The 70,533-nt window shown below is 40.6% G+C and overlaps 2 protein-coding genes across 7 annotated transcripts; one reads left to right on the top strand and one right to left on the bottom strand.

Moving 5' to 3' along the window:
• The first annotated feature begins 40,991 nt into the window (after nt 1–40,991).
• LOC106349527 (HVA22-like protein i) lies at nt 40,992–43,078 on the top strand. 6 transcript variants are annotated; one of them, XM_048754105.1, is made up of 7 exons: nt 40,992–41,061; nt 41,649–41,689; nt 41,761–41,859; nt 41,933–41,989; nt 42,078–42,141; nt 42,226–42,438; nt 42,526–43,078. In XM_048754105.1, exons 2-7 carry the CDS (start codon nt 41,658–41,660, stop codon nt 42,931–42,933), a joined length of 873 nt encoding a protein of 290 aa, XP_048610062.1. In that variant the 5' UTR covers nt 40,992–41,061; nt 41,649–41,657; the 3' UTR covers nt 42,934–43,078. The 6 variants fall into 6 exon arrangements, with proteins under 6 accessions (XP_048610062.1, XP_048610058.1, XP_022556348.2 ...); XM_048754101.1 differs by having other exon boundaries at nt 41,011–41,547; XM_048754104.1 differs by having other exon boundaries at nt 41,012–41,188.
• A 24,889-nt stretch (nt 43,079–67,967) lies between these two features.
• Nucleotides 67,968–69,140, bottom strand: LOC125585878. The gene has a single exon (XM_048755591.1). It carries the CDS (start codon nt 69,138–69,140, stop codon nt 67,968–67,970), a length of 1,173 nt encoding a protein of 390 aa, XP_048611548.1.
• Between the last annotated feature and the right edge of the window lie 1,393 nt (nt 69,141–70,533).

The following is a 70,533-nucleotide window of genomic DNA, read 5'->3' as shown; positions in this document are numbered from 1 at the left end:
CTGTTGTTTCTAGCATTACTTATTCAAAATGTTGTCAAAAAAGCATTACCTATTCAAAACTTAGAATTGTGTTGTAAATAGTAGATATATATATATATATATAGTTCTACATTACTATATTTTATATTAGGGGATTTCTGCGCGTTGCGCGGATTTTTATATTTTGTGAATTTTAATGGTTCATTGTTTCTTTGGAAATTATTTTGTTTAGGCTATGGAATTTTGTGACACCGAGATAATCTGCTGTTTTTTTTTGGAAAATGGAGGGGGGGGGGGGGGGGGGGGAGTGCATGCAGTTTATTTGGTATACACATGACTTAGGGCATGAGTAGTTTTCCCGCTACCACCCGCATACGCATTTTTTGCGGTTGGCAGCGTTTTTTGGTGTTTGGCTAAAATTCAAAAGCTGATTCCAGCTAGCGTGTGCGGTTGCAGACGGTTGCATGAGGGTAATATATTAATATATATATATATATATATATATATATATATATTTAAAAAAAACTATATAGATATAATAATAAAAGTATTCAATTAAAAATTTAAATTGAAATAGTAGCAATACTAAAATATATATATTATATCTTAATTTATGTTATGAAAATTTAAAACAAAAATATTTTCTATAATTTTAAGAGATTTAAAAGTATAGTTTTTTTGTAACACTTTTTTTGCAACACATTTAAAAGTATAGTTTTATATATATAATTTTTACTTTAATTATAATAATAACATTTTTAATAGTTTTTAATTATATAAAATGTAAATATTGTTAATTTATTATTTAACCACTCCTGCATTTAATAGTTAACCAGTCATAAGTCTCCAGTAAACTCCCGCAAACGCACCAATTTCTAACTGATGTACCAGTCGTACAAATTTCTTAATAACGGTTTAAACCACAACACCCGCATTCGCAAACATCCACAACCCCATCTGCAACCGATGTGGTTATACCAGTCGGCCCCTTCGTGTCGTATTTTCATTCTTGTCATACATCTCGGTTTATTGTGTGTAATATATATAGCTGAGAATATTTGAGGAGCTTGACCTTGTAATTCGTAAGTTGTAATCAAGTCTCATTGTGTTGTGCATATAGAAGTGTGGTAGATATGAGTAGTTTTATGTTGTAGTTAATAAGTTATAATCTCGACTGGATATTCATTTTAGTGCAATAATAATTTCTTTTAGTTAACCTCATTTTTAGGAGTAGAATAATATTCATTTTGCATATTTGTTCATAGACAATGAAGTTACATTTTTTCCTTAATTAGATAAACAGTTTTTTTTTCATTTGTTTGTAGTAATACCAATATTACATTGTGGAAACAAAATCAAATGATTCTTCATTGAAATAAAAATCAGATGATTCATCGTGGAAAGAAAGATCGCATAGTGCGCCTCCATGTAAAAACTCGCCTTTCAACGAATAGTGCTCACAACATATAATTTCACACGCTTAGATTCAAATTCATGAGAAAAGAAGATTTTGTTTAAAAGAATGAAACTATATAAATTAGTAGAAAACGTATTTATTTATACTATTAAAGCAGAATCCCTACTAGGACTTTGCCCTTTATTTTTGGAGTTATTTACAATATTATGCCACTTCCTTATTTAGATTTTTTTTTAATTAATTTTTACCAAAATTGAACACACTTATTGTACCATTTTAAACTTAAAATTTTCCCATATATACTATATTCTCTCCTCTATTTAAGGAATATTCCAAAAGCAAAAAAAAAAAAAATTAAACACTCTAATAATTAAATCTCTCATATTCGACTAGAATACAAAATATTTGTAGCTTAATATATATTCTACCGGAAGTATTCATTGAACAGAGGAGGATGCAGATCATCTCGTGAAAACGTGCCTGGTGTGTTTAGAAGCGGCTGGAGCAAATGCAGTGGTAGCTTAATCTTACGCGATGATCTTTTTCGGAAACTATGTGGCTACTAGCGAGATATATTTATTGGATTCTGAGGTTAGGGTTTGTGATGAGAGTAAGACGAGGGATGTTGCGACAGTGGAGTTTAGGGAATGGATAGTGTTTTTATTAGTATACAATGGGGAAAGAGTATAAGCTGAAGGCTACAGGTAACGCCGGACCGGTGATTGACGCCGGAGGTATTTTTGCATAAGCTAGAGAAGAATGAATGATTCAATCAGTAGCTGCTCGATTTTTCCAACAGGTATGATTGATAAGACCGAAATTTGTGGTTTTTTATGTAATTGTTGATGCAAAGCTTAGTCATTTGCTTGTGTTATGTGATAATTGTGGTGAAAAGATTCTGGTTTTGTGTGAGAAGTTACTTGGTGTACAACATAGTCAACTTGAACATATGGCAGATGTTTGTCCGTGTTTTGATGTTTTTCATGCTTATATATGTCATATTTGATTGTCTAATAGTATAAACAAAATATTCATCTTCTTCCTCTTCTCTTTGTTTTTTTTTTTGCAGGGTCGAGTATCCGCATAAGATTTTTTCTTGCGACCCAAAAAGTATTTTTAAAGTCATTTCTTAGCTTTTCCTCACTGAATAAAAATAACAATAAGAATAAGAAGAAGTTGTTTTTAATAGTTCCTGAACCAAACCTATGCTTTGTAGATGTATATTTAGACTCCTGTTTTAGTTTGGTTTAAAATGATTTAAACAAAACACTCGTTAATTCCACGTAAGCAGAAATCGTCGTAAAGACCACGTAAACGGATTTATACATAAACCCGTTAATTCCACGTAAGTACAAATCGTCGTAAATATCTCGTAGTGTACAAACTTGAAAAAAAAGGAAAAGGAGAGAAATACCAGATTAACATGTGGCAAGACTTCCAGCAATTATAATACGTAAGTCTCGCCCACATGAATTCTAATATCTTCTCCTTTTCCTATTTTTTTCAAATATTTATAATTTGAATAGGATTTTTTTGAGGATTGTGATTTGAGATAAGGTGTGATTTGGGAGTTTGTGTGTGGTTTGAGAGTGAGAGTTGTGGGTATATTTATAGGAAAGCAAGCCTCGTTAATTCCTCGTAAGGTAAATCGTCGTTAATACCTCGTATAAAAAAACACGGGCCTTTGTGATTCCTCGCAATTTCCTCGTAAAAAAAAAGACGGGCCTTTGTAACTGCTCGCTATTTCGTCGTAAACTTACGAGGAATTTGCGACGATATGTAATCTTATATATACACCCGAGCGCTCACTCTTTCTTTCCTCTCTACTTCCTCTCTACTTCCTCTCCATTTCGTAGCAATGGTTAGCCTCTCTGATTCCTCTCTAATTTGGTTAGTTTATGATAGATTAGGTGGTTAGTATAGGAAATTTAGATAGGTTTGCGGATTTTATGTTGTTTAGTGTTGATTATGTGGATAATGTTGGGAAATATATTGTTGATGTTAATTTTAAAAATTTCATTTTTTTTCCAGGTTCGAAAAGGAAGACTTACTGCCCATTACAGAGAGATCTTCGGTGAGCCGGGTAGTCGTTTAGACCCGGCCTCTTCTTCCGCTCCCAGTTCTTCGGGCCAAGAGACTGTCCCCGAGACTCAGTACACTCAGAGAGTCTCTGGGTCTACTTCTTCTACTGCACCATCGGCTCCTCATGTGCCTCCTCCGATGCCTCCTCCTGTGCCTCCTCCGATGGCACCTCCGATGGCCGCCGATATTCATCCTGATTTGATGGTGCCTCCGAGTGCTCCTTACTCGCAGTACACTGTAGAGGACATTCTCAGTCTGCCAGGCAGAGAAGGTTTACCAGTCATCGACCCAGACCGACCGGACGGAACTTTGTGGTATGTTGCATTAATTTTTTTTTTAATTCGTTTAAATTTCTTTTATAACATTAAAAAATAATTTATATTTTAAATTTGTATTTTCCAGGTGGGGGGTTGACGGATGTCTTGCATCGGACGTAACCGACACGATCAAGGGTTACTTCTCCATGCCACATCCAAACTGGAGTAAGACGCCTCACTACGTCAGAAAGACGTGGTTCAAAATTTACGCTGTAAGTTTCTATTAATTAATTATATATACTTTAATTTTTTCATGATTTATATATATACTTTCTAAAAAACTAATTGTTAATTTATTTTTCCAACAGCAAAAATATACTTGGGCCTTGGGGATCACTGAGAGGGTGAGGAAGAAGTTTAACGCAAAGGCGAAAGTTCGCTTGTTGGACACGGTCTCCAACTGGAAGGGTGACTGGATCGTGAAGGGGTATGAGCGTGGCAAACCCGCTGAGCTCACCACGGATGTGTGGGATGGCCTCATCCGTTATTGGCGCCTTCCTGATTCCATTAGAATCGCCCAGGCTTGCTCTAACTCGCGTAACATGGTCGATGAGCACGGGAACGGGCCGATGCTTCACACTACGGGCCAAAAACCCCACGCCGGTGTCCGTTTGGAAATGGTAATTAAATATTTTATTAAATAATTTTTTTAATATATATATTAATTTATTCTAACTTTCTTAACTGTTTTTTAGGCCAAAGAGACGGGACATCTCCCTTCTCTTATGGAACTTTACGAGAGGACCCACAAGAACAAGGCGGGCGTATTTGTAGATGGCAAGTCCGAGCAAATCTACAACGACGTAGTTGCTTGGGTTGAAGACCGCCAGACTCAGCTGACCCAGCAGTCTACCGACGGATTACCCGTCACCTTATCCACACTTGACGTGGATAAGATTTACGAGGAGGTAAATTTTCAAAAAAATTAATTTTTTATTATTCATTTAATTTAACTTTAAATTTTTACTTACAATATTTATTTTTTGTTTTTAAGGTTGTCCCTAAAAAAAAGGGACGGACGTTGGGTATTGGTTCCGTCAACGATGTTCCGAGAGCGACATCGTCTTATGGTCAGCGACGGGATGATGAAGTCACTGAGCTGCGTAGAGAGTCCGCTCAGCTGCGTAACGAGTTGACCGCGACAAAATCTCGTATGGGTGGAGTCGAGGGTTTCTTGGACGTTATTGCGGCCACAAATCCGGAATGGGAGTCCATGTTGAGGAACATGCGACAACAACATCCCATTCAAGGCGAGTCATCCGACGTACATAACGAGGCAGATGTTACGAGGAGGAGTGATGAATTCTACCGGGCGATGAACGACCCTTAGTTTTTTTTTTGGTTGTTGTATTATATAAATTCAAAACTTATTTATATATAAAATATTTTCATTTTGATTTATTTTTATTTTAAATTTTAATTTATTATTAAATTAAATAATTTTAATTATTTTTTAATTATATTTTTAAATTCTGTAAAAATAATAAAAACGAAGCAAATTCGTAGCTAATGTACGACCTCTTTACGTGGAAACCTTACGAGGAAATGACGAGAAACAATTAACGACTATTTTACGAGGAAACATTTGCGAGGAAATAACGAGGAAAAGTTTACGAGTATTTTACGAGGAAATCGTTTCGTGGTTGTTACGTGTATTTTGCGAGGAAACTCTTTCAAGGTATTTACGTGTAGGTTACGAGGAACTCATTTCGAGGTATTTACGAGGAATTGTAGCGACGTCTTTGCGTGGAATATTGACGTGGTCTTTACGACGAATCGCCCTACTTCGTCTTTACGACGAAATATATTCCTCGCTAAGTTACGACGAATTAGCGAGGAAATATGTGTTACGACGGACGAGTAACGAGCAAACGCGCTTCCTCGCTATTTCGTCGTAAAGCCTCTTTTACGACGAAATAACGAGGAAAACCGCCCTCGTTAAGGTGATGTTTTCTTGTAGTGTATCCGTAGCGTCTCGATCTTCTCCAATTATGTCGCAATGCTTGGCCAAGCATGAGGTTCCTCTAGCATAGCAATCAGGTCCTTACAATCCGTCCCAAAGCTCTGACATGTTGAGTGCTGAAGCATATTCTCCATTGCCCACTGTAGTGCTTCAACTTCCGAGTGCAAGGCTGATTCACGTCGAGTAATATTTTTTAACCCCATAAGCTGAGCCTTGCCCCTACTGTCCATCCACACCCATCCACATCCACTAAAGTTGGCCGATGCTATCCAAGATCCATCTAACAGGCATATGTTGCCCAAGCTTATGACTTGGGGGATCACCATATTGTTTCCTTGTGGCACTGGTTGTATCACTTCATTTGCCTCAAACCAGGCTCGATATTCACTCTCTGCATATCGAACTAACTCCAAAGGATCTCTATCTATCCCCCTGAATAGTTTTTCATTCCTGGCCTTCCATATATACCAAATTATCCAGGGATAAGGATCCCTGTCTTGTTCCGGCTCAATAATAGAGTTTTTCCTCCAAAATAGATAATCCATGTTCGTGTAGATGCTTGATACTGGAAATACCTCTGGGCCTGTTGGGGTTGCTGATAGGCTCCAAACTTGTAGCGCTGGCGGGCATTCAAAGATGGCATGAGTTACAGATTCTTCTAATTCTCCACACCTCGGGCAGTAATTATCACATCTCATATTGCGTCTTGCTAAATTCCTTGTTACTGCCACGTGCCCAGTCAACAACTGCCATATAAGATGACGTATCTTCGTAGGCGCCTTCAGCTTCCAAGCAAAAGCTTGAAGATTGGTGATACTTGGCTCCAAAACCTCTTGTTCCTCCTCCACCTTTAATAAGTTCCGCGCCACCCAATATCCAGATTTAACTGTGTATTGTCCGTTTCTTGTGTAGCTCCAACAGAAGGAGTCGCGGCGATGAGATGAGCTTATGGCTAAACTCCTTATAAGCTGTATATCGTCCATGTTGACATAGCTCTCCAAAAGCCGAACATCCCATTCCTTCGATGTCTGATTAATGAGATCGCTAACTCTCATGTTGGGGTGCATAACATGCGCAACAGGAGCCGCCTGTTATGCACCCCAACATTAGTAAAAAATATTAAAATAATTGGTTTAATACCGAGTTTGAATTGAATTTCAACCTTTCGTTAATAACTCTCTCTCTCTTAAATCCCTAAATCCCCAATTCGGACAACCTGAGATCTCACACCTTAGGCTCGCGCTCGGGGGAATGGTTTATGTGCAGCCAGAGCTGTAATGGAAGGTTCTCACTTTCCCTTTTTCTCGTGCATTATTGATCAAATGGAGATTTCTCCTTTGTGTTTTTTTTTCGAACATTCAGAAAAATGTAAACAAAACGATGTGTCATCATTTTGATTTTGCACTTGTTTATTCAGTTTATTTACGGAATTGATTTAAGAAATGAAAATGTCCACCTTTCGACATCGCTGTTCTTCGAAACTGCTTCATTGCTGTTCACTCTTGAGCTGAACATATGAACTCTTATGTTGTTGTTTTTGTATTGATCTTTGGAATTTTGGACAGTAAGTGAAAAATAGAGAACAAAGACAAAAGACATGTGTAGGTGATGAAGATAATATAAAAGTAGAACAAGGGTCCATGGATAATCAATGTTCTAACAGTCCCATTTGTGTTTGATCGTGAAACGGTAATAAATAAGATGTGGGCTTAAACAAAGACGTCTTATTAATGGTCGGAGAGAAAACGTTCGATCGGTTACAAGGAAATAAGAGGAGAGTGCGACAGAAAGGAAACCGGTGGCTCGATAAGCTACCGGAGAAGTATAACTAACGGCGAGACGAAGTAAAGGTGAAAACCCTAATCTAACCGTCAAGTGTTGGTCAGTGATTTCGGATCCTCTTCTCGTTGTCTCTTCTTTCCCTTATATAGACGTCCCGATGCCTCGCTCTTGACCTAATTTTACGCCATCTTGGTGGGCCTCCTTTGCTGGGCCGAGAGGCCCGTAGGTGTTCGAGCAACCGCTGAGCCGAACGCTCTTCAGTCGACGATGGTCAGCTAGAAGTACTCAAGAGTCAAGCCGAGAGACCTGACTCTCGAGCCGACAGATCGAGCCGTCGCTCTTCCTAACTCGGGCCAGGCCTTCCTATTCCTCGGGCCCTGTGGGATGGTCGAATCCATCCTCTACAGTAAGTCCCCCCCTAGTCCATCAGTGAGCGGGTGATTTCCAGCTCGTGATGGATTCTAAGGTTTGAAGGTTTGAGAGAATAGGAGGTCTGTCGGAAGATTTGAACGATCGGTCGGCGAGTCGCACAGCGTTGCCCTCTCGGAAGCGAGCAGCAGAGGCTTTTATCTCTCCTTTTGGTCGTCGTGTCGTAAGAAGGGTTCGTCGCGAAGGTTCGCTGGATATTTGGGAGAGTTTCGAGGCCCATTAAGGCCCGTTTAGGCTTTAATGACGATACCTCGAATCCCCCACCCCCTTTTTCTTCTTCTAGATGAATCGAGAAGTTGAAACGCCGCGAGGGTCCGCTGGGTTTTTAGGGCGGATTTCGAGGCCCGTTTAGGCCCGAATAGACCTAATGATGGCGCCTCGAGTTTCCCCCCTCTCTTTTCCTTATAAATACGCGGATCCCCTTCCATTCCTTCAAGTTTTTCTCCGCGATCAAAGGTACTTTATCTCTCTTTCCCTTATCTCTCTAAGCGTTGTTAGATTTGTTCGAAACGTTCTTCGCTGTTTCGCTCTGCGATGTCGTCGGGTCAGAGGTTATCGGAACAATCGAAAGGAAAGGCAGCCGCAGCGACGTCGAATCCGACGAGGAATCCCGACGGGAGTCGTGTCGTAGATTCGGAGGCGATTCATCGCGAGGCGATGATGGACACGGCAAATCTATCTCGCTCTCATCGACTTCTGGTTGCGGATGCTGCGAGACTCGCGAGAGAAGGATGTCAGAACGTCGTTGCGAGGGATGCAGTGGAATGTTCGAGAGACGGTCAGAGCGGGGCGATGCCCGTTGACTCGGTCACCCTGAGAGCTCGACCTGCGGAGGTTGGTCTCTCGGATGGCGATGATTCTGAGGTTGAGTTCTTCCCGACCACTTTTTACCCCGATGGAATTTTCGAGGAGCTTCCTCAACTTCATCCCGACTTATTGCGTCCTGCCTTCTTGGCCGGTCAGGACTGGGAAGGCGTAGAGGAGACGAGGTCGACTCTTGGAAGCGTGAAGAGGGTTCTTCGGGCTACGGGTGCCGTAGGCGTGACCTTCCTTGTGCCCACGGGAGCGCAGAGACCCTGGTCTCCTCCGATGGGGTACCAGACGGTGTACGAATCCTATTTTCAGGAGGACACTCGTTGCTGGTTCCCCATCCCGCGACTGATCACAGCATACGCCAGACGTCGGGATCTCGCGATCAGTCAGCTGCTGAATGGCTCGCTGCGTCTAGCGGTTACTTTGTCGGTTTTGGCGGAGCAGATCGACATGCCGATGAGCGTTAGGTCGTTCGAGGAGATGACCTCGATAACCGATATGAAAGATGGCACCTACTCGGTGAAGATGCGACCAAACTGCAACATATGTGCCGGTCATCCGAACAAGACGCAGAATTGGCAGCGCTCCTACTTCTTCCTTAAGTCCGACAGCTCGGCCTTCGAGGAGCCTCCCCAAGACGATTACCGAGTTCTTTGGAACCGTTCTTGCGGTAGAATACTCTATCGCGAACCGTAAGCGATTTGTCGATTCTGACCAACCCTTTTTTTTGTATGCAGTCGGCCATCCTACCTCCCCAGCTTATCCCGAAGATTTCTTGAGGAGTGTTCGCGCCGTCGCTCTGCTTCGAGTCTATCGCTGGTCTGAGATATCCGTGGAAAGGATCTGTGGGCTTAAAGATCGAATCGCTCGAAGTACGTTCTCTCGCACCTCTAGACTGTGCTCTTTTAGTCGCAATTTTTTTTGTCGCGTCCTGACTCTTCTGCCTTATGTTTTCAGGAGGGTGGAGATCCGACCTCCCGACCGTTCTTCCCATTCGTGCTAAGCGACTGGACATCTTCCCGAGAGATATCCAAAAACAAATTACCGAGGCGAAGAAGATGGGCACTCTCCCTGACTTGAGCGTAATAATAGCGGCCCAGCTGGGGCTGGCTAGCGGGGAAGGACCCCCAGCAGCGGTTCCTCGTTCTGGCGAGGCTCTCCCTTCCGGCGCCAGAACTGCGGGGAAGGGCAAGAAAAGAAAAAGAGACGATGGTTCGGGAGCCGGGAGGGGCGCCGAGGGGACGAGCGAGGCCCCTCCTTCTATTGAGCCCCGAAAGAAGAGCAAGCCCAAAAAGACAAAGAAGAAGTTCGCCGGCGAGCAGTTGGGAGATGCCGATGAGCAGGTGGAAAATGCCAACGAGCAAATCGAGCAAGAGGAAGAAGATGCTCGAGGAGAAGAAATCCAACCCGAAGAAGGGGGTTCTGAGGTCGAAGCCTCGGAGGGACGGAATAACGAGGAAAGAGTGAGTGAAGGAGGGGAGCGCGAGACTTCTCTTAATGTCGCTTGCTCGGATGATTCCGAAGGGGATAGCGAGGGGTCGCCACTCCTGATAAGGAGGGGAAATAATGAAGGCGACGATGAGAGGCAGTCCCCTGTCCTGACGCTTCCTTGCGAGAGAACTCCGATTCCCGTCGGAGGAGGGGCCGTCCAGATCGGCACTTCTTCCGGTGGCTCTGCTATTCTAAGGAGGGCTCCTGGATTCAACTTTCCCGACAAGGTCGCCTTTCACTACGAGGGACCGGCTCCCTTAGTATATGTTCCGGAGAAATGTGGGGAGTTTCTCCGTCAACTAAGAGGGAGGGCGAAACCTCTTCCTGCTGTGAAGGACCTGATCTTCGGGGGTGAATACGAAGAAGCTGCAAGGGTCAAACTGCTGGTAAACGGCTTGGTCCTAACTTCTCACGATTTTTCTGAATCCTTTGACTCCTAACTTCTCACGATTTCTGTTGTGTCGCGCGTTCAGGGTGATAGCACGATGAATGTCGTGATTGATAAATACGACACGGCCCTTAAAGGAGCCTTGGAGGAGCTCGAGCGGGCCAAAAAAGAGTTCGCTGAGAAGGAAGAGGTGTCTGCTCGTCAACTGAACGAGTCGAGGGCTGATCTGCAGAGGCTCGACGGGGTGATGACCCGCACCGCTGCTCGACGCGACGAGTTTAAAGCTGCGCTGGATTCGTCTCGACGAACCGTCCGCGAGCTTGAACAGAAAAACACCGATCTCGAGAGTGAGAGGGCTTCACTCGCCGCCACGCACGAGCGAGAGATGAAACGTCTGAGAGACTCCAGAATCTTGGAGGTGACGAGAGAAAGGGGGAGAGTAGAGGCGGAAATGGCCGCCAAGGCTAATCGTTGCTTTGCCAGGATTCGTTCTCGAGAGGAGCGTCGGGGTCCTTACGACGAGGCTCGGTTACTCTACAGCCAAGCCTTTGGGACTAGGAAGTGCCTCGAGGCCTTGAAGGGAGCCGGGAACGACATACCGCAAGCCTCCATTGATATGTTCGTCGAGTATGAGAGGAAGTACGAACAAGAGGCCGAGCAGCTGAAGGTTGGCGAGATCCCTGAGGGCGACTTTAGACTCTCTCCTCTTACGTTGGAGTCTCAGTTCGTGGATGCCCGGATTCTGGCGGGCCTCGATCCGTTTGGTTCCAACGCCGGCTTAATTGACTCGGAGACCGCGGCGAATCTTCATGTCTCGTTTACTCGCCCGGTTGGAGAAGGGTGCGAGGAAACGACGCTTCGTATCGAAAATCCTTTGACTGTTCGAGGAGGCGAAGAAGACACCGGCGAGGTGTTGGAAGATGCTGCGGTGCAAGTCCTTCCGATTGCCCGCGGATCGAGCGTCGGAGCTTCGGAGCTTTCCGCGCTTAATGACCGCGAGAGTGATCGGGAAGCTTAGTTTTCCTTGTTTGTTGTTTTCTTTTGAGTCATAGATGACTCATTGTTGTAGTTTTTCGAACCTTCGCCTTCGAGGCTTTTATTTTGTTATTTTCTTGTCATCTCGAACTCTTTTAGTGATCGAACTGAATCTCTCAACTTAGATTTGTCTATCAAAAATCGAAATTTCTCAAGATTTGAAATGACTCTGTTCGTTCGGTGCGAAATGCTGACTCGAGATGTCGAATCGTTATAGTTTTAAGCTCATTATGACTTTGTCTCGGTCGATCTCTTTGAGTCGCGACCGTTTGCCATTTTGAGTTTTAATTGTTAGTCAAGAGTTTTCGACTTTGACGGTTCCAAGTCGATCCTAACGTAATTTTCAAGCGTTTGGTCGGTCGGACCTTACTTAGTCAATTATAGGATGAATTGGAGTCATTGTCTCGGCCGTGTTGATTTCGGTCGCAACGCGGTCGATTTCCGTGAATATGTGTCTGATCGGGACGTATTCAACGTGGGATGCGAGTGCCGATACGTTTGTTCGAGGAGCCGGGGCGTGCTCGTGTAGGCATCGCTTAAGTGATCGTCTGCTTCTGAGATCGATTCCTCGGGGAGGAGTTTTCGACTTTGACGGTTCCAAGTCGATCCTACCGTAATTTTCAAGCGTTTGGTCGGTCGGACCTTACTTAGTCAATTATAGGAAGAATTGGAGTCATTGTCTCGGCCGTGTTGGTTTCGGTCGCAACGCGGTCGATTTCCGTGAATATGTGTCTGATCGGGACGTATTCAACGTGGGATGCAAGTGCCGATACATTTGTTCGAGGAGCCGGGGCGTGCTCGTGTAGGCATCGCTTAAGTGATCGTCTGCTTCTGAGATCGATTCCTCGGGGAGGGATTTTGTTTTTTTTTTTTTTATTTCGGCTGGACCCTTTTTCTTTGGGCTGCCTACGTATCCCTTTGCGGGAATCAAGCCATTCGTAGTTCTTTTTTTTTTTTTTTTTTTTTTTTTTTTGGCGAGTAAAAGTGGCCTTTGGGGCGCATTTACTCGTTTCTTTTTTTTTATTTTTTTTTTTTTTTTTTTTTTGGCGAGTAAAAGTGGCCTTTGGGGCGCATTTACTCGGGTTGGTGTTTGCTTTGACTAAGGATGGAAGAGGCGGAGATGTTTGGCGTTCCAGGCTCTCGGTACTGCTTCGCCTGTTGAAGTCTCGAGGCGGTATACTCCTGGCTTGATGACTTCGACTATCTTGTATGGTCCTTCCCAATTGGCTCCGAGCTTGCCGGCTTTCCACTCCTTAGTGTTTTCGAAGACCTTTCTTAAGACAAGGTTGCCCATTTCGAGAGGACGTGACTTGACCTTTTTGTTGTAATAGCTTTCGATTTGATGCTGGTAATTCTGGATACGGAGTAACGCTTGGTCGCGCTTTTCCTCGATGTCGTCGAGTGCGTCGAGGAGCATGTCGCGGTTGAGTTCGGTGTTCTGTGGCATTCGTGATCGGCGCAGACTCGTCACATTCACTTCTGCGGGAGCCATTGCCTCGACGCCGTATGCCATTGAGAAGGGTGTAGTCTTCGTCGCCCCGCGAGGAGTGGTTCTGTGGGACCACAGGACACCATCTAATTCGTCTGCCCAGCAACCTTTCTTTAAGTCGAGTCGTTTCTTCAGACCGTCTATGATGGTCTTGTTCGTTGATTCGGCTTGACCATTACTTTGCGGGTTTCTTGGTGTCGACATGTTGAGTCGAATGCGCCATCTGTCGCAGAAGCCCTTAAAATGATGCGAGATGAATTGCGAACCGTTGTCCGTGATTATCTCGTAAGGTAGTCCGTATCGGCAGATTATGTTCTTCCAGACGAAGCGTTGTACCTCCTTGTCGGTTATGTTGGCGTAGGCTTCGGCTTCAACCCACTTGGTGAAGTAATCGGTGAGGACCAGTATGAACTTCTTTTGTCGAGATGCCGGCATCGGACCTATGATGTCCATTCCCCATCGCATAAATGGGTATGGAGCAGTCAAGGTATGGAGAAACTCCGTTGGGCTGTGTATGGTTTTGGCGTGACGCTGGCATTTATCGCATTTGCGCGCGTATGTCTCGCAGTCGGCGTTCATGGTTGGCCAGTAGAATCCGAGGTTTTTAACTTTTAATGCGAGAGCTCGCCCGCCCGAGTGGTTGCCTGCTGCTCCTTCGTGTGTTTCGGCCATGACGAGTCTCGTTTCTTCACCGGCGATACATTTGAGTAGTACCTTTGTTGCAGTCCATCGGTGTAGTTCCCCGTCCATGACGACGTAGTGTGCGCTGCGTCGTTTCAATCGCCGGGCGTCCCATTTCCCGATGGGCAGTAAACCTTCCGCGAGGTAATCGATGAGTTCTTTGCGCCAATCTGTTGGGTGATCATCTGGCGAGCGAGATTCCACTTCGTCAATGTCCATTGCGTCGTCGATTGCTGCTATAATCGCGGCCTGTTCTGCCTTCGTGTCGATGCTTGGTTTCTCGATTTTGTGGATCGGGATTATCCTTTTGACTTGGTCGTGTAGCTTGCTTCCCAGAGCGGCGAGGGCGTCGGCACAAACATTTTCTCCGCGAGGAACCTTCGTGAGTTCGAAGAACTCAAAGTCTCGCGTAAGATCCTGGACTAGTTTGAGGTAGGCGTCCATCCTTTCGTTGCGGACGTCGTAATCGCCGAGGTATTGGCTTACGACGAGTTGAGAGTCGCAGTAGGCGCTGATTCTTTTGGCTTTCACCGCCTTGGCGAGACGGAGCCCCGCGATGAGGGATTCGTACTCAGCTTCGTTGTTCGATGCCGCGAAACCAAAACTGAATGATTGCCGAATGAGTTCCCCTGTTGGCGATTGCAATTGCACTCCTGCTCCTGACCCTTTACTCGTTGATGAACCGTCGACGTGGAGGATCCAGTTTACACTTGGTAAGATGAGGTCTTGCTCCAGCTCTGGCGTCAACTCGATCAAGAAATCGGCAAGGACTTGTGACTTTGCTGCTGTGCGATTCTTGTATACTATGTCATGTTCGCTCAGTTCCATCGCCCATTTGGTCAGCCGTCCCGATTGATTAGTATTTTGCATCACCGTCCTGAGTGGTTGGTTGGATAGTACTTCAATCGTGTGCGATTGGAAGTAGGGTCGCAATTTTCTCGCCGAGGTGACGACGGCTAGGGCCATCTTTTCGAGTGTTGGATATCTCGTTTCAGGCTCCGTCATTCTTTTACTTGTGTAAAAGATTGGTTTCTGTTCTCCCCTATCTTCTCGAATCAATACGCTGCTGACGGCGGAGGATGTGACGGCGATGTAGAGAGATAGTGTGTCGCCGGCTTCTGGCTTCGATAGCACTGGTGGGGTCGTAAGATAATGCTTGAGTTGATTGAACGCCTCTTCGCATTTTTCATCCCAGACGAACCTCTTGTTCCCTCTTAGCAGCTCGTAGAAGGGAAGACACTTGTCGGTCGATCGTGAGATGAACCTGTTGAGAGCTGCTATGCGTCCTGTTAGTCGCTGCACTTCGCGGCTGTTTTTCGGGCTTGGAAGGTCGAGAATCGCCGAGATCTGCTTGGGGTTGGCTTCTATTCCTCGCTGAGTGACGATGTAGCCGAGGAATTCCCCGGAGGTGACACCGAAGGTACATTTGGCCGGGTTGAGCTTCATCCCATAGTCGTTCAAGATTTTGAAGCACTCGCGCAAGTTATTTAGGTGGTCGTCGGCCTTGAGCGATTTGACTAGCATATCGTCGATGTACACTTCCATGGTGTTACCAAGCTGATCAGCAAACATTTGGTTAACGAGTCGCTGATAAGTCGCGCCGGCGTTTTTTAGCCCGAAGGGCATCACTTTGTAGCAATAAGTTCCTCTGTCGGTGATGAATGCCGTCTTCTCGCGATCATCGGGATGCATCAGGATCTGGTTGTATCCCGAGAAAGCGTCCATGAAGGTTAGGAGTTCGTTACCGGCGGTTGATTCGACGAGACGATCGATGTGAGGGAGCGGGTAACTATCCTTTGGGCATGCTTTGTTGAGATCCGTGAAGTCGACGCATATGCGCCATTTGCCGTTCTTCTTTTTGACGACGACCGGGTTGGCTAACCATTCGGGGTATCGAACTTCGGTAATAAAACCCGCGTCGAGGAGCCTGTCGACTTCGTCGTTCACTGCCTTAGATCTTTCTGGACCGAGTTTCCGTCGCTTCTGTCGGATGGGTTTGAACGTCGGGTCGACATGCAGTTCATGGGAGGTAACTGCGGGGTCGATCCCCCTCATGTCGGAGGTCTTCCAGGCGAACGTTGAAGCGTTATCTTTGATGAAAGAGATGATCCTTGAACATATGTCGTCGGATAGGTAGACGCCCACTCGGATGATTTTCGTTGGGTCGGATTCGTCAATTGCGACTTCGCGAACTTCCTCCTTCTGGGGGTATATCTTGTGGAGTGGTTTGCCGACGGAGTTGACGAGGGAAGTCTGTTGCTGCATCTTTACAGTTGCAATTAGCAGTTCTCTCGCGGCTTGTTGATCTCCCCGAATCGTCTGTGTTTTACCGTCTTTGCCGGGAAACTTGACGCATTGATGGTACGTCGAGGGAACGGCTTTCATGGAATGCAACCATGGTGTTCCGAGGATGGCATTATATGGTGCTTTGGCTCGGATGACGGAGAACTTGACGGTACGGGTTATACCACCTGCGTATACTGGAAGACGAATTGTTCCGATCATTTGCTCCGAGGCTCCGTTGAAGCCAGTGAGCGTACGAGAAGAAGGCTTCATATCCCTTAAATCGACTCCCATTTTGTCGAGTGTGTCGCGGAAGATGAGATCGACTGAGCTGCCGGTATCGATAAGGACTTTCGCGACTAGGCATTCTCCGATGTCGAGGTCGACGAGGAGAGGATCGTTGTGCGGCATGTGGACACCCTTGGTATCTAGTGCCGAAAAAGTGATCTGGTGATCATTTTCGACTGGAGGTGGCCACTTCTTGGAGGCGGTGGCTTGTCGCTTGTAGTCTTTGACAGCTCGAACTGAGTCGCCGCAAGGAGGTGATCCTCCCATTATGACGCTAATGTGCGGGGTGTGGGCAGCTCGCATTGACTCGAGTTGCTTCCTTAAATCATCGGTTGTGTTCTCGAACTGAGGAGTTTCTGCGGGCTTTTTCTTTTTTGATTCGAGACGTCGTCGCAGATCGGATCCTTTCGAACGGTTGAGTTGGATTCGCAGGTCGTTGGCCTTTGAATTGAGCTGGTCGCGAAGGTCGCCGTTTTGACCTATTCTCCTGGCGCTGGATTTGGAGATGGTCGCGCCGAGATCGGCGCTTCCTACGTGCTCGTTCGTAGCACTCTTTCGCTTCAGTAAGGTGCGCAGGTCTTTGTCTGCTGTCGGGGGAGTGAGAGACTGCTCGACCGTGCTGTTCAGTTTGTCGCGTACATCTGGTTGCATTATCGAGGAGTCGTCGTCAGAGGAGTCGCAAGGGCGAGAGAGTATGACTTCCACTCGTCGCCGGCGACGCGGATGTTCGTCTTCTGACGAATCGTTGGCGGGGCCAACGTTGTTGACAGGAGTGCGCTCAGGGCTTGCTCTTTCCTCGCTCGGGGCCGTGTTCTGTTGAGACTTCTGTGCCTTCTTCTCCTTGTTCTTACTCCAACTTTTGGTGTTTTTCGGTGTCGTTGGAGAAGTGGGCATTTGAATCGTCCCGTTAGTGATCCCGTCGAAGAATTGCCCGATGAGGACTTTGCATTCTTTTGTATCGTGGGAATCCCTTTTGTGGTAGAGGCACCATTTCCTTGGCTCCTCGGAGTTTGAACTCGTTGGTTCGGTCGACTTTGATTGCTTCGAGGCGGGGTCTCGATCCCAGTGATTCCAGCCTTTCTCTCGCGTGATGGCTGCTGATTTTGGAGACTCCTCATCATCGACCGAACTTACGTAGCCTCGCTTCTGAGTGGTATTTCCACCGGAGGAATGCTGGCGAGGCTCGGAGCGGGTATCGTTCGTTCGGGGGGCTCGCTGCCTGGCCGCTGCTTCTTTTGCGAACTTTGCTCTGGTGTCTTCTTCCATGCGGATAAAGTTGTGCGAGCGAGCGATGGCGTCGGAGACAGATTTGGTCGGGTATCGGTAAAGATCCTGGCGGAATGTGGAATCGACGTGCAAGGTGTTCATCAAAGATTCGACGGCGATATGGTCGGGGATATCGATCTTCGAGACAATAGCTTTGAATTTCTCCATGAAGTCGCGGAGACTTTGGTCGCTGGCGTGAGTGAGGTTCCACAAATCTGACACTGTTGCTTCCTGGTTGGTGAACATGATATAGTTCTTAAGGAAGGCCGTTGAGAGGTCGTGGAAACAGTCCACGGAGTTCTCTCTGAGGCCGGTGAACCAAGTAAGGGCCGGGCCTTCTAGGGTTTCGACGAAGAGTTGGCAAAAGCCGGCGTCTTTGTCTTCGTCGGTCAGGTTTGCGCGTCGCATCGCTATGTTGAAAGATGTGACGTGGGTGGAAGGGTCGGAGAGGCCTTTGAAGGTTGGAAGACGGAGTTTGTCCATCTTCTGTAGCCGTACGCCGGTAACTTTTCGCGTGAAGGGTGTACGAAGAGAATCCGCGAGTACATGCTCGATCTGGGGGGCGGACGTCGTCACCTGGTGGATCTTAGAATTGATATCGAGGACCGACTGTTTTAACGCGGCTAGTTCGCTTGCGGTGTGCGCACCGGTGTCGTTACCGGCACTTTGGTTATCGTTATCCCGCGTAGGCGCCAAGTCGGTGGTTCGTTCTGTGGCGAACAGGTGTCGACGATACTGCGCTGTTGACGCTTCGGCGTTTGCAGCGAGGGGAGCGAGGATCTTTGCTATCGCCGTGATTTGGTCAACTGCCGCCTTCTGTGCCGCTTCTTGTAGGGCCAGGCGCGCCAGGATAGTTTCCATGGTTGCGGGATGGGGAAGTGGAGTTGCTGGTGTAGGCGTAGGCGTCGCCTCGAGAGCTTCGCGCTCCTCGCCTGAACTATCATTGCTAACGACCATCGTTCTGACGTTACTTTGCTAGGGCCCCACGGTGGGCGCCAACTGTTTGATCGTGAAACGGTAATAAATAAGATGTGGGCTTAAACAAAGACGTCTTATTAATGGTCGGAGAGAAAACGTTCGATCGGTTACAAGGAAATAAGAGGAGAGTGCGACAGAAAGGAAACCGGTGGCTCGATAAGCTACCGGAGAAGTATAACTAATGGCGAGACGAAGTAAAGGTGAAAACCCTAATCTAACCGTCAAGTGTTGGTCAGTGATTTCGGATCCTCTTCTCGTTGTCTCTTCTTTCCCTTATATAGACGTCCCGATGCCTCGCTCTTGACCTAATTTTACGCCATCTTGGTGGGCCTCCTTTGCTGGGCCGAGAGGCCCGTAGGTGTTCGAGCAACCGCTGAGCCGAACGCTCTTCAGTCGACGATGGTCAGCTAGAAGTACTCAAGAGTCAAGCCGAGAGACCTGACTCTCGAGCCGACAGATCGAGCCGTCGCTCTTCCTAACTCGGGCCAGGCCTTCCTATTCCTCGGGCCCTGTGGGATGGTCGAATCCATCCTCTACAATTTGATTATCCATCTTATCTTATATTACGTGTCGTATAGTATAAAGAAGTGAGCTTTATATGTAACTATTAATATCGCGCGGAAAAAGTGTGGTGATAGTCAATTTTTGATTATATGTTTGGATGTTTTTTGTTTACAATGGAAGAATTGTTTTTTCCAAAATGTTTGAAAATTGGTAAATATCAAATTTACGCAATTGGTTAAAAGCAAAAGTAGTAGCTAAGTAAACATAATAAATAATGTATGAAACAGATTAAGTCTTTTGTAGATCAGAAGTTGCGTTGAGGTTCATAAGAAAGAAATAGCCTGAAATTAGTTAAGAATAAGTTATTAAGCATAAATTTAAGTAAATACAATAATATTGTTATTTATATAAAAATGTACATACCTGGCTTAGCTGGGAAAAACTCCGTGTAAGTCCTTCTCAATTGATTGTATCATAGTTTGGTTGATATGTTGGGCCTTGTAAATCTGTGAATATAATATTTTATCAGAAGACCTCTGAAAACGGTGGGAGTGAAAACTACTAATTTAATTAAAAATATCTTTGTTGGGAGGAAGGCCTTTCAATATTTCTTTGTAGACTATGTTCTTCACTTTCAGCTGGTGGGAATCTTCGCTTTTGATGATCGTTAATCATGATTTGCTTGTGACACGTGAGAGGGCCACATTAAGTTGACCATGAGCGAAGACTGGTTTAGGCAGATATAATATGACCTCTTTTAAACTCTGGCCTTGGCTTTTGTTGATTGTCATTGTATAACACAATCTGATAGGGAATTGCCGCCGACGTAATGTGAACGGTAACTTTGTTTCATCATACAAAAGAACAATTCTTGGGATCAAGACCTCTTGTCCAATGTGGGAGCCAGTGATAGTTTCGGCCTTGAGCACGCGATCGCCAGTGTGGGTTAGGATCATACGTGTACCATTGCATAATCCCTTTTTTTTTATTTATGTTTCGCAGAAGCAAAACTGGGGCACCAACTTTCAGAGTTAGTTTGTGGGAAGGCAAACCCGAGAATTCCAAGGAATTGAGATACTCAACGGCGTATAATGTATCATTTTGATCTGATGTAGTATCTGATATCTCAAAGCTGTCTGAGCTGAAGTAATCTCTTGATACCCCGTCGGTCTGTGAGATGGTGGAAGCATTGATTTCATCAACGGTTTAATTACGGGGTGTGAGTATAGCTTTATCAGTGTAGGAAGTATGGGAATTTGTCAGTTTGTTGATTTCTCCATATGCGGCATCAACAACTCCTTTTAATGGGTCAACATAGCTCTGACGAATCAATGATTTATCGATAGTTATGAATTGGTCATGGTAGCCATCATCCTCATATTCTTGTCCTGATTCTAGACGACCTTCCCCGACCTTGAGAAGCCACTCAGAAAACTCTTTCTCATCCTGATTGACTCGCATATTTGTTTTTAAAGAGAACTTGTGGCAGCTATTCCATAGATATGAATGGCTTATCGAAGCTAAGACAGTATCAGCTCCACTACCTTGTGGAATGACTGGTAGGATCTGTCTAAAATCACCACCTAACATAACGGTTTTGCCGCCAAAAGTCTGATTCTTTGCAGGTGGATTTTTCATAGACATTATGTCCTTCAACGTCTTGTCTAATGGTTCGAAAGCATGCTTGTGTGTCATAGGTGCCTCATCCCAAATTATGAGGTCTGTTTTGTCAATTAGTTCAGCCAGCATTGTACCTGGTTTGATGTTGCAGAGCTTATCTTCGTCGAGCTTCAACGGAATATTAAAGCGAGAATGAGCTGTTCTCCCGTTTGGTAGTAGCAATGTGGCTATTCCTGAAGAAGCAACTGGGAGAACGATTTGTTTTCTCGAGCGAAGTCTGGATATAATGGTTTGGTATATGAATGTTTTTCCTGTGCCCCCTGCTACAAAGAAAAGTTTTCCATTTTTTTATCAACAGAGTCTAAGACTGATTCGTAGATCGCACGCTGTTCGGCATTAAGTAAGTTGTACTGCCTGTCATGTCTCAGTGTTTTCTCGGCAACATCATAATCCATTTCTTGGTTCCACAAACTGTTCCCCAATTCTTTTAGCAAAATAGGGTTGATCTTTGGCATCTCTTTAATATCATTTAAAGAGCGGTCATGCATGCGCATCAACTTTTCTACTTCTATTAACGTGTATTGCTCGAGGGTCTCATCATCCAGTTCCAGATTTGCGTGACCGAAGATCCTTTGTCTCTTGTGAAGTATGTCGTCGCTCATTGATTTCCATGAGTGTTCCCATAGTCCTTTAGGGCTTGCAACAAGCAGTTGTTTAGGAATGTGACAAACATATCGCGGAGCTGGTATGGGGTGGCTGTTCGAGCACCCTCGGACATACTCTCGAGCCATTCAACATCATTGTCCAAATAGCCTCGTGCATGACAAATTGATTTGAAGTCAGGGTATTTCACGTCGTTGTATGTTTTTAGCTCGTCATAACTTCTAGGACCCTTAATCTTATTAATGAGGATTCTCAGATAGTATCGATCACCAGCTGATGGATGGACAGCTACGACTCGCCCAATGGTTTTTCCTTTCTTAGGTTCAGTCCACACCTTAGCATTGTTGTTCCATACAAAATATTCAGGAATTTGCACATATGTTAATGTCCGGGCAAACTCTGACCTTCTGCATAAAACCATCCATTCAGTGAACATTGTCTTCTCGATACCTGGTTTGCGGATTACACGACCGAGGTTATCCGTTGATTTAACAGTGATATTATGTTCGCCTTCTAAGTGAATGATAAGCTTCTCAACTGAAGGTTATTTTTTGTGTATGTGGAATGCGAAAGTCCGCCACATAGACTCACAAGCTGATAAATATCGGGCTTCGACGTAGTCTTGGATCTCATTGCGTTGCCTGGTGACTTTCTCTTTTGATTCGCCAGAACACATGGTGTCAGATGTAGTTGTTGTATTTCCTTTCTCAATAACAGCTGTTGCTCGGTCAACGCCCTTGGTTATGTACTTGAATAAGTATTTTATTGCGCTTGTACGATTACACCATTCAACATTAATATGAGCTTCGTACTTTTTCAGAAGCTTAATGTTATGAGGTACGACAAATGTGTCGTCTAGTACTGCCCAGCTTTTACTGTAGACGCATCGTCGTTTCGGCGCCGACGATATAATACATACCCGGATTTGTCAATCGAAGTGTTGTCATTATACGGCCGAGGATACTTTTTCGTGCACACATTATTTTCCATACACGGTGACTTCGGATTAATGAGCCCACATGGACCAAGGATCATGTGTTTTGTGACTAAATCGTAAGCAGCTGGGTCTTTCTCTTTGTCTGGGAGCTCGGCTGAAATTATTTCATCCACTTCTTCTGCACTCGGTGTTCTGGAAGAGTTTCCCAACCACAGTAATATATGTGCATGAGGGAGTCCTCTTTTTTGAAATTCTATTCGGTGGAGAGCTGCTTTGTATGGTTTGAAGAAAGTTCCTTGTTTGAAATCCTTGAGTAGTTGATCTAGCTTCATTTTAAAGACCCGACATTCAATGTCTGGTCTATCATTCGGAGAATCACCACCATATCTCCCAAGGTGCTCTTTAATCTCGCTCCAGTTAGGATTGACAGTCATTGTGATAAACAAATCTGGATTGCCAAATTCCCTGCAAATAGCCATCGCATCGTGGTATTTCTCCACTAAGTATCGGGGCCCGCCGGTGAAACTTGGCGGCAGTGTAAATCTCTGACCAATAATTTTAGCATCAGTGTCACCTTTGCTTACAGCATCAAGGACATTACTGTATAGCTCGCGCGGCTCTCAAAATATCTTGATTATTCCTCGCCCACCTCAGTCGATCTTCTTCAATTGCTATATAAACGTCCACAACAAATTGGTGGAGGAGACGACCTCCTTTAATCGACGTCATCCCTTAGTTAAGACGTGTCTGAATCTGAGAAGCGTAGTATTGCCGTATGGTTAGGAATTGCCTTGTTCTTGAAGTGCCTGTCTCAAGATGTAGGGGGATTTCTGGGTGAAACCCATATTCACCATACGGAAACAAAAGAGGATATTGTAGGCTCATGTATAGAGGGTGATCATCACGTATCTTCTGCAAAGTGTCAGATTGAAACTGGACCACTATATCTCGTACTCCGATTGTTGATGACATATCCCCCACGATAAGACCTGCAACCTCACTCGTACTCGGAAGATCGTATTCTTTCCCCTTTCCTTTATCTGGGACCAACCTAATAACAAACTCTGACCCGGCCCGTTCGTAGTGGTCTCGTGCACGTCGAAAAATCTTAGCTAAACAATTATTCTCGTCAATCATCTCGATGAGGCGCTTCAAGGTTGTCTCATGGAGACTACCTTTTGATGTGGTTTGCCCCATCGCATTTAAGCGGTTTCTGACTTCGTTGCTCGTATCAAATATATAAAGTTGGAGATATTCAGGGAGACGGCCTTGTTGCGGTATAAGTGAGCCAATTCTGTGGTGAGTCTGACCTTGGATCCGTATAGTGTATGGACCAGGCGCATGCACCACACTATAATCCATTTTCATTCCAACGGATGTAAAAGCAAGTACAGAATTATAGACTCGGATAGTATCTCGAAACCATCTAGTCTGAAGAAGTTTTTCTAACAGGGCTGGGGGTTGATTGATCGGTGGAAGCCTGATTTGGCCATGGTTACAGCAAAGTGTGAAAGTTGGTTCACCTGTTTTGCGGTCCGTACCGGTGCTTTCTGAAGTCCACATTTTGAGCATGCTATGATTGGGATTTCATCGAGTTGTGATGTCGAACCTTTATCTAAAAAAGTATTTTTTAGGAATTGTTAAATCATAGTTTATTTAATATCTTAGAAATTTATCAGAGTTCTAAGTTTGATAACAGCTATTTTTATGCCCAAATGTATGTCTTCTACAGATATCCTAGGGTTTTAGTAGTACGAACCTTGCTTCTTTGCTCGGGTGTGACCCAATATATGTGTTCGTGGTGGAGCTGCTGAATCTACGCATAAACAATGTATACTATAATTAAAAATTTATTAAATATAAGTGTTTTGTTTAGCTATGTTGCTTACCTTGTGACCGTATTGAAGTTCTTTTTGATAGCAAAATGGCCTTTATCATATTACATGCATTTTTTTGCTTGACTATTAATATAAATTTTATTAGTGAAAGAGGATATAACGAACGATATACCATTATAAAATTGCTTCTTACTGTAAGAGTCGCAGCCATCACACCCACCTATTAGATTAGTTTTGAAAACTTAGTATGTTTGAGGAATAAATATTGATTAAAGTATAATATTATAATCTATATAAACTTACAGTCATAGTATTTTGATTTGAACGTTGGTAGATCATTAATCAGATGAACTGGTAATATGCATAATTAAAGAAATATATGAGAAAAATTTAATCTTAATTTTTTTTTGTTTGAGTGTAAAGACACACCTTTTGATTTCGTACGTGAACCACGTGGCCGGCCTCGTTTTCTTTTTTTCTGTGTGTCCGCCTGAAATATTTGTACGATGGAAATTAATAAACTGTCTACATTAAATTAGCAAAAAGTTTGATAGTTAGCTGTATATTTTTTTTTAAATATGGGAGCTTAATTAGAGTAACAATTATACTAAATCAGATTATAATTATTCATGTTCTAACCAAATTATATTTGAAATAAATATCATAATTTGATTAGCTTTCAACCATGCTATATATGCAGAAATAGTTGAGAACAAACTATAGATTATTGGTACGGTTGGATTGATTACCTTTTATTTTGTTGGAAACGAAAATTTTAAACAAACTATAAGTATCTAAGCTATGAACAAATAAAACAATAATATATATACAACAAATTATATATACCATTGTTATATTTATTTTATGTAGCTGTTGCGATGAAACATGTGAATTCAAATATAACAACTTTTATATGAAATGGAATAATAATATATTGTGATATTTTTATTTTAGTTTATTTAAGGGACAAATATTATACGCGAACAATAACAAATCTGCTGGAAATCTTTGGAATCTTCCTTTTGAAAACAGATTTTCTAGAATTAGTCATTTTATTTATCAGAAATATACTTTGCAATTAGATTTTATTTTAATTTTATTTTAACGTAAATATAAAATATATTACAATTTAATGATACTAAAAATTTGAATTGATTATATTAGGAAAATAAATTTTGTTATTATTTTAAATTAATTAAAAAGAGTTAATAAATTCTACGCTATTCTAAAATGTGGCTCATCAAATTGTATCTTAAAAAAAAACATTTATAATTTTTATGTTTGAATAATATCTCAAAACAATTACAATAAACAAAAGAAAGCATGTCAAATCGAATTGCCAATATTTTAAAGATTTTTAAGGAATGTAGCATAAACTCAAGTTGCTAATATTTTGAACCACCAATATAGTTAAACACACAAACAGTATTATAAGAGAAAAATGTATAACAAAATTTATTTATTAAATTAAGTAATTAAACTAAATTTTGTATATAGGCTTAGGCTGGTGGTTGTAGGATTTTTATTAGACAAATAATTAAAGTAGTTATTGTTGTTCTATTTTGTTGAAGTTTTAGTCGTCCTTTTTATTTAATTTTCTGAAGAAAAATAGTTCACCAATATAATTGGGAGCAATTGTTTTTTTTTCTTTTTGCTACAGTTGGGATCGATTGTTTGTCTACAAAATTGAACAAATACGTGAAACATGCTCTTCCAACTTAAAACCATGAGCTGCCATAAACGAAACCATGATTGGTATCGTAGCACTAACCTATACATTATTATGGTTTGTTTTCGATTATATAGTGTAATACGTTGACCATCATGAATCTGAGACCAACCCAGACTATATATCTCGTGGTTTATGCAGAGTGAGGAACGAAGTTAATATATTTACCTGCAGATTGAACGGGTTGCTCGGAAGGTGGCGTAACCATTATGCTTAAAAAGCCTTCTTGTAAAGCCTCGACCGTTCCTCCAACAAACTCAACAACTCCCTCCTTACTCACCTCTGCCACCGGCCAGCGAAGATGGTCGAGTATGTTTCCTGCGGCTATGCGAGAGGAAGATTCGTTTTTGGCAGAGTTAGGTTTTGTATCATTTTTATTTATTTATAAGGGTATATAGAAATATTGTTAATGCTCATCCAATGAATTATACTTCTTTCCTTTTCTGATTAAGATTTTCTATAACTTCGATTTAATAATGATTTTGCACTAAAATAATAATGTGTATTGATAATATTGTATGAGTCTTGATTTCTTTCCAAAAAATTGTTGTAAACATAGTTAATGTGTTTATACAAATAGTTGGCTAATCACCATCACCATCTCTATTTTCAAGAATAACAAAAGGATTAGAACTCCTAAAAAGAAAATATATAGATTTGTCACATAATATGACTATATAATACTTTTACTATCTAATAAGTTTCGTTATAAGCTAGTTGTGTAGATAATCAGGTTTCAATATAAGGTTATAAGCTAGTTGTGTAGATAATCAGGTTTCAATATAAGTTTTCCCCAAAAAACCAACCATTAAAATTTCAGTAAATTATGCAATATAAAATACATGGAATATTATCCACAACCAATTTCTATCCTTTGTTATCAGTAATACAAACATTGAATCAATGATATTAAGATAATTAATATAAATTTGAAATATGATTATTTTCAAAATTTATGGATTATAAGTAATTGTAGTTTGCAATTATTTTTATACGTGCAACTATTATTATGTTGGAAAAGATTCCAACAATGACAACTTAAATATCAAAATATAATCTTCTTATTTCTTTTTTCCCCTTAAATTATTAAGACAAAGCAAACAACTATGTAGATGAGATAATGTATCTCATGTACATTAAGCAAGTATTGCCCTACAACATGGGCATGTTAAGGTTTTTCCAATCCAGTCCAAGATGTGTGATGATGATAGGAATGTTTACAATTCAAAGAGTTGATCTCTCCTTCTGTGCCAAACTCTTCGCAGCAAATTGGGCATATATCATCTTTTTCGCTAGGGGTGGGTTCCCTTTGATTTTCACGAAGCTCGATGATATAGACGTCTAGGTCAATTCTGCGGAAATCGGCTAGGTTGTGATCAGATATCTTAATAATTATATCAAGATCTATATTTGTGGGATCATCGAGCGTCGGAATAGTGTGTGCGACAAAGTCAGAAGTCTGCTCGATAATCTCCATCACTGAATCAAAATCTATTTCGTGGTATCCAAGCATGTACTCCATATCGCATACCGTTTCGTGGATTAGGTGGCCATTGCTTGCTGTCTTCATGGCGATAGATATCACAATTTTTGTTTGCTGTGTCCTTGGCCTCTTTATCTTCATGGTAATGACTCTCTTTGGAGATGATAAAGATGGTTCCGTTTTGTGGCGTATATCCCAAAATACTTGACTCATGTTTAGATTTTGGAGGAGTTGTTCAGAGATATGGAGGAGTTGTATAATGGATATAGGATGCAAGGGTTTAAATAGGTGGCAAAGTTTGAAAGTTTTTTAATACACCATATGTTACAACATTAATATATGTTGAATAGTAAAGAAGTTACGAATTAATAAACATAACTTGGTCTTAAGCATAATAAATGGATCATAGTTATAAAAGATGTTTCAGTTTGAATATTTGCATAAAAATCAATTTTAAACTATTAACGTAAACATAAACTATAATAACATAATCTATGTGATATAAAAGAAAAAAATCCATATATAAAACAATAAGAAAGAGATATAAATTATTCGAATTCAGTTGGTCAAATAAAATGGGTTATTTCAATTGTGTGTTTGATTTAAAATATTTAATTATTATTGTTAATTTTTATGCTAGGAATAATTAAGTTTAGAATGGATGTTGCAATTTTTTATATGTTTCACATAGATGAGAAACTACTTTTGGGAAGAAAAATGCGAAAATATTTATGGGTGCACTTATTATATCCGAAGTAGAATACATTACTTGGTGGGATACGATATAGTTATAAATCTTGAAATATTATGGGTCGTTTATGGTGCGTTTATATTATTTTCTTGTGTTGTAATTGTAGTGATTGTGTCTGTTGTCATTATGTGCTTGGCAAGTAATTGACTGTTGGGGATAGTTGAGACAGATCAGTTGTTTATTGATAATTGCTGTTGATAGTTAATTTTCGATTATAAGCTATAAGTTAACATATGGTTCCACTCAGTATTATAATTTAGTTATAAATTGATCATAGTTATGAATTGATCAAGTGATGCCTCAATGGGTTTGTATGACCCTCCCACTCAGTGTGATGTCAATGTAGCTCCGTATGATATAACAAATGTTTCTTGTGCTAGGATGTAAAGTTTTATAGAGACATTTTTTATATGTAGCATATTGAATAATGAAACATTTGTTGGTTGAATTGCTGCAACAACATTAGTGAATCAAACACACCAAGCAAATATGGCATACTAAGCAAATATAACATACCAATACCAAGCAAAGAAAAATATTGTGCTGAAGCAAATCAAACATAGAGAATCAAATTATAACATACCAAGCAAATAGAGCATACTGAAGCAAATAAACCATTACTGAAGCAGTGGTGATACAAATATCACAGCATTAGGAATATTAGGTAGATGTGTTAGCGTCGACCCTTATGACCACGACCCTTTCCTCGTGCTGACTGTTGCGGAAATGAGTCGTACGCACCTATTGCTCTCAGATAATGCAAGTAATCTGGGTCGATGTGTTCTTCCGGTTCCTCAATGCGTGTCAATTGGTAGCTTCTGAGCTCGGCTTTGCTTAGCTTGTATACATTAGTTACTCCGGAGGCTGAGCTTCCTTGAGTGCTTATTGATGTGGCTGGCTGAGCTGTGCTGACCGCTAATTGTTGTGGCGGTTGTTGTGGCTGGTTGAGCTGTGTTCACTGCTTCTTTGCTTCCATTAGAGTTGGTAGCTGGAAAAGTTAACCAAATTTAGATCTTTAAAATAAGGATAAAAACGATAATAAGATGCCAATATTTTGGGATAGGATTGTGGAGGCTCTGAGAGTTTGTGGTGGCTTGAGATGGATTACGACATATGAGAGAGACTTGTGGTGGTTTGAGGGAAGAGAGGAATCGATAAGCGTAGTAGAATCTCTAGGATGACTCCCTATATCAGGAAAATCCGGCGTTACTTCCAAAGGGTTCGACCAATGGGAGCCAATGGTGAGGATAACTTCAACTACTAATCTCAACCGTCGAATCATTTCAATCCAATGGTATAAGTTTTTTTTTCTTTAAGTTCCCCTTCAAATAAATACGAAATATGGTTCTAATTATGTTATTTGAAATCAAATATAGGGACCGTATATGAAAGGATCCAAATTGTTATATATGGAATCACATATCAACTTAAATTGATACCATAGAAATACTAATTATTATTTACATGATATAAATAAATAAAAAAATTTAAAGCAAAGTTTTAAATAAAGGGAAAACAAAGTCTTCATAGCATTATAAAAAATGGTGAGACCTGATGTAGTTTTAACTATACAATAAATAAAAAGTGCAGATAAATAAGAATGGTTTTGTTTGGAATGATAGAATTGTATTTTTCAAAACACAAAACAGTCAAGTTTATTGGATTGTTTAAAAACAAAAAGAATAGCTTAAGTAACCATAACTAATTTAAGAAAATATCAAGTCTTTCGAAGAACATAAGTTGCGGTGTAGACAATAAGAAAGGAATAGCACGAAATTGGTTAAGAATAAGTTAGTTATCTTAGATGTAAGTAAGTACCATGATATGGTCGAACTTGTCAAAAGAGAATTAATCAGAGAAGTTAGTCAACATATGCTTAGCGAAAACAAAATTAATTAAGATATTTAACCAGCAATGAACAACAAATAAATTATCATGATAGTGGTAATAACAAATAATTATCTAATCCAATCAGCCTAAAATGTTGCTAAGTAATCTTAATATTAATTTATTTAACCCGCAATGAACAACAAATAAATTCTCATGATAGTGGTAACAACAAATAATTATCTAATCCAATCAGCCTAAAATGTTGCTAAGTAATCTTAATATTAATTATCTGATCAAACAAAGCGATAACCAGCAATCAGGTGTTATGATATCAAATCAATTTGATTCGATAAACAATTTGGGCTTCACAATTTTCTATCATAGATATCGGTTTATACCTCTTCATCGATGAGAAGCATTTCGAGGCCGATAAGCACCTTCGTCTGAACATTCCAAGCCTCCCAAAAGTGGATCAACCAAAACCGAACCTCGTCTTCACGGGGCCCGAACGTCACGTCTTTGAAGGTAATAACCTCCCCTACGTTGTCGGAGACGATAGCTTTGCCTTTATTGCCGGAGGAGACAGAGGCTCTGCCCCTGACACCGAGGTTGAGACTGAAAGAGGCACTGGTTTTGCCGATTGGTTTGATCGGACTCTTCGATTCAGCCGTTGCGCCTTTTGATTTCATCGGATTGTCATCGCCGGAAGAGACACCGGTTTGGGCGACGGGTTTGACCGGACTGGAGGGGATCGCCGCTTCGCCGTTCGTTTTCACTGAGTCGGAAACACCGAATAACTTGATCGCAAGGAGCAGTTGAAAGAATAGAACAGTGTTTGATGAAAATAGAACATCGATTAAGAGATCTATATAGAATCTCAGAGGGAGAAAGCGATAAAGATCCATTAATGAGATTAAAAGTTTAGAGGAGTGGGGAAAGAATTGATTGTTCGCGATAAAAGATTCGTGAAACGTAGGAAACAAAGAAGAGGAAGAGAAAGGGGATCGACGAAAGAAGAAGATGAAGAGAAAGGGGATCGAGGATCGATTTTGAGAAATTAGGGTTGGTTCTTCGCGGAAAGGGGAAAGGGAACTTCAGCGCTTCACAGGCTTCCCGGGCATTTTGATTCCGAACTTTTTCGGGCTGGTGGAATGCGAGGCCCAAATGACAGACGCAGAGCTTCTAACGTGGTGAAAATCTGATCTCCTATTGGTTGATTTTTGGTGAGGACGTGGACACTGTGAGAGGAGCTCTTATTGCCCTTTTAGTATTGTATTGATTATCTGTGTTGTGTGTGTATGTGAGACAATACAAAAGAGAAAGATGTGACTAATTTTTTTATTCGAAATCTTTTCTTTCCGTACGAATCAACTCTATTTATAGTGGAAAGAATATAACACATATACTTTGATATGAAAGAAAATACAGACACATATACAATGATAAGGATAACAAAAGTATTAATAATGGTACAAGTGTCCATGAGGTGGATGATCAAATCCATAACACTCCCCTTGATTATCCACCTTCTATTACGTACTGATTCGTTAAATACCTTACCATGGAAAAAATTCATGGGACAAAAACCATGATGAAAAAAAAAAGTACAATGAAGTAACATCCCCTGATAACGATGTACGTAGCTTTTACTTCACATGTCACACGAAGCGCATTCTAATACCATTGACGTGTTTTCAGAATGTTGTAGTGTGAAACGGCTTTGTAAACAACTCAGCTGGATTATCGCATGACTGTATATACTTTATGTCTACTTGATTTTTCATGAGCTCCCATATGTACGGAAAAATCTTATAGGAATATGCTTTTTTCTTCCGCTCTTGATATAGCCTTTTTTGAGATAAATGACACAAGGCGAATTATCTTGAAACACTTTTATTCACTCTTTCTTAGTACCAATTCCACTTGTTTCTTGTATGTGATGACTCATTGACCTAAGCCACAAACACATTCTCGACATGCTTCGTGAAGTGCTTTAGTTTATGTAAGATTTTAAGAAGTCGCACTCAGAGTTTGTTTTTCGACCAATTATAAAAACGTATCCGGTTTGCGATGGAGCTTTATTAGGATCTGATCAATATTTTGTGTCTACAAAACAAACCATACCAAATTCGAGGTTTCTAGGATAAATCAATCCTAAATCAAAACATATCTTAGAGATAACATATATTTTCTCGACTCCGTTCCAATGTTCACGAATATGAGGTGAGCTGTATCTTACAAATAAATTAGTATCTAAAACTATATTTAATCAAATATAACTTACAAGAAACATAAGCTCATATATGCGTTATTACCATTAACATCTCCAAAGTACTTATTTATATAACATCTCTTTCAATAGATGTTTGAATTTTGGGGATATATATCTTAATCTTTTCCTCTTATAAAATTTTTCATCCCAATTTTTTTATATATACGGCTTGTTATAACTCGTTATTATATAATACAACACATTACAAGTTATGTTTGTGAAAAGAACGAGGTAATAAATATTTATATTCCTATTTATAGAAGATATTATATCTTACGTGCAAATATAAAAGCTCTCGTGCTGATAACATATTATATTTGTGAAAACTAGAGATAGAGTTAGTCCTGTGAGAGAGAGAGGGTGACTTTAAATTTCTTTTTGATTCTTGATTATATGATTTCAACAAAACTAAAATCCTATTTGTATCGGTTGACATACAGATATTTACAAAATGATATAATAAAATATAGGTGAATTGATAATCATTAACTCTAATATTATTTTCAACAGTCCCCTTTAATTATCTCTCTTATATTATGTACTGTTTCGTTAAAAACCTAGTCATAGAAAAATCTGATGGGACAAAAATCATGACGAGAGAAAAAAAGTACAATGATGTAATCTCCCCCTAAAAATATTGAACATAAGTTTTTCTTTATAGGTCATGCAAATGACGCATTCCAATACCATAGACGAGGTTTCAAAATGCTTGAAATCTTAAACCTTTCAGTTGAATGCCTTCGGTCCTCTCCCACCAAGGTTTCGAAGAGTCATACTAGTACGAGAAGGTAAGTTTGAGCTAGCCTTCGTTGAACGTATATGCTCGACGTCCACTTCTTATTTTTCTTGATATCTCATATTTAGGAATATGCTTTGTTCTATCATTCTTAACATAACTTTCTTTGAGTTGAACGTCACAAGCCAATTATCTTCAAACAATTTTGTTGGCTCTTTTTTGTAACTATTTTGCTTGCTTCTTATATGTGATGACCCATAGACCAAAGCCATATACATTCTATACATGTTTAATGAAATGCTATTGTTTCCGTATGATTTGAAGAAGTTGCAACTGGAGTTTATTTTTGGGAACTCTATTAATTGTGGTTCCACCAATAATAAAAACATATTCGGTTTGCGACTGATCTTTACTAATAAATATCTTATATCTGCAAAAATCGACCATACCAAATTCTAGATTTCTAAGATAAATCAATCCTAAATCAAAATATACCATGGAGAGAACGAAAATATTCTTCACGCTGTTCTAATGTCCATGAATAGGAGGTGAGTTGTATCTTGCAAATAATTTAAAATTATATTTAATTAAATACAACTAACAAGATACATACGCTGATATATGCTTCATTACTATTAGCATTTTCAAAGTATTTATCCATAACATCTCCATTCTATGTCCAAAGAAATACATCATGAAAGTGATGATCTAGATCTAAGGTCTATTTTTGAATGTTAGAAAAGATATGACTCGGAGATGTTAAAATGGTCATACAAACTAAGTTATTCTTCATAAATAAAAGGAAAGTCTTTGGACATATATTTATAACACTTGAGAATGTAATTCTAGTTGGGTACAAGTCAGTATTCATGAGAAAGATAAATGAATTCATAAGTAAGATAAATCTATTATATAATGAGGCAGTTCCCTCTTTCCTGAGGCGACACATAATGAGGCAGTTCCCTCTTTCCTGAGGCGACACGTTAGCATTTTGGTGGGTCTCACTTTTAAAAAGTGTGAAAAAGTGTCAAGCTTGTGGCTCGAACCCGGGTTATTGAGATATAAACACCAACATTTATACCACTAAACTAAAGGATACTTTGTACATTGATGGTCAACTAATATATATATATATATATATATATTTATGAAGGTCGGAAACCTTTGCTTCTTCGTTTTTTTCTGTGGGCCAGACCTACAAGTGTATTATGAGTTTTATTTTTAAATGAGGTTCATCACGTTATATGAAAAAACAACAATTATAGTTTTTCCACATTATAAAATGTCTTCATTTAACATGAGTTAGGGTTCTTTTCATCACTGTCTTAGACAAGTCTGAGTTACAGAGTTGCGCTGTGTGTCTGTTCGTAATCTTTTTTTTCACCGGTGAACTCTTCATCTCCCCATCTTAAATCGCTTGATCTTAAATATTCCTGATTTGTAGCCTTTCTGTAAACCCTATATATATGATTCTCATCTTTAATGGACCCAATCTGCATCTCCACAAAACTCATTGATTCCTCTTAGCTTTACGATCTTCTAGAAAATGTTTCTCTACCTCTCCAGTTCCTCAAACCGGCGTTCCCGGCATCCGTCATTCAACCTTCGAATCTCTTCGTATTGGTCATAGTAGTCAGAGCATAGCCTCTAACCTCCTCGCTTATGGGATTCCCTGAACTCCAAGAAAGACAGTGAGTTTATGGGAATCACTGTTCTCTTCCTTGATGAAAAGATAAGTTAATCTTCGATTTATCACACTTATTTAATATAATTGTTTTTAATTGATTTCCTGATTCTTTGTTAAATAATATTATTTGCAAATTCCGTGATTCATGGGTTTATTCCCGCCGGACGTACTAATCATTACATGCCATCTTTGAAAGTCGGTTCCATTGTGAATGTCGATCGTTTTGAGGTTTCTAGGTGCTCAAGCATGTACAAGATAATTGATCATCCATTCCTCATTCGTTTCATCTCACCAACTATTATTTATGAAGTCATCACGGGTGCTCCTGAGATCAATCTCCAATCATAATTACACTGTTTGACAATTTCCAAGTGATTGCGAACACAAACCTAGAACTCTCATGTATATTATCATGTTGCATCTGGGTTTATATTATGTTTCGTTATCATAACATATATTTAAACTCGCAGATGTGGTTGGTCAAATCCAATTTGTCCAAGGTTCTGGCCTTAGCAAAGAAACAACTCGAGTCTTTATCCGTCTCCTCATTGATCCGTAAGAAACAATCAACACACAATTCTCTTTATTTTTTTTTTATTTTTTTTTTTGACAGCAAAAGCATTTACAGACTCATGTAGACTCTGTAAACCAAAGTGGTAACTCTGCATCCATGTGTACGACGAACGACGGTTGTATCCGAGCACTGCGTGCCAAGCGATCCGCCATTATATTTTCCGTCCTAGGAACATGAACGATTTCTGAGTTGGTGAAGCTTCTTCTCAAAAGCTTAATGTCCTCCAGGTAACTTCCAAATGCTGGTCATTCCTCTGGTTCCGAAACCATCTCCACCAGTTGAGAACAATCCGTTGCAAACGTGACCCAGGACTGTCTTAAGTTTTTCATACATTCCATTGCCCAAATTAATGCCTCCATCTCTGCATGAAGAGGTGAGAGACTTTCCCTTACATTCCTTGCCCCTAACAAACCCTCAAACCCTGGAAGGGTACTGAGCCAGCCTTGTCCTGAAAAAGAATATTTATCTTTCCAAGAACCATCCGTGAAACACCATCTTCCTGTGGTCTCTAAGGTCGATCTGATCTGTACTTCAGGTGCCACCCTTGGATTATTAATATTCTGTGCCTCAGCCCAAAGTGTTGACTCCAATTCTGCTAAGTTGAGCGTCTCTCTCGGATCAATATCTATATTACTGAAAACTTTATTATTCCGACCCTTCCAGATGTACCATAGTATCCATGCAAACTGATGATCCTCCATTTTCGGGTTAACTCTCCAAAATAAGTGATCCATATTAGCGAATAGAGAACCAATAGGAAAAATGTTTGGATTTGATGGAATCTTAGATAGTGCCCACACTTGCCGTGCCGGAGGACACTCGAAGAAAACATGATGTATTGATTCCTCCGGGTCTCCACACCGTGCACAAACTGTATCTCCTTGTATTCCTCTTGATTTTAAATTCTTTGTCACTGCTATACAACCTGTCAGCAACTGCCATAAAAAATGCCGTAACTTTGGAGGGCACTTCACTTTCCAGCAGAATGCCTTGAGTGTATCCACATTGGGACCATAAAATTCTGGTGGTTTTTCCTTGTCCGGATAGATCCTTTCTACTTGATACCCTGATTGTACCGAGTATCTCCCATTCTTAGTGAAATGCCAACCATTTCTATCATCCATCTGATTTCTACTCAGAGGAATACTTTCAATCAATTTTGCATCGTTGGGCTCCACCAAAGTCCTAAGTGCCTGTAAATTCCAAGTTTGGGAATCCTGATGAATAAGGGAATCCACTGTAAGGTCCGGGTAACTGTTATGAAGGTTTTTGTTAGCTGGTCTCGGGCGAGTGGATGGGATCCAAGGATCATTCCATACTGAGATAGATGACCCTGTTCCCACCCTTTTAATTAGTCCTTTACAAACCAGAGATCTAGCAGAGATGATACTCCTCCAGCCATACGACGGGGAATATGAGCGAATCGGTTCCAGGGGTGAAGCATTCCTGTAATACCGTCCTTTAAAAACTCGAGAGAAGAGAGAATTTGGCTTTTCGATCAGCCTCCACAATTACTTTCCAAGCATTGTCGTATTAAAATCATTCAAATCCTTGAAACCTAACCCACCATTATCCTTATGTTCACACAATTTATCCCATGATTTCCAATGCATACCTCTTGTGCTTCCTCCTGGGCTCCACCAAAACTGTGCTACCGCACTCGTTAGTTTCTTCACTGTAGCTTTCGGTAACCGATACACAGACATCACATGGTTTGGTAGAGCAGTTATCACCGACTTAATAATCACCTCTTTTCCCCCTTTGGTGAAAAATCTAAAAGTCCAACCATTCACCCTACTATTCAAGCGATCTTGTACAAAACCAAACACTTGAACCTTAGATCCTCCTAAACTTTCCGGTAAACCTAAATAAGAACTCATTCCTCCTAAATTCTGAATCCCCAATATATCTCGCAACTCCTGACGACTTGATTCCTCAATCTTATGTCCAAATTGAATTGAGGATTTTTGAAAATTAATTTGTTGTCCTGATACAGCCTCATAATCCTTTAGTATCCTGAGAATAGTGTGGCATTCTTCTTTGTTTGCCTTGCAAAAGAACAAACTATCATCTGCAAATAGCAAATTAGAAACAGCTGGACACGCCCTAGCTACCTTCATACCGGTCAATTGTTTCAACCGCTCCGCCTTTTTTATATTCGTTATTAAAGCCTCAGTACACATAATAAATAAATAAGGAGATAATGGATCCCCCTGACGTAGTCCCCGCTGCGGTATAATGAGACCTCGTGGCTGCCCATTGAGTAAAACTCTATATTGAACTGAAGATATACACTCTCGCATTAATTTAACCCAATGCGGATCAAATCCCATTTTATTAAGGAGGGCCTCTATAAAATTCAACTCTATCCGATCATATGCCTGACTCATATCCGTTTTAATTGCCATAAACTTATTTTGACAGGATTTGTTGGTTCGCAAACCATGAAACATTTCCTGCGCAATACAAATATTATCCGATATTAACCTTCCTGCCACAAAAGCCGATTGCGTCTCCGAAATTAGATGGGGAAGACAAATTTTCAATCTTTGACACAAAACTTTCGAGATGACCTTGTAACCAACGTTACATAGGCTTATCGGACTTAGTTCCGTCATCCTGGTAGGTCTCTCTATTTTTAGAATCATACAAATATTAGTTATGTTTAACCGTGAATCCATATCTCCTGTGACCAAAAAATTATTCACCAACTCGACCACATCCTTCTTAATAACATTCCAGGAGTGTTGGAAAAAAAGGGCCGTCATTCCATCTGGGCCGGGTGCTTTCTCCGGATGCATCATAAATAACGCTTGTCGAACTTCTTCCTCCGTTGCTCTTCGCAGTAACATTTGATTCATCTTGGGAGAAATTGATGGACCTATCTCTTCCAAAAAACTATCAAAATCCATTGGGTTAGTTGAGCTAAACAAACCATCAAAGTAATCTACTGCCACTTTCTCAACACCATTCTCTTCTGTGACCCAATTACCCGCTTCATCATGGAGACCCACTATTTTGTTTCGGATCCAACGTTGCTTTGTCAAAGCATGGTAAAACTTAGTATTTAGGTCCCCAGATGAATACCACATATTTCTACTCTTCTGATGCCAATATTCCTCTTCATCCTTATAGGCCTCTTGTAATTTCCTGGAAATCTCAATAATATCCTCTTGTGACCTATTATTATCTGTTTGTACTTCTTCCAGCGTATTTTGGAGATTCTGAATTTTGTCCTTCCCATATGGATGATTATTTTTCCGCCATGATGAAATTTCATGACGACAATTATTAATCTTTGTAATAAAATCCTCAGATAGGCCTTCCTGATTTTCTGTCCATCCCGATACAATTGATTCCATGAGTCCTTCTTGGCCAATCCATCGCTTATCAAACCTGAACTGTCCTCTTTTCCTTCCTGGTACCTTGTCTTCCAAAAAAGCTACCACAGGTCTATGATCCGATCCCACCAGTCTCAAATATTCTGTATAGGAATATGGGAAAAGTGTATGCCATTCCTCATTAGCCAAGGCCCTATCCAGTCGACATCTAACCGTAAATGCTCCTTTCCCTTTACCTCTCCGTCCTTGCCATGACATCTTATTACCCCGAGCCGGAAATTCCAGTAAACCACTATTCCTTATCATATTATTGAAAGGAATAAAAGAAGCTGCACTTCGTAGAGACCCCCCATCCTTTTCATGGTTCCCAGTAATCTCATTTAGATCACCAACAATAAACCAAGGTTCAGATCGTGCTAGTCCATATCGAGTCAATCTTTCCCATACCTTTTCTCTTAGCTTTTGAACCGGATCTCCATAAACAAAAGTAAGGAAGACTTGTTTCCCATTGGTCACCGCTTCTATGTCAATCATTCTATTACTAGAATATAGAATCTTTACTTGGTACTCTTTGTTATAGAAGAGAGCTAAACCACCACTCCTCCCGTTCGGATCCACAGTGACCAGACTATCATATCCAAAGTGAGATTGAAATCTTTGAACAAATTCAAACTCCTGTTTTGTCTCTGAGAGAAATAAAAAATCTGGTTTATGTTTATGTCGTATTTCCTTGAGATAACTTATGGTCCAATGACTTCCAAGTCCTCTGCAATTCCAACTTAGTATTTTCATATATAAAAATAATTATATTGCTCATGCGAGCGAGAGGATTCAGGTTCAATGCCACACAATTCTCTTTATATTATTATCTATATTGTGCTAACATCAATAATCAAAAATATTTCTTACCCAAATTCTGTGGTCGTCTATTTATCTCTCTTACTTATCAAACTAATTTTATAGAAACTTTTATTTTACAGCTTAAAAGAAACCACAACAACCCAAACAATCAAAACACCAAAAACTAGAATTCCAAAAAAGACGAATCATTAATGATCACCTCTCTTTTTGTCTAATCTTAGGAATAAATTTCAAAACAAATATACCAAACCAATCACCTCAACTAAAACTCAACGACAAATACATCGAGTCAGCTAAACAAATACAAACTACACGGCCAGCTATTTAACAATTTATAAACTTACTTTCGCAACAACACATACATCGAGTCAGCTAAACAAATACAAACTACACGGCCAGCTATTTAACAATTTACAAACTTACTTTCGCATCGAAGAAGACGAAGACGACAACCAAGATCAGTGAAATTACCTAAACAAAAAAGCAGAGTAAGTTATGAATTCTGATAAATACAACTAACAATGATTTTTGTTTACATATTACCCATCAAATAAAAGATAAACAAACACATCCACAACATGAGATACAATAGACAATCCCGAAAGACACAAAGGCGGCAACAACAGCTCCACCTGCTCACTCCTCTTGTCTTATAAAAATAGCTTACAAGCCAATGTCAACAGGCCAATGCTATTGTCTTCTTATGAGAAATACATAAATTCGTTTAAAACTCATTAAAGCCCAAATACTCAGAACTGTCACTCATTTTATAGTTATTTCTACAAGTCTTCATGTATTTGTTTTAAAGGTCCGGTAAGAGCAACAAGTTTAAAAATAAAATAAAAACATATAACAAACATAATAAGGATAATAAAAATTATTTCTTAATACACACAACTTACACAACTAAACTGGAGAAAAAAATCCAGAAACAAAAGGTACTCTCAACAACTTTAATATAATTTATGTACTCTCAACAGTACAAGAAACAAATTAAAAAGACAAACAAACAATAAGTCTCAGTGACACAGCAAACAACAACATGAACTATATTAATCACATTACTAACACAGTTTAGTCCTTCATAAGTGGAAAACAAAGCATACACAGTTCATCATCACAACTCTAATCCCATAACAATAAAAAAAACTTGAAAAACAACTCAAAACGCAAAATTCACAACTACAATAACTTTAGCAAATATTAAGATGAAACAAGAACTCTGTCCAGCAATGCCCCTAGTGAAAAGAATGAGGTAACACGATATAAAACCCGATTAGTTCAGAGACCAGGAATTGATTTCGAAAAAACGTATTCTCTGGGAATAGATGTAATTTATGTTAAATTTTTATGAGTCTAACGATATCTAAAAATCTTGTAATGCAATATGGATAATCCTTCTTCATCAATTTACTGAAAAAAAAAAATAACGGTGTATATTAGAATATTGTAAAATAGGAATTATATATTATACTATATTTGGTCAAAATTGCTTTTCAAGGGGGACTGCAAAATCATCCATAACTTCAACGAGACGCGATTCAAAAACTTCAAGTAAGCAAATCCGGAGAGAGAGAGAGAGAGAGAGAGAGAGAGAGAGAGAGGTGATTTTGAAACGGCTTTTTTTTTTTCTGCGACGGTCTATTCTTCTCGCCGGAGTTAACAGCTGTTCTTCTCACAAGTACACTTTCCTCCGTCGGGCAGTTTCCGATCTCTCGAACCGGTGTTCTTCGTTTTCTGAAACTGAGAATCTGTGGCTTTTTGATTTACTGTCTGCTGCTGAATCATCATCATCATCATGTAGCCTGATCGATTTGTCCTAGTTTTTAATCTATTTGTGTGTTCGTTAGTTTTAATTTACTTTATTCTCTGTAAGATATCTATCGATTTCCCTTCTGATCCAATTTCTTCTCAGTCATGTGCTTCTTGTTATCTTAGAGGCTTATGAGAATTTGTTATCATTCTACTTGAATTGTGCATCTCTGCTAATACTAAGCTCATTTCAATTATGGGGAAAAAAAAATGGATGAACGTTTTAAGGTTTACCAACTAGAATAGGCATATCTTATTTTTTCAGATTACAATAATCATACTAAACACTTGAATTCTCATGCCAATTGATGATGCTTTCTTGTTTTCAGTTCTTCGAGATGATTGGATCGTTTCTTACGAGAGGATTGGTGTACGAAATCATACTATCATTTGTTTTTCTTAAATGATATTGGATGGTGTTGATTTAGCCCCTCTTTGCAGGATGTTGTTGGGTTATGCCTACCCTGCGTACGAATGCTACAAGACTGTTGAAAAGAACAGGCCTGAAATTGAGCAGCTTCGCTTTTGGTGCCAGTACTGGTATATACTCTCCTTTTCCTTCCATGAGGTTCTCAAAATGACTTTACTAACTTCAAGTTAACATCGGTTACAGGATATTGGTCGCTTGCTTGACAGTCTTTGAGAGAGTTGGTGATGCCTTTGTTTCATGGTGGGCTTTCTAAACATATTCCTCTTGATCTCGACCATGTCTTTTTTGCTCTCTCTCTTCTTATCTTGTCTCCATTTCTTCTCTCTAGGGTTCCAATGTACAGTGAAGCTAAGTTAGCATTCTTCATCTACCTGTGGTATCCTAAAACCAGGGTATGTGTTTCATTTGATTGAAGTAGGAAAAATACTGATGTCTTTCTATACCTACATGAGTCCTTTTTGTCTTTGATTGTTCAGGGCACTACCTATGTCTACGAGTCCTTCTTTAGGCCATATCTCTCACACCATGAAAGGGACATAGACCATAGTTTGTTGGAGCTAAGGACAAGAGCTGGAGATATGGCTGTTATATATTGGCAACGAGTTGCAAGCTATGGTCAGACCAGAATCTTTGAGATTCTCCAGTATGTTGCTGCACAATCAACTCCAAGGCCGCAGCAGCAACCTCAGGTACGATTAAAACAATATCTGATTGTGTAAAGTAACTAAAAATACTCGATTCGTGGTCTGTCATATTCATATTCATTTCTGATTCAGAAACGTGGAGGCAGAGCTAATCAAGTTCATGTTAAGCCTAAGAAATCCCCTAACGTTCAACCAGAATCTGAAGAAATAGCGTCTAGCTCATCTTCAAGCGACAGTGACGGTAATGATGCTACCGGTAAAGAAGCAGGCCCTTCTAAAGTTACTTCTAGACCAGCCACAGATACCAAAAGCGCGGGTATCACTCAGTTTGTAGAAAAGTTAGTCTCTTCCCCCTCAACCCAATCAACCACCCAAGCGGAAGCGGAACCAATGCAGATAGAAGAAGTGGAAGCAGAAGGGGAAGCGGAATCACTGAATGGAAACTCGAACCCGGAAGTTCCAAAGGAGACGGTAATGGAGCAGACAATCAGGATGACTCGTGGGAGGTTGAGGAAGACGAGGTCAGAGGAAAGCCGTTGAAATAAAAGGTTCCAAAAATTGTTAACTAATTTCATTACACTTGCCTCTTTGTCTCTATGCTGCTTCTAGAATTATGTCGACAGGAACTAAACTAGTGGGGATGCTTGTATGAAAAGTAAATCTGCTTGTTCTTTTCTTTCTTTTATTCAATTCGTTGCGTTAGGTGTAGCAATGGCACTCTTTGTTTTGTTTGCTTCTCCTGATTTGGTAGAGTAATTCAGTTAAAAAAAGGTACAACTGCTGAGAGTAGAAATTAAGCAAATATCAACCATAGATCAAGAAGTAGTTATAGTCAAAAGTTCTGTTGCACCTAATCATGTGATGAAATGACAGTATGAAACGAAATTAGAATAGTTTATAACGAAATTTAAAATTAGGTAGCTAGCACTGAGATCACCAATAAAGCTTATCGGTTTGGTCATCTATGGTCTTATTGGATCCGGGTGGGTTTGGGGATATTGTCTCGATTTCCGTTTTCTTATAAAGATTTCATATAAGAAAAAGAAATCGAGACAACTGCCCAGTTCTCTCCCTCAGACGTTGAACTTTTTCTTGTCTTTCATATAGAGATTTTCCCTTTTTATTAAACAACTAACTAGGAGTTAACCGGCGTCACGTGCGGAGCTATTTTGATTTTCAAATATTGACTATATAGCTATTATTTTGGACTTTGTATTCTGAAAACAACAAAATTTTGAATCGTATGTTTGTGTGAATATATATTTTCTTAGAAAAAAATAGAAAACTATACATTTTTCAGATACATATTTGATATTGTTTTTCATTTCTTATATAGTATATTTACTTATTATTTATTTTTTCTTATATTGTAGGATCATTCTCTCAAATATTCATTTTTAAGTTTTTATCACAAAAATAGTCATCAATAAGAAAAATTACCAAAATAGCTCCTTTTTTTTTGAAAATTTTAATTTTAATTTTAACTTTTTTAAAATTTGAACCCCTTAACTCTAAATCCTAAGTCCAGATTAGTTAATCCTATGGTGTAAATATATTTTTATTCTTTAATAAAATTTATTTTGGTCATTTTTCTCATTGAATGCTATTTTGTGACAAAAACTTAAATAGGGTTATCCTAGGAAATTTTTCTTTATTTTATATTTATTTATTCTAATTTTTTTCCTTTTATATCAAATGGTAATATTTCTAATTTTTATATTGTATATTTTTGCTTCTTATTTATTTAACTATACATTTTCCATTTAATTATACATTTTAAAGATAAATGTTTAATTTAGTTTTTCTATTTTTCTATTTTCTATTGTATATTTAATTGTTGTTTATCTTTTCTTATTTAGTATATTTACTTATTCTAAATTTCTTGTTTTTATATATCAATGATAATATTATGATATATATATATATATATATATATTTCTTATATTATATTTACTTATTATTTATTTTTTTCTTATATTTTATATTTACGTAACATTTCTATTTTTTATATTGTATATTTACTTATCATTTATTTCTTCCTATATCGTGTATATATTTACTTATAAAAATATTTGTAAATAATAAAAATGTAAACAATACATCAGATAGATGTTTAATATAGTTTTTTCATTTCTTATATTGTATATTTAATTATTATTATTTTTTATATTGTATATTTACTCTTATTTTTTGTTTTTATATTGAATGGTAATATTACTTATAGATGTTTAATGTAATGTTTCTAATTCTTATATTGTATATTTATGGATTCCCCTTCTAAACCACAGATTTGACATCTTGAGTCCACTTTCATTCCTCTGTTGATGAGATTGTCTGCAACAGGTAACACTCCACTAACTGCTTTCCAAAGATATTCTGATTTTTGGTTCTGTTTCCAAGAGACAAGATACTATCTTTGATTCCATTCAATGAAGGGAGAGCTTGACCCAATGCGTAAAGGCTTCTTTAAAAAATTCCTTTTCAGCAAACTAGTATCCAGAACTGACAGCATAGTCACCAGATTTAGTATGGTTCCAACAGAAGAAGCTTGGACTATCAATCACTGGTTTAATCTTTTAGATAAGATTAATATCTACTTGGTAGAATAGTTCCTTGAGTTTCTGCGTATCCCAAATGTGAGAATGGGGGATTAACAGATCAGAAACTCTGAGGTTCAGATCAATCAGGATGTTCTTCCTTAATGGTATGCGAAGTCTGTCACCATCAACAATCCACGGTGAGGACCATACTGATAATGATTGATCATTACCCACCATATGTCTTTAACCCTTGGCCAAGAGGTCTCTGCCATGCATTATGCTTCTCCAAGCATAAGAAGGTTGAGAGCCCATAGGAGCAGATAAGAAAGATCCAAAAGGAAAGTATATGCTTTTTAGGAATTGGCTGAGAAGAGAAGATTGATCAGATAGGATCCTTCATGCTTGCTTAGCCAAAAGAGTTTGATTAAATAATTCAAGGTCTTTAAAACCCATTCCACCTAAACGTTTTGGAACACATAGTTTATCCCAACTTAGCCAATGGATTTTACCTTTGTCTTCCAACGATTTCCACCAAAAAGCATCCATAGCACGTCAGGTTTCTACATGTTGTCTTTGGCAATCGGAAGCAGCTCATAGCGTGAATAGGCATGGCCATAGCAACTGATTTAAAATTGATCTCCTTACCAGCTTGAGAGAGAAACTTTGTGTACCAACCAGACATTCTGCCCTTCATTTTGTCCTAGATGTACGCTAGCATTTCAACTTTAGATCCACTGAAACACTCAGGCAAACCTAAGTATTTACCAACTCCACCTTCTGAGAAAATGCGGAGTTTGATCTGGATTTGCTTTCTTATATCCAAGCTGATGTTTTTTTCCAAAAGTTAAAGAAGATTTCTCTAAATTGATAACCTGACCTGTGGCTTTACCATACTTACATAGTATATCTTGAAAGATCTGACATTGTGAAATATTAGCTTTGAAGAGAAACAGACTGTCGTCTGCAAAAAGCAGGTGACATATAGCCGGTCCTTCATTGTTGAATTGAATACCATTCAGGAACCTCTGTTCGATACTTGATTTAACAAATTGGTAAGACCTTCCGTGCATAGTACGAAAAGGAATGGTGATAAGGGATCACCTTGTCTGATACCCCTTTGAGTCGAGATAAAACCATGAGCTTGGCCGTTGATCAGAACATAATACTTAACCGAAGAGACACAAGACATAATCCATTTAACCCAAACCTCCGCAAAACCGAGAGCCTTAAGAAGAGCTTGCAGATAACTCCATTCTACCCGATCAGAAGCTTTAGACATATCCGTTCTAGCAGCCATATAAGATTTTGAAACTGCATCATGCTTCCTGAGACTATGAATTGCTTCGTGAGCCAAAATGATATTATCTGAGATTAGTCGGTCAGTCACAAAGGCTGACTGAGTAGTAGACACAATCTCGGGAAGGAATTTCTGAAGTCTTGAGGCTAAAATTTTTGACAGTCTTATACATAACCGTACATAAGCTGATAGGCCTCAGATCAGACATGGAAGTAGCATTGACTTTCTTTGGGAAAAGACAAATCTGTGTGTACTTCCATTCCGAAGGCAAAGAACCAGACTCAGAAAAAGAAAGAACTTCTGACGTAAACTGATCACCAACAATGTCCCAAGTAGCTTTGAAAGAAATGACCAGACATTCCATCTGCACATGGAGGGGAAATCAGCCAATTCATACATCAACAGGGGACCGCGGTCCCGATCAGTACATAAACATGTACCCTGTGCTAAAACATACATCAACACAAAATATATTCAAATTTCATACATAGACAAAGATATTTAGGTTTACCCATACATTGACCGTGTCTCCGTTAAATAAATGGTAACGGATACTGACGTGGCTTTAACGGATGCTAACATGGTTTTTACATTTTATTTAATAAATAAAAAATAAAACAAATAATTTTAATTTGACGTTGGAGGGGGGGGATCAAACCTGAGTTCAGCCCATAGTGAACGATGCGCTCAACCATTGTGCCACACCAGGTTATTAATTGTGTTATCTATTGTGTCTTATTTATATCTAATATATTTCATTCATATATTTCTAATTATCTAGAGTTAGTCCTACAAAACATATATAAATTATAAGAAATTGTGTTTATTTACCTAAATTATTGTTATTATGTTCTAAAAAAAAATTAAAATTTCAAAATAAAAATATAAATAAAATTTTGAAAAAGCATTTTCAAAATTTTAAAAGAAAATATGAAAAAAAACAATTGAAAACCAATTTCTAACAAATTATTATAAAAAATTTAAATTTGAAAACATATAATTAAAAAATATTTTTAAAAATATTTTTATTTTATTTTATTTATTTAAATAATTATTTGTATTTAATAATTGTTTAAAATTATTTAAATAAATAACAAATATAAATTAAAACTAAAAAATATTTTTGAATATATATTTTCAAATTCAAAACTTTTATAATAATTTTTTGAAATTTTTTTTCAATTTTTCAAAACAAAATTTTGCAGATTTTCTTTTTAAATTTCGAAAAATGCTTTTGATTTTTAAAATTTTAATTTTGAAATTTTGATTTTTTTTCAGAACACAATAACAATAATTAAGGTAATTAAACACAATTACTTAGAATTTATATATTTGTAGAACTAATTTTAGATAATTAGAAATATATGAACATAACATATTAGATATAAATAAGACACAATAGATAACATAACCAATAATCTGGTTTGACACAACGGTTCAGCGTTTGATTCAATATTGTTTGAACCCGGGTTTTACCTCACCTAACGACATATGATTTTTATTTTTTTTTATTAATTAATTAAAATGTAAAACCCACGTCAGCATCAATTAAAGCCACATCAGCATCCGTTACCATTTGACTAACAGAGAGACGGTCAATGTATGACAAAACATAAATATCTTTGTTCACGTAGAAATTTGAATATATTATGTGTTGATGTATGTTTTAGCACATGATACGTGTTTATGTACTGATCGGGACTGTGACATTCTGTTGATGTATGAATTGGCCGATTTCCCGCACCTGGAGCACTGTCAGGTTTAATCGAAAACACTGCATCCTTCACTTCCTCGGCTGATACTCTCATCGTTAAATGATGATTCATAGATGACGTGACTTTAGCTGGAAAATTTTGAAAAAAATCAGAGTAATTCTCTGAGTTTGAAGATCTGAAAAGATCATTGAAGTATTGGATAGCCACATGACCCTTAGAAGCCTCCGAACGTTGATAAAACCCAGTTTTAGCACATGATACATGTTTATGTACTTATCGGGACTGTGACATTCTGTTGATGTATGAATTGGCCGATTTCCCGCACCTGGAGCACTGTCAGGTTTAATCGAAAACACTGCATCCTTCACTTCCTCGGCTGATACTCTCATCGTTAAATGATGATTCATAGATGACGTGACTTTAGCTGGAAAATTTTGAAAAAAATCAGAGTAATTCTCTGAGTTTGAAGATCTGAAAAGATCATTGAAGTATTGGATAGCCACATGACCCTTAGAAGCCTCCGAACGTTGATAAAACCCATTTTTATCAAGAAGCTTCCCAATTTCATTTTTGGATCTTGAAACTTTTACTGCCGCATGAAAAACTTTAGTGTTCCCATCTCCATGAAGAATCCAGTCATCTTTATTTTTTGTTTCCGGAAGTTTTCCTCTTTCTTATAAGCTCTAACTAAGGACCGCTTGAGAAATTCCATCCTACCAAAAGATGGAGTGAGTAGAGTTAGGCTGATTAATCTGTAGCTTAGAAATCCTATCCTTTGAATTAAACTGATTATCTTTCTTCCATCTACTTAAGGCTTTCCTGCAGAATCTGAGACGAGTAGCAACAAATAGGTTTAGGCTTTGCGAGTTCGTATTCCAGGCTTTGTTAATGGCTTCTCTAATAAAAGGCTTGTGCAGCATCCTTTTATCAAATCTAAATGATCCCCTAAAAGATTCTTGAGATGATATTAACTTTACCAAAACAGGATGGTGATCAGAGCCACGTTTAGCTAAAAAAGCTTGATTTGCTACTGGAAAACAAGAGAACCATTCCTTGTTGCCAAAAGCTCTATCGAGCTTGCTTTGTACCCAGAGGTTACCTCTTCTACCACTCCAAGTGAAACTATTACCAGTAGTAGGAAGTTCCGCCATACCACAAATATCAAGCATTTCCAAAAGCATGAAAGGTAGAGTCATTTCTTCTAGGACCTCCAATCTTTTCAGAGTTGTTTAAAATCTCGTTAAAGTCACCAAACATACACCAACTTCCACTTCTATTTACACCTATTATGAGTAAATGTTCCCAAACAAGATGCCTGATACTGAAGGAAGGGTTACCATACACAGAAGACAAATGAAACTGCTTATCTTCATATATAATTTTTACATCCAAAATATTCTTGTCTGCATACAGGACTTCGACTTCTATATTGTTTTTCCAAAAAAGAGAAAGACACCCCCCCCCCCCCCACCCCCCCCCCCCACACACCTATTTAGTGGGTCTACGGTGTACATACGATCATACCAAAGCCAACATTGCAAATCAACTAAAGTATTATGATGTTCCATAGTCTCCATTAGGAAAAAAATCTCAGGGAAATACGTACATCGTAGTTCCGTGAGACGCTGAAATGTCGGTTCTTGAGGACCTCCCACTCCCCGGCAGTTCCAGCTGAGAAGACTCATTTAAGCGTTGGACGGTCCCCCACTTGGGACCATCTTTGATGCATTGCTTCGACCAACTTTGGATGCACCCGCCAAATCTATTTCAGCCTTCCTTTTAACTTGACCAGCCACTTTTAAAGTAGGATTCTTGGAAAATCCTGCAACTGTTGCTGTTCCTTCTTTTGAGCGAGCTATCCTTGTGAATTTGCCTGGTCTTCGACGCCTCTTACCCTTATTGAGAGAAGCTCCGGAAATTTCAGTTGAGGAAGAAGTGAACTGAGTACCCGTTGAGCTTGAAGAGTAAGGGAGAGATAGTCTAGAGAATGCATCCAAATCATTGTAGGCTGAATTACGACCTGCCGATATTGCTCCAGCCATTAGCTTCGGGCCTTGATGGTCTTTGATAAGAGACTGAGTCAGTATCATATCCAAACACAATTCCTTTTCCTTTGTTGAGATCAGTAGTGAAGATTGGAGGAGATTCCAACTGCAAGATAGTTTTATGAGTGATAGAGTCTTTTTCTGCTTCTTTAACAGATGAGATAACTCTTTGTTCCCTGATCAATCTGTCTTCACTGTTTGCCGCCAGAAGTTAGTTTCTCATTTCTTGCAAGACCTCCGGGTTTATCTTTGGCCGTCCAGTTGAAGGATTGATACCAACTTGGTTCTCATTTAAGACTCCAAACAGAGGATCTGTTTTAGACAAGGTTGGATGAGCTTGACTTTGATGAGAAGATTGATGTTAGGAGTTTTCAAGGCTCCTAAGACAAATGTTGTAGTATAAATGATTGTCGAACCAGTTCTGAGGGATATCAAAGCACCGAGAATGCAAGTACTCACTTAATCTAAGTGCAACCAATGATTTAGATGAGTTTTAAACTACTACTAATACTAGAAAGCAATTACAGAATGATACTTTCTTAACTAAGGGAAAAGAGAACTCATGGGCATAGGGATTAGACCTTGGGTGATCAAGTATCGAACTAAGGATGACAAATGATCAATCAAACTATCGACCTTAAGCCTAGACACAATTCTAAGCAAGCTCTATGTCTAGATGAATGCTCATTTGCTAACATATCTCAAACATCAAATGTCTTTGGTTGAATAATGTGAAAGCAATCATTACTAACAAGTCTATTAGCTATCTTAGCACCTTTAACAACAAATGTCTTTGGCAAAGTATACTAAAAGCCTAGGAGAGTTGTCTCAGACATTTCATCAAACACCTTTTGGGTGGGAAATACCTATTGATCAACTTTTGAGTGGCCAACTCAGAAGATGCATTATGAATACTTTACTAGCAAGGAACAAGAATGATCTACACTAAAACATCCTAGAATTAACCTAATCACCCTTGATCTCCCTAACCCATGAATTCAAAAGGTGATTACTCACTAATCTCCATGATTCCTCTTAAACCCATATTGGATTTCAGATTAATCATGTAGAGAAATAGATAAAAAATCAACAAGAACACAAGATGAAAGCAATGAAATCTGAATCAAAAGAAGTTTTACTAGTTGTTCTCCAGTAAAGAGATCCTCTGCCTCCAATGGCTTACAAAAGTACTTAACTTAGGTTTAGGCAATGTAAAACGTGCATAATGAAATGACCAAAAGGCCCTTAGAAAACATGAGTTTGACAGGCAAATAGACGCGGAGCGACCTCGGCATGTCGCTCCGACAAGTCGCTCCGGCCTTCAGGAGCGACCTCAGTGGGTCGCTCTGAGAGGTCGCTCCGGGCTTCGTTTTGTGTCGTCTCGCCATGGAAACGCGAGCGACCTCGGAGCGTCGCTCTGAGAGGGGTGTCTCACGATAGAAACGCGAGCGACCTCTCCATGTCGCTCTGGCCAGGTCGCTCTGGGATGTGTGTCACAGCGACTTCACGGCGTCGCTCCGGTGAGGTTGCTCTGGTGCGCTGCTCGTCCGTTGATCGCTTTAAACACTTCTTTTGAGCTCCAAATGCACCCAAATGCCTCCAAGAACTCCATGTGGTACTCCAACACCTGATAATGACTCATGTATGCAAAATGCAACCTAAACGTGGCTAAATTCTAGTCTATATGATCAAAATGCACATGGGTGAATGGATAAGACAATGGAAATATGCAAGATATCAATGACATATAAGGAACTATGTTTCTTGGAATGTCTTGTTGGTGAGCCAGAAAAGGGCATCGATCTTTTGCATGTGTAAGCCTTTGATAGTGAGTACAACACTTCTGAACTTTTTCATACTAGTAGAGGATTGTAGTTTGTTCTCCTCCTGGTAAATTCAGAACTCTTGTTTTCTTCAGTGGCTTAGAGACATCTAAGAAAATTTTAACTCTTACATAATCTTGTCTCTAGGGCTTATCGGGATCAAAAGCAACTTCTATTACATGTCCGATTAACCCACCGCGATCAGAGATAGCAACTTTTGTGTAATGATTCACCAGTATGTTCTTGATTTGTATCCAGAGTTGTACATATTGGAGAAAACCCGGAGGAAGACGTTCCACCCATCTTTCAATCGCTAAACCCCAGTCATCGAAGGTGTGTGGAAGCCTTTTTCTAAAACTTCTTCTAGCTCATGAGCATGGTTGAAGATGAATTGAAATCTCTCTCTCTTGTAAAAGTGATTCCTCTAACCCGACTGTATTTCTGCCATTTGCGAGACATATCAAGGATCAGATTTGCCATACTTTGATGTTCTGGGCTGTGGAGACGGCCAATCAAACTGTTGGCATTTCTTTCAGTATCGTAGTATTTAGGAAGATCCGGAAGATTATAAGGAGCATCATCATCATCTGTAAGAGACATTGCTAATATCGCTTTATCCATTTCAGAATACATAGTGGAGGAAAAGAAAAAAATTTCAGAGCAAAGTGAAGATGAAGAGACGATCTTAACATGCAAAGAGGAAAGGAAAGGAATTAGTGAAGAAGATTGGAAGATTTAAGCTCTTTCAGGATAAGATCCCTGAGAGAGAGTCCAAAGCTTTAGAGAAAATTTCTAGAGAGACAAGTTAGTGGTACTCTTCTAATAATGAGACGTCTTTCATTTGGGAATTAATTACGAACTGGTGAAGTCCATTCAATATATCTACACAATTTATTGATAAAGAAGTTATATCAATGTGCGTTGTTTTCTAGGTCTCGAGCTTGAAATCTCTAGTTAGCTTCAAAGTGGTGGTCCGTTATGAAGATAGCTTTCTTGTTCTTTTATAGGACTCTCTCTTCAAGTTGGTTAGTTTTTACATGTCCTTCATCATATTCAGCTTAAACTCCTCCATTATTCATGTTACGAGATATGTGGACATGTTTCATCACATTGCAAGATATGCGAAGTCTTGGAGACCTTCTCGTTGATCTTGCCAAATCTTAATTCGACTTGTGCGGGCTTAATGGGATGATGTCATATTACGATATCTCATGGGCCTCCCCAACTCAATATGGCCGTTGATTGATTTTCTAACTTTTGATGGGAGGGATTTAAAGTGAAATCTAGTACCAACCATTCTCATTTCCTTGAGGAAGGTGACGAGGTCAAGTTGTCTTGGCATGATGTGAAGCATTTGCTCCTGAAGTTTTGAAAGTCCTTAGGCTTTAACAACCTCCGAGATCGATTGAAATCTTGGTTGGTCTTTGATTTACGAACCTTGACTTGTAATAGATAAACTATCTTATGAAAGACTTCAGCAAGAAGAGATATACGATTTAGATTTCTTTTTATGTTATGGATTTTTCGTAGCACTAATTGCAACAGACAACACAAAGTCATGTTATAAAAACATAGCTTGTTGGTCGAAATGATAGTTTTACTCTTATCCACATCTAAAATTCGATACTTTGGTCGGTTCACATAAGAGATTATTTTCCCTTTCCAAGTTGATCGTTTTACCCTTTCAGAAGGTAACTACTGACCGTTTAGGGTCCTCTTTTACAGAGTTGAACTTGTTATTTCATTAGACCTACAATGAGCCTTGAAGTACAAGGCTAAGTCCTTTTTGCTGTTGATCATCATATATCAAGATAAGTAGTCTTTGATTATTTTTTTTACTTTTGGGATCACTATAGCCCGCATAAGATGATGAGCTTGGAACTTATGCGCCTTTCAGTTCTTTTTCCAAATGGAATTGGGAGGTTGTTGTGTTCTGATTTCATGTTTTGCCTTTTCGAGGTAAACTAACCTCATTGTTTTTCCGGTGAAAATACCTTAAGTCATTTTATAATCTTGGTCGAAATGAGTTTGAGTAGCTCGAGGTGCGGCAGTTACGCCTTAAACTCTCATTTTCATGAGTCTTTTTATCGATTTTGTTTTTATTTATGTCATTATTACCGATTTATGTAGAGTGAGGTGCGTGATTGAGTTTGATTTGATTTTATAAACAGTAGACCATTGCGTTGTGATGAAGTTACTCGATTGAATTATTGAAGAATGACCTATTTTGTTGATGCAAAACAATTATTACAATAAGGTCATTGTACTAGCTCGAGCAGGTACTTTGAACTATGTATGCACTTCTTTGGGTTTTGAGAGCGGAGTCAATTAACAGTTGTTGACCTCGGGGTTAATTAGGATTTTGACTCTATGGAGGTTGGGCGTAAAGAATTATCAGAGCTTTGGGCCACTTTGAACATACCAGGTTAAGGACGATGAGATTTCATGACTTTTGAGGCTGAAAAGCGAAACTCAATAAGGGTTTGAGCAATTGACAATGCAAGGAAAATGTATAAGCCATTTCGAGGTTGTATAATGATATACATAAATTTATTTTTTTCTACTACAAGTGAACAGTTAATAAGCTAAGACAAGCAAGTTGATTTTGTAGTAACAATTGTAACTTAAACAAGAATGCAAAACGGTGTAATACTTGAAAATTTAAGACTAGGGCATTTTCATGGGGAGAATAAGAAACATGAACTAAACAAGTATTCAGTGAGTAATTCAAACCAATCTCAAAACTTGAACAACAAGCATAGATCGATCCACAGTCATTGTGCATATCCCTTTATCAGTAGCGGTCCTGAGTTATTAAAGACCAGAAGCTAACAAGAAAAAAGGCTGCAAAATATGGATTTATGGTTCAAACTCAAGACGTTGAGATTTAAGTTGAGAGTTTACACCAGTAGACTAAGATATTTTTATGAAATAAATGTCTGATATTTTCTTATATTATTAGAGGCCGAAAGCCTATGCTTCTTCAGTTTCCCTCCAGGGCCGGGCCTGCCCTTTATCAAGCAATCATAATTTCTAAACTTATGAATGGAGGCCAAGCAAGAGTTAGAACTTCGAGAATACATAACAGATGTCAGTGTGGTGAGTCAATCATCGAGATGAAGTTCAACAATTGAAGATGAGGTTCAACAGTTGGACTATCAGTTTGGTGTGCTAGAAGAAGACATCCGACTTCTTAAAGCAACGATAAATATTGAGGAACTCAATAATGAAGAAAGATTATGATAGTTCTATGTTGTCATATTCCTATTATCATGGTAGTTTCAGGAATTTGAATGTACAACTAATTTAATGAAATGTAAAGTTTTTTTTAAAGTTTAACGAGTTTACACAGACAGTAAAACAAATTAATACCAAATTTTAAAAAGTTTGACAAATGAAAATGAGAACTTTGATATAAACTTTTACCGAGTAACATAAACATAAAACAAATTATTCTAAAGTTTTACGAAGTTTGAAAACGAAAAGAGAATAATTTGAAACTTTTACCGAGTTACATAAACATAAACAAAATTTTGCTTCAGTTGAACCACAATTTTTCCATAGAGCTTCTAGCCTTTTTTATTTTTGCATCTTGTGTTGGTTGTCTATAATTAATTTTTTTCTATTTTTTCGCTTTGCTCATCCCCAATAGTCTTTTTTCATTATCACCTCCACCGTTCTAATCCCCTACACCTTTACCAACACTTTATTTTTCATCTCTCCACCACTTGAACCACCATCATTCTCTTTTTGTTCCATGTCTCCACCATTAGAGATTGCATGAATTCATTTTCGTTCTTTGAAAACTTTACTACATAGAAAATGTAACTAAGTATATCAAATTAAAACACCATCATAAATTTTCACAAAGTATTACTTAGTTATACAATCTAAATTAGTTGAAGTTTTATTAAGTTGTATAGAGTTTTATAATTGCATCAAGTTTTACTAAGTTATATTCGTGGTCATTTTTGTATTTCTGATTTAAATAAAACTAGACTTTGATATGCGCGCCCACGCGGGTGTTTGCTTTATTTTTTATAAATCAAATATGATTGTTTATATTTTTCAAATGTATTTATACGATGTTGGTACCCATTCGGGTTTGGTGCCCATTTAAATTTGGTTCGGTCTATTCGGATTTTGGATTTTTGAGTTTGAAGTATTCAACCCTATTTTTGACTATTTTTATATATTTTTAAGTATTTTGAACAATTTCAAACTAGTTTATATATTTTAGATATTAAATCTAAAATAATTTAATATATTTAAGTATATAAATATGATTTAGATATATTCGGATACCCGTAATATTTTGGTGTGATCATTAGTTTCTTTTTTATAGATATCAAAATTTTGAATCCCTTCAGATATTTAAACAGTTTCGGTTCTGGTTCGATACTACTTTTTGGACCGAATTTTGTTTGATCTTCGGATTCTCGAATCCAAGTTTTATCCCAGCCCTTACGCATAATAACATTTTTGGATATTCAACATTCAAAACGATATAATATGTAATTCATTTTTTGTATAATTACATTTTTGGTTGTCTCCACATATATTTAATCAATTTATATATGTCTAGTTTTTATTTTGCATTAACTATTTAAATATATCGTATACATTTTTATTTTTATATAATGTAAATATATAACAACATATAGCTTATTTCTTTATTTTTATATGTAATTTAAATTTTTATCAGTTGGTAATACATACCAATGAATTTCACAAACTTTTCACACAAAATTAATGAAATAACAAAATCGAAAACACCCATAATATATAAAAGGAAATATTTTAAGAAATTATGTAAGTACATTTTAAATTTAAAAACTACATACATTAATTTTTTATTCTTAGGATACTTTTATATATAGTTTCTTATATCTACATATATTGAATAATAATATTATTATAAAAATTGAATTATATAAGACCCAAGGTAAATTTAAATAAATAATTGTGTTACATATAATTAATATTGTACACAATATATAGAATTTTGACACTTTCCATGATAATTTTGTACTTTCATGATTGATACGTATTGGTTATGATGCTAGCGTAAAAATAGGTGAATTTTCTGAATGGTAAAAACTACAAAGTTATCTCCTTTTCCGATTTAATGCATCAATATATTCTAAAGATGCTAACTATCTATACTATTAAAGCAGGATCCTATTGTCATAATTACCTTAGGGGCATGTTTCCTTCACTAACATTGCATGTTTCATTAAGGGCAATTAAGTAATATTAATAACAAATCTATATTGGGTCATTATTTTTGGATTCAGCCCAAATCAAATCTCTCTTGGGCCATTTGGACCTATTAAAAAATCAGATTCAATTCTCACCTTTTTTTTTCCTTTGGACCATTGAGTCCAAGTTCAAATAATTTTTTTTCAACTATTCTTAATTATTATTTTTTTCTTTTCTTAATATAATTTAAGCATTCATAAAAATAATTGAATTTTTTTATTGAAAAGTATAAATCTTTATTAAAAGTATATAATTTTTTAATTAAAATATTAACCCCATAATAAAATTAATTTATCAGAGTTATACCAACTTAATTCATTAAAAAAATAAAGTTTAATTTTTTTAACATAAATAGTCATTTAAAATGAAATACGATAAATAAAGATAAAATTTTTAAGTCTTTTATAAAATAAAACACAAATATATGAAAATGTGACATTTACTAAATATTTGTCAATTGAAAAAAAAACAAAAATAAATCCGCGCTTTGAAAGCGCGGGTCAAAATCTAGTAATATTTTTAAATAAGAATATCATCGATAGCGGTTTAATATACGTATGTTTTGTCGGTTTTGTAAGAATTTGGTTATGTCTGTCAAACTAATTTCGCCGGTTTACGTCTGTTAATTTTTTTTTTGTCAAACAAAATTTTCATAGAAGTTTTGAAATTAGTTCTGTTACCATCTGGTTCCATTAAACCACATACACACTTAAGATAAGGATCAAAAGAAAGAAAGTGCAATCCACGTGTAACCATTTTGTGGTCTGTAAAGAAAAATCTGGAATTCTCCATTGCAAATCTTCCTCACCATCTCCGATCACATCTTCCTGCTAGGTCCTTCTTCTCCGGAGAAATTTGTAGTAGCTGTAAAACTTTTCCATGAAAACTCCAGGATTTCTGTTGTTCTAAGTTGTACCAGACTATATCTCCTTGCTAGTGATGACCAAAAGAAATTTCAGAAGCATAAATCTCACCGGTGATTAAAAACCCTATTGAAAGTTGCACAGTACTCTTCATAAACATCATCTGAACACGACAAAAGCTCTGAATCAACATACTTTGCTCCAGAGTCCAAACAACAGTATCATCTCGATCCTTCACCCAACGATAACCTAAGCTGGATAATTCATTTTTTTTTGGACCGAGCAAGGAATTACACTCGCTTGAGAGAGTTTTTGAACCGAGACGAGACGGTCGATAAACTAGTAAAGAGAAAATGACGGGTTTTATTAGATCAAGTGAACGCTCAGTCGTATTACAAGGAGGAGAAAACAAGGAAATGAACCGGCGAAAGCTGGTTTGCCGGAAAATACAAGTCGACGAGAATAAGATTTAAAACCCTAATTTCTAGCTGAAAGTAAGTGTGTGATGATTTGCGGATCCCTCCATCGTTGTCTCTTCTCCTCCTTTTATAGACGGTCTTCTGTTAACCTAATTCGACTTGACCTAACGGGCCTTCTCGACGATTGGGTCGAGGTGTCGGGCCGCTGAACCGAGTCGTCGAGACGAAGACTTTCGGTCGTTCGCTCTGCCGGCTAAAAGTAGTCCGAAGTCGAGTCAACTACTGGCTCGCGAGTCGACGAGACGAGCTCATCTGTTTTGATCATGTGTCAGGACAATCATCATGTGGGCTTTTTGGGAGGGTCAGACCCATACCCAACAGTAAGTCCCCCCAGTTCGCTGGTGAGTAGCGTAGCCGACTCAGCGAATTTGGAAGTAGGGTTTACAAGATAATTGTTCTGGACCCGCGATCCCGCTCGACTCCTCGACTACACGAACGACTCGTTTGCTCGTGACTCGCAGTTTCATTGGATTAGTTCGAACCGGCGGTTTCCTTTGGCTTTGGTTGCAATCGCTGGATTTGGTCTAAACCGGTTCCGGTTTACCTCGAGAAGTCGAACCATCGCGAGATCCGGTGAACTTCACGTGCCTAAACGGGCCTACATAGGCCCATCTAGGTTTAATGATGATGACGCCTCGGGGTGTGCAGTCTCCCCTTATAAATACCCCTCTCGCCTCTCATTTTCTTCATTCTTCACCCGACTCAGGTACTTTCTCTCTCTTTCTCTCTGCTTCCCTCTCTACCCCTTTTTAGTCATAGATTCCTAGAAACTCGCCATGTCGTCGGGCGGTAGGTTTTCCAAGGAACAAAAAAGGAAGGCTGTGGCGACGGAGACGAGCCCCGTACGAGTCGTCGACTCGACCTTGCCTTCTGATTTTGAGGCGACACACCATGAGGCTATGATGGATACGACGAATATGGATACGTCCCAGCGGGTCCTGGTGGCCGAGTCGGCGCGCCTAATTCGTGAGGAAAGGGCGACCGTTGAGTCGGTCTCGTAAGATTGTGCGAGAGATGGTCGAGGTGGAGCCCATGACGGAGAGATTTCTCCTCCTGATTTTGTTCCATGCTGCTATCATCCTGAGGGGATTTTCGAAGATCTCCCGGCGTTGGCACCGGGGCTGTTACGTCCTCCGGTCGTGGGGGGACAATCGTGGGAGAATGTTGAGGCGACTCGTTCGACTCCAAGCAGCGTGAAGATTCAGTTGAGGGAGTGTGTTGGAGTTGGGGTGACTTTTCTGATTCCAACTAAGACCCAGAGGCCATGGTCACCCCCGGTGGGATTCCAATGTGTTTATGAATCCTATTTTCAGAATGAGACCAGGCTTTGGTTCCCGATCCCTAGGATCGTCACGTCTTACGTGAGGCGTCGTGATGCGGCGATAAGTCAGTTCTAAAATGGTTTGTTTCGTCTCCCAGAAGCATTGTTAGTGATGGCGGCTGAGATCGACGTGTTGATGAATGTTCGAGCCTTCGAGGAGTTGACGTATCTTAAGTCGATGGGAGAAGGGTTGTACTGGCAGCGTTTTTATTTCTACGTCAAGTTGGATGAGTTTGCTTTCGAGGAGCCTCCCGGCGACACCTTTCGTTTTTTATGGAACTCTGAACTTGGTAGATTGTTGCTGATAACTCGCAATTGATTGCTTCCCTGATCTTACTAGTTTTCTTTTGAATGCAGTTGATCATCCGGATACGGCGGCTTATCCCGAAGAATTTATAGAGAACACTCGGGCTGTCCCACTGCTCGCTCAAGAAAGTTGGGATAACATTACTGTGGAAAGGATTCGGCGAGTCATCGACAAGATCTCGCGACGTGAGTTTTCTCTTATTCCACTCGCGTTTCTTTGTTATTTCATCATTCTTATTTGTCGATCTTTCGCAGAGGATTGGAGATCTGATCTTTTGCCACTAGTGACTGTCGCAAACGTCGGTTTTCGTTATTCACGAGAGCGGAACAGAGAAAGATCACCACTGCAAGAGAGATGAAGGCCATTCCAGACTTAAGTGCAATCATCGGGAAAAGACTGAGTGGCTCGTCTAGTGACGTGCCGTCGAGGACTCTTAACGGAGTTGATCGCAGGGAGTCTCCTCCTGCAGTCATTCGACCATCGCCGGTTCCTGACCCTGTCGGTTCCGAACCTTCAAGGAAAAGTTTGGTGCCAGAAGTCGACGAGTCGGCGCGGACTAAGGAGAAAGGAAAGAAGAGACCGGCTCCTGACGCATCTATCACTGTGGTTCAGGGGGGTTCATCGGAAATTGCTGCCGAGGTTCGTTAGGATGAACCTCCCCAAAAGAAGAAGAAGAAGGATAAGAAGAAGAAGCCTGCTGAAAAGGACCCGGTACTGAGTGTCGGGGCAGAGAATCGAGAGCTCGTGGTTCACGAAGAGTCGAGTCGTGGCAACGCGGCTTCGACTGATGACGGGTTGAGCAATTTTCTGGTCGTTCCCTTGGAAAGGGGGAGAAGGGAACAATCTGTTGATCGAGGTTCTGACGGTTGAGACCATTCTAAGACGCCCGAAGGGAGGCGCGAAGCAAGAGTTTCTCAATCGATCACTGCCACCACTCCTCGCTCTACGCCGTCGGCTCCCGGAGGCAGCTCTACTCGAAAGAAAGGTCCCGTCAAGTTCCCTGATCACGTGGAGTTCAAATACGACGGTGACACGCCACTCGCCTACGCCCCTGAGGAATGCGCCGAGCTAGTTCGCCAAATCCGAGGCTGTGCAAAAGATATGCCGCCGGTTAAAGACCTTATCTTCAAGGATGCCTATGTCGATGCGGCAAGGCTCGTGCGAGTGAAGGACTCAGCTCTTAACCGTAAAATGAGTGAGTTCAAAGCAGTGATCGAGAAGGCTGAGGCAGAGCATAATCGATTACTCGCAGAGAAGAAGGCTCAGAAGGCGAAGTTCATGGAGAAGTTTGGAGAGCTGAAGGGAAAATTCAAGACTTCTGGCGAGAAGATCAGAGTTCTTGAGGGAGAGAAAGCCTCTCTTGAGGAAGGGAACGCCGCTTGGGAGAAGGAGAAGGGTGCTACGGCCTTAAGGCATCTGAAGGAGATTAACCGGTTGAGGGACTCCCGAAGCTACGAGGTTACCCTTGAGAGGGTCCGCGTCCAGACTGAGATGATCGCGAAGTGCAATAGGCGCTTCAACAACATTCGCGAGAGGCTCGTCGTGATGATTTCGACACCGCGAGGTCTCTCTACAGTCAAGCATTCGGGACGAAGAAATGTCTTGAGGCGCTTAAGGCGAATCGGATCGACATCCCTCAGGAGTCGATCGATCTGTTCGTCGGGCAGAAAAAAGAGTATGGTGAAGAAGCCGCTCGCCTTGATGTGGGTGAAATTCCTGAAGAGTATCTCTGCTTGTCTCCTCTCGTTCTAGCGTCTAAGTTTCTCAACGAGAACGTCCTGGCGGCGATCGATCCGTATGGGTCGAACGCTGGTTTGATCGATGCCGGAACCGATGTTATCCTTCAAACTCCAAGCAGCTCGCAAGGCGAGCCGTCAGCTGAGAGGTCGGCGGTTCCGTTGGTCGAGGGATCGACAGTTCCTCCCGTATTTCCTTCGAGTGATCCTGGTTCAGCTCCCTTAGGAGCAAGCTCTATTGTTGATGAAGAAGCACCAGTTCGAGAGGTCGGTCCTGGCGACGCAGATCCGGTCCTCCCCGCCGAAGGAAGAGAAACGAGACCCGGCCTTGATGACCTGGTCGAGTTGTCTGATTTTTCGATCGAAAGAAGCGGTCAGAACGAGTCCAGCGACGGAGCACCTCCCGGAGTAGGGGAAGATTTGAATGCATCATCAGTTGAGAGGGGGGGGGGCGAGGGAGCGAGGACGCGATTGCCCAAGTCCCCGAGGAACCTGAAAGCAGGGCACTGGAGGCTGACCCACCCATTTCCGACGCGGCAGTTGTCGAGAATGCTCTTGATCCGGTTCCTCGACTTTCAGTGGACGAACCTGGCCATGTCGAGGGCTGACTCTTTATGTTTGTTGTAATCTTTCTTAGTTGTTTTGTTTTTTGGCCCTATGAGGTCTTGTAACTCCGAACCTCTTTGTTTTGTGGCTTTGTTTTTTGTTTTGAACCTTCAGTAAGCCTTATTATCGTTTTTGGACTTAGAAATTTTTCAAACGAAGTTTGCCTTAGTCGTGAAACAAGGCTTCTTGGAATCGGAATTGCCGAAGGTCTTTTGACGAGTCGTCGAATTTTGTTTCTGACTTTAGATTTTAACGATTTTAATCTGGCAATATGGTCGGCATCTCGAAGTAACACTCAAGGCTGATCAGATGGTTTATCGAGTTTTGACGCATTATGCCGTCAGTTCGAGTCATCGAAAAGTTAAAATTTCCGATTTCGAAGAGAATCGTTTGTTTTTCGAGCGACAGCGGTTCTCAACCGATCTCAATGTAATCCTAGAATATTAGGTTGGCCAAATCTGACTTTCAACCGATTGTTTGAAAGCCGTCGTCTCGATCGTATCAGTTGGGACCGTGATACGACCGGGAGTCCCCCGAGCACGTGTCTGATCAGGACATGCTCGTTGGTGGGTGCGAGTGCTAGTACGTTCGTCCGAGAGACAGGGTCGTGCTCGTACGTAAGCATCGCCAAAACAATTCGCACTTCCTCTCGTCGAGGGAATTTGTTTTGATTTTTTTGTTATAGTTGGACCGGTTAAGGCTGCCTACGTACCTCTGGGAGAGGATCAAGCCATTCGTAGTTCCTTTTTGATGAGCGAAAGTGGCAGTAAATGTGCATTCACTAGTTTTTTTTTAGGCGAGTGAAAGTGACTGATTGTCATTCACTCGTTGGTTTTGAGGTCTGATCGAGCTAAACTGGCAGTTGCTCGATCGTTACATACGTTCTCAAGAGTAGTATCTTCGGAGATGCATGGAGTTCCATGCTCTGGGAACAGGTTCGCCTGTTGATGTCTCGAGTTGATAGACTCTTGGCTTAATGACTTGGGCGATCTTGTACGGTCCTTCCCAGTTAGTTCCAAGCTTGCCTGCATTCAGTTCCTTAGTGTTTTCGAACACTTTGCGGAGTACAATATCGCCCAGTTCGAGAGGTCGAGACTTGACCTTCTTGTTGTAGTAGCTCTCGATCTGATGCTGTTAGTTTTGGATGTGGAGCAAGGCTTGGTCGCGTCATTCTTCGATAGCGTCCAAAGCATCGAGCAGCATGTCGCTGTTAAGCTCAACGTTCTGTGGCATTTTTGACCGACGTAGACTGGTTACGTTCACTTCGGCGGGAGCCATAGCTTTGACTCCGTGGGCCATTGAGAGAGGAGTTGATTTCGTTGCTCCTCGAGGAGTCGAGTCGTTCTATGCGACCAAAGAACACCGTCGAGTTCATCGGCCCAGCATCCTTTTTTCAAGTCGAGGGGTTTCTTTAACCCGTCGATTATGATCTTCTTGGATGCCTCAGCTCGACCGTTGCTCTGCGGGTACCGCGGACTCGATGTGTTGAGTCGGATTCTTCATCTTTCGCAGAACTCTCGAAACTTGTTCGATATGAATTGGGAGCCATTGTCAGTCACTATTTCGTAAGGTAGGCCGTGGCGACAGATGATGTTTTTCCACACGAACCGTTGAACTTCTTTTTCTGTTATGCTGGCGAAAGCTTCCACCTCGATTCACTTTTTGAAGTAGTCAGTTAGCACTAGGACGAAGCGTTTCTGTCGAGAGCTTGGCATAGGGCCGATTATGTCCATTCCCCATCGCATAAAAGGGTATGGTGCCGTCATCGTCCGCAGCAGCTCTGTCGGGGAATGGATTGTCGAAGCGTGTCGCTGGCATTGGTCGCATCTTTGAGTGTATGCCTCACAGTCCGCGTTCATTGTTGGCCAGTAAAAGCCGAGGCTTTTGACTTTTAAAGCAAGTGCTCGACCTCCGGAGTGATTTCCTGCAGCGCCTTCATACGGTTCGGCCATGACAAGATGCGTTTCTTCGCCGTTGATGCACTTCAAGAGTAATTTGGTTGTGGTCCATCGATGAAGTTCTCCATCCAAGACGACGTAGTGTCCACTACTTGTCTTGAGTCATCTTGCAATCCATTTCTCGGGAGGTAGCTTTCCATCGACCAGATAGTTGATGAATTCTGTCCTCCAATCGGTAGCTTCAATTTGTTCTGTTGTGGGGTCCTCGTCCATGGGGATGGCTTCGGTTATGGGTGCTACGATGGTCACTTCGCTAGGCGGGAGCTCGATGCTTGGCTTGTCGATCTTGTGGACGGGGATGGTCCGTTTCACCTAATCGCGCAGCCTGCTACCCAAGGCAGCGAGGGCGTCGGTGCACACGTTCTCTCCTCTGGGGACTTTGGTGAGTTCGAAGAATTCGAAGTCCTTAGCGAGTGTTTGAATGACTTTAAGGTATGCGTCCATTCGTTCGTTACGAGCATTGTATTCGCTGCTAAACTGACTGGTAACGAGTTGTGAGTCGCAGTATGCACTGAGGCGTTTTGCTTTGACTGCCTTAGCGAGTCGTAGTCCTGCGATCATTGTTTGAAGCAGAGAAGCCGAAACTGAACGACTGTCTGATTAGCTCGCCTGTTGGAGACTGCAGTTGGACTCCTACTCCTGATCCTCTTTTTGTTGACGATCCTTCGACGTGAAGTATCCAATTCTGACTTGGAAGGATTAGGTCTTGCTCTAGCTCTGGTGCGAGCTCGATCAGGAAGTCAACGAGGACTTGGGATTTTGTTGTTGTTCTATTTTTGAACACAATGTCGTGCTCGCTGAGCTCGATAACCCACTTCGATAATCGTCCGGACTGGTTGGTGTTTTGCATTACTGTGCGGAGCGGTTGATTTGTTAGTACTTCGATCGTATGCGATTGGAAGTAAGGACGCAACTTTCTCGCTGACGTGATAACTGCAAGAGCCATCTTCTCGAGGGTGGGGTATCGTTTTTCTGGGTCGGTCATCCGCTTGCTCATGTAGAAGATGGGCTTCTGCTCTCCTCGATCCTCTCAGATAAGGACGCTGCTGACCACGGTGGAGGATACTGCGATATAAAGGGAGAGTGTATCACCGGCTTCTGGTTTCGATAACACGAGAGAAGTCGTAAGATACTGTTTGAGTTGTCCGAATGCCTCTTCGCACTTCTCGTCCCAGAAGAAACGCTTGTTTCCATGCAGTAGCTCATAAAATGAGAGGCATTTATCTGTGGACCTCGAGATGAAGCGGTTCAATGCTGCAATCCTCCCCATGAGCCGCTGAACTTCTCTGCTGTTCTTTGGACTAGGGAGATCAAGTATGGCTGTGATCTGCTTAGGATTCGCCTCGATTCCTCGCTGGGTGACGATATATCCCAAGAACTCGCCTGAGGTGACGCCGAAGGTGCATTTTGCCGGGTTGAGTTTCATTCCGTACTCATTCAGCGTTTTGAAGCATTCTTTTAGATGATTTAGATGGTCCGCCACGCGGAGTGACTTAACCATCATGTCGTCGATGTAGACCTCCATCGTGTTCTCCAATTTGTCGGCGAACATTCGATTGACGAGTCGTTGGTAAGTCGCACCGGCGTTCTTAAGGCCGAATGGCATCACTTTGTAACAGTATGTCCCTCTATCGGTGATGAACGCTGTCTTCTCTCGATCGTCTGAGTGCATCATGATTTGATTGTATCCTGAGAAGGCGTCCATGAAAGTCAAGAGCTCGTTTCCAGCGGTTGACTCGACCAGTCGATCGATATGTGGAAGTGGGTAGCTGTCTTTGGGACATGCCTTGTTTAGATCGGTAAAGTCGACGCAGATGCGCCACTTTCCGTTCTTCTTCTTGACGACGACCGGGTTTGCCAACCACTCCGGGTATCGTACTTCGGCGATTGAACCGGCTGCGAGGAGTCGCTCGACTTCTTCGTTGACGGCCTTGCTTCGTTCGGGGCCAAGCTTGCGTCTCTTTTGGCAAACAGGCTTGATGGTTGGATCTACATTCAACTCATGGGACGTTATGGCAGGATTTATTCCCCTCATATCTGACGCCACCCAAGCGAACGTTGATGCGTTCTGCTTCAAAAAGTCGATCATCGCGCGTTGTATTTCTTCGGAGAGGAAAGCGCCGACTCGGACTACTTTGCTTTGGTCTGAGTCGTCGATCGCGACTTCTAGAATCTCATCTTTTTGAGGTTGGATTTGCTTTGCTATTACATTGATGCGAGGAGTCGATTGTTGCATCTTCACCGTTGCAATCAGTAGATCACGTGCCGCCTGCTGGTCCCCGCGAAGTGTCTGCACTGGGCCGTTCGGTCCTGGGAACTTCACGCACTGATGATGCGTCGATGATATTGCCTTCATCGAATGTAACCAGGGGGTCCCGGGGATTGCATTATATGGAGCCATTGTTCGGATAACATAAAACTTGACTGTGCGTGTGACTCCACACGCGTAGACTTGGAGCTTGATCGTTCCGATCATCGTCTCGGAAGCTCCGTTGAATCCGGTGAGGGAGCGAGACGACGGTTTCATATCGCGCAAATTGACTCCCATCTTATCGAGTGTATCGCGAAAGATCAGATCAACCAAACTGCCAGTATCGACTAGAACTTTGGCGATGTCGCACTTCGCGATTCCTACTTCGACGAGTAGGGGGTCGTTATGAGGTAGGTGAACGCCGATGGCAACGTCAGATGAGAAAGTGATCGAGGGATCATTCTCAGGGTTTGATGGCCATTTCTTCGAGGTTACTGCCTGTCGTCGATGGTCCTTGACTGACCGAACCGAGTCACCGCAAGGTGGCGAGCCACCCATAATCACGTTTAAGAAGGGAGAGCGCTCGACCCGTCTGTTTTGTAGATGGACCCTTAGGTCGTTAGACGAGTCCTCGACAATGGGTTAGTGTCCGTCCCCGTTCTTAGCTTTCGTCACCTCCAGCTTTCGTCGTAAGTCAGAACGTTTAGGTCGGTTGAGCTTGATCCTGAGTTCTTCTGATTTCGAATTGAGCTGATCGCGCAGGTCGATGACTCGTGGCTTGAGGTGGGGTCGAAAACTGGAGTTTTCGACTCTATTAGCCTTGGACTCCTCGATGATCGAGTGAAGATCATCCTTAAAGTTGTGCATGCGATCGGTTATTTGCGATTTTCGCCTGAGCTTGTTTCTCAAATCATTCGATTCTTCCGGTACGCCGTTCTCACTTGGTCGCTTGTTGGAGTGTTCGTGCGAGTCACGGACTTCGTTGTCCTCTTCTTCGTTCGAGGAGGAACTCGGTCGTGCGAGGATGACTTAGACACCTCGACGGTTACGAGGTTGCTCTTCTTTGATTTGTGCTTCGCCCTCGTCTTCGTCATGCTCCTCTGGTTTGTCATCTTCTGCGTGTTTGGGTCGGGCTACGGCCTTGTCTTGATTTTTATGAGCTTTCTTCTCTTTGTTCTTGCCCCTTCTCTTGGCGTTGTTCTGCCTAGGCCTTGGAAGTTCGACGTTGGCTGTTCTGTTTTCGTAAGATGAGAAGATGGCGTAGACCAGATGCCTGTAGTTCCTCATATCGTGCGCCTTGAAATTATGGTAGTTGCACCATAGGTTTGGCTCGGTCGGGCCAGGATTCAAAGTTGAAGGCGCCGAAGAGGTCTACGGCTTCTCGTCGTTCTCCCAGACGTTCCAACCCTTCTCGCGCACGATGACAGTCGATCCTGGGGGCGGGTTTCTACCTTCGACGACATAGACGAAGCTTTTCTGATGATTAGACTTGTTGCCCGTGGCGTACTGTCGGGGTTCTTGGCGTGCCTCAGGAGCTTTTGGAGCAGTCGTCGGTTTAGCGGCCGCATTCATTTTCTTGAGTATCGTTGTTGTGTCTTCTTCCATTCGGATGAAGTTGTTCGACCTTGCGATAGCGTCTTGAAGCGACTTGGTGGGGTTTCGGTAGAGATCCTCGCGAAACAGGGACTTGAAGTAGAGGGTATTCATCAACGCGTCAACGACGATGCTGTCCGGGATATGCACCTTCGAAGCGACAGCTTTGAACTTCTCAATGAAGTCGCGGAGACTTTGGTTCGCTCCCTGAGATAGGTTCCAAAGGTCGGATAGGGTCGCTCCTTGTCTCGTAAACATAATGTACTGCTTGAGGAACACGGACGTCAGGTCGTGAAAGTCGTTGATGGAATCTCGTTCCAATCCAGTGAACCATCCAAGGGCTGGTCCTTGAAGACTCTCGACGAAGAGCCGACAATAGCCAGCGTCTCTTTCCTCATCGGAAAAGTTAGTTTGACCCATCGCGATGTTGAATGCAGTGATATGGTCAGTCGGGTCTGCCTTTCCGGCGAAAGTCGGAAGGCGGATTTTCTCGGCTGGTCGGTACCGTACGTCGGTGATTCGCCGAGAAAAGGGGGTCTTTAGGGTTTCGGCGAGGACGCGTTCGATTAACGGAGCCGAAGTAGGTCCTTCAAGCATTCGGTCTTTCATGTCCAGGAACGACTGCTTAAGCTCGGCGAGTTCCCGAACGGTAACGAGATCTACGCCACCGGGTGTTTGAACCTGGGCGACGTTTGTGTTTATCATGTTTTCTGCGCCGGCTGTTCGGTAAGTGTCGAACAGCTGTTTTCGGACCGTCGAGGCCGGATCTCCTGAGTTTCCGGCCAAAGGAGCCAAGATGGCGGCGATGGTGGCGAGTTGCTCGTTCGTCGCCTTCTGGACGGCGTCTTGCTGTGCCATCCTCTCGAGTATGGTATCTGCGAAGGCCGCTGCTGTCGGAGCGCCTTCAGTCGTAGGTGACTCGTCATCGGACGGCGAGTCAGATCGAGCCATGATCTTTGCTGACGCTACTCTGTCTATCCCACGGTGGGCGCCAACTGTTTGAACTGAGACTGTCGATAAACTAGTAAAGAGAAAAGGATGAGTTCGTCGGTGGGTCAAGACAAAGACGTGTTTTATTAGATCAAGTGAACGCTCAGTCGTATTACAAGGAGGGGAAAACAAGGAAATGAACCAGCGAAAGCTGGTTTGCCGGAGAATACAAGTCGGTGAGAATAAGATGTAAAACCCTAGTTTCTAGCCGAAAATAAGTGTGTGGTGATTTGCGGATCCCTCCATCGTTGTCTCTCCTCCTCCTTTTATAGACGGTCTTCTGTTGACCTAATTTGACTTGACCTAACGGGCCTTCTCGACGATTGGGCCGAGGTGTCGGGCCGCTGAACCGAGTCGTCGAGCCGAAGACTTTCGGTCGTTCGCTCTGCTGGCTAAAAGTAGTCTAAAGTCGAGTCGACTACTGGCTCGCGATTCGACGAGACGAGCTCATCTGTTTTGATCAGTGTTTTTAAAACCGGACCGGAAGCTGAACCGGAAATATTTTGGGTCACGGTTCAATATGGTTCGACCGGGTCAAACCTGGTTCAATAATATGGTTTAATATTTTTTTAGTATGTAAATATAAAAGTAATATTAGTAAACATGATGCATAGTTAAAATATAAATCAATTTTGAACATAAAATATTATAAATATAAATTAGTTTCTTGTTTATATGGATGGTTTATAGATTTTTGATAGTTTTAGTGGTTTTTATTGGTTTAATAACTTTGAAATATAATCCGGCTATGTGGCCGGTTCATGGTCGAACCAATTACTAGACCAACCCGGCTATATAACCGGTTCACGGTCGAACCCGGTCCAACCATCAAATCGGTCCGGTTTTAAAAACACTGGTTTTGATCATGTGTGAGGACAATCATCATGTGGGCCTTTTGGGAGGGTTAGGCCCATACCCGACAGAGAGGGAGCAAGCAACCGAATCAACCTTTTCGGCTTAATTAGAACAGAGCAAATGAGAATAAGATAACATGCTCAGATGTTCTATTGCCCCTCTTTATCTTATAAGCCAATCTATGAAGGACCTTAGTAAAAACTATTTTCTTTTTGAATTATTTTTAATTCGAAAAACTGGATGATTACATTTTTGTCCCCGATTATTAACCCTAAATATCTATGAATCAGTTTCTATTTACTAATTCTCCCATTTTTCATTTTCTTTCTATCTTCCTCTACGCCTCTTTTCTCTTCCTCTCTGCAACTTCTCTTTTTTTTTCTGTTTCTTCTCCTTTCTTCTTCGATATAAAATCCGATAGTAAAGATTTCTTCTTTCTTTCTTCGTTTTATATCTAATAACCACATAATCAAAGATGGAAGATAAGCTACATCGGTTA

The sequence above is a fragment of the Brassica napus genome, chromosome C4 (genome assembly GCF_020379485.1).
Source record: "Brassica napus cultivar Da-Ae chromosome C4, Da-Ae, whole genome shotgun sequence".
NCBI classification, from domain to species: Eukaryota; Viridiplantae; Streptophyta; class Magnoliopsida; order Brassicales; family Brassicaceae; genus Brassica; species Brassica napus.
Note: the sequence above shows the minus strand (reverse complement) of the source record. Positions and strands in the feature narration are given on the sequence as shown.

Bases quoted from the DNA above. Each gene is read 5' to 3' on its own strand.
- LOC106349527 (XM_022700627.2), top strand. From the start codon at position 41,628: ATGATGCTTTCTTGTTTTCAGTTCTTCGAGATGATTGGATCGTTTCTT. The intron at 42,142-42,225 runs GTATGTGTTTCA...TTGATTGTTCAG, and splicing joins TGTGGTATCCTAAAACCAGG to GGCACTACCTATGTCTACGA. The intron at 42,439-42,525 runs GTACGATTAAAA...TTTCTGATTCAG, and splicing joins GGCCGCAGCAGCAACCTCAG to AAACGTGGAGGCAGAGCTAA.
- LOC125585878 (XM_048755591.1), bottom strand. From the start codon at position 69,140: ATGGCTCGATCTGACTCGCCGTCCGATGACGAGTCACCTACGACTGAA.